Source organism: Aulostomus chinensis, chromosome 1 (genome assembly GCF_037954235.1).
Source record: "Aulostomus chinensis isolate RoL2024-O1b breed Wild chromosome 1, RoL_Achi_v1.0, whole genome shotgun sequence".
Lineage (NCBI taxonomy): Eukaryota > Metazoa > Chordata > Actinopteri > Syngnathiformes > Aulostomidae > Aulostomus > Aulostomus chinensis.
Window position 1 is genome coordinate 11676853 of NC_141320.1, and position 72089 is coordinate 11748941.

At 40.7% G+C, this 72089-nt stretch overlaps 1 long non-coding RNA gene and 3 other non-coding genes across 4 annotated transcripts; 1 reads left to right on the plus strand and 3 right to left on the minus strand.

Annotated features, from left to right (window-relative positions):
• The first annotated feature begins 16606 nt into the window (after nt 1-16606).
• On the plus strand, nt 16607-16679 carry trnar-acg (transfer RNA arginine (anticodon ACG)). The gene has a single exon. It is a non-coding gene; the product is annotated as a tRNA-Arg (tRNA).
• A 1531-nt stretch (nt 16680-18210) lies between these two features.
• trnal-uaa (transfer RNA leucine (anticodon UAA)) lies at nt 18211-18292 on the minus strand. Its single transcript has one exon. It is a non-coding gene; the product is annotated as a tRNA-Leu (tRNA).
• Nucleotides 18293-20314: 2022 nt separating this feature from the next.
• trnal-cag (transfer RNA leucine (anticodon CAG)) lies at nt 20315-20397 on the minus strand. The gene has a single exon. It is a non-coding gene; the product is annotated as a tRNA-Leu (tRNA).
• Nucleotides 20398-39418: 19021 nt separating this feature from the next.
• On the minus strand, nt 39419-42374 carry LOC147270363 (uncharacterized). Its single transcript, XR_015115686.1, has 3 exons — nt 42177-42374; nt 40398-40441; nt 39419-39502 (listed from the first exon to the last, which is right to left on the minus strand). It is a non-coding gene; the product is annotated as an uncharacterized LOC147270363 (long non-coding RNA).
• Nucleotides 42375-72089: the final 29715 nt, after the last annotated feature.

Consider the following 72089-nt stretch of genomic DNA (forward strand, 5'->3'; position numbering starts at 1 on the left):
AGCCAGAAAAAACACAGAATTTACCCAGACTCTGATTTGAACTAGCAAGAGACTCAAGCTGGTCATGAAGTATGATTGGCTGCCTCTTCGTGATGTCATTCACACACACCTGTATAATCAGGATGTGAGCTGAGGGGTGGAGATCGATGAGTCCTGGAGACGGTTCAATAATGTCCACAACTTTGGCACCAGGAAGACAGCAGGTGATGGCACCTGGGAGTTCAACAGACCTGATGATTGAACCACCAATGACAAGGATTTCAGCCTCCATTGTAAACAGAGAGTTTAGATGAGAGAGAACCTGCTGTCAGCCTCACCAGTCAGGGCAGTGGCAGAGGCAGCAGAGTTGAATGAAGCAGGACCACCTGGCAGGTCTCAGCTGGAGGTGATGACATCACTGGCCTCAGTCCTCACCAGTGCTCTGCCTAGCAACAAGGACGATGGAGAGAAACCAGTAGAAGCACTCTGAGAGTTGGAGACAGCAGGAGAGAGACCACGACAGAGTCACCCATGGGAAACTGTTGGATCCACTCAGGACCGGCTGGACAGACACAGATCAAAGACAGAATTGATGATGATGTCATCACGAGGCTTTGATAGTGTCTTTATATGTACCTAGAATTCTGTCTTTGATGTCAGGAGGACATGAAAGAAACCCAATTGAGGAAAGTAGAGGAGAACATTCAGCTTCATTAGAAACACTTGAACTGTTGAACAGTAGAATTTGTTAGAAACAGTTTACAACACTGAGTGACAGGATTGAAGAGGGAAGAGTTTTCTACTTTAAATTTAATTCTAACTTTAAACTGGAGATGAACATTTTTAGTAGTTCATATTCTAACATACAGAGGAAGTCATGACATTCCCTTTTTTAAAAAAGAAAAACATGTGAAGCTCCTCCCCCCAGCTCCAGATGGACAGACAGACATGAGAGTGGCCAGGAAGCAAAGAAGTGTTGTGCTCCTCTCCAGTGCTCTGGTGTTGTTGTGTTCTTCTCAGCTCCATCATGTAGACCTGCTGGCACTGGGCGCTGGTGGAAGTTTGCAGCTCTCACTGGAAAGTCCTGAGGCTCCTCCCACTCTGAAGCAGGCAGTTGCTCCCAGCCAGCCCACACTTTCACTCTCTGGTGTAGGAGTGAAGAACAAAATCAGAATCAAGAACCATCACTCTTTCATTGGGGCTCCTTTCTCCTTGTTCTGATACAGAAATTCAACAGCTTCTATCATTGATTTGACAGGAAATGTTGATGACACACTGGGATTTTTGTTCTCCTGCTGTCACTGTCAAGTGCAGCTTAACATGAGAGGTAGCAGGATCATTCATGTGTTCATGTTTCCAGCAGACAAGGAGGAAACCTGGGAGGACTTCAGTGACTTTGATCAGTGGTTCTCACTTCAGGTGTGAAAGCTTCTGTTCATGAAGTTTGAACTGAGCCAGGAGTTGAATCTAGAATCTTCTGACCCAAAGTCAGACGTGTTGTCCATTGCGCCACCAGCCCTACAGAGGGGAGGGGCTTCTACAAAAAGAGTCAACATTTGTATGAAAGAAAATTTCAACGCTATGGTGGCATTTTCTGTTTTTGTGCTGTCTGCTTTTCTAAATATCAGGTTTAGATCAATAAATGAACACTGGGACACCAAAAGAGAACACAGTAATTAATAAAAGATGATCAACTGTTTTTTAATAAACATTTATTATTTAACATGAAACGACTGACTTTTTTAAAGAAGAAAAAAAGAAAGAGAACCTGCATCATCACAGCCATGAAGACCTCAACATGGTTGAAGAGAAAGTCTTGTGGTGGATTCTTGTGTTTTGCAGCATCCTTGATGAGTCTGCATAGAAACATTGGTGTTGTGGACCAACATCCACCAGGAGTGGAGCTCAACCAAGAAGAGCAAGAGGAGAATGTTTGTGGAGGAGCTGGGAAGTTCCCTGGTCAAGCCACACACTGAGGGAAGGGAACGGACGCCCTGAGACCCAGACGCTGCAGCCTTGCTCAGACACCTGCAGAGCTCAGCAGCACTCCATCCATGCCATCAGCAACACAGAGAGCATCCACACCAGCGTCCTCTTCAGCAGCCCTGCCTCAACACCAACCAGAACAGCCACAGCCACAACCCCCTCAGGACCTGGTTCAAGACAAAAGAGGGTCAGGACTGCCCAAGCAGTCAGGACAGCAGGACGGACGGATGGTGCTTCAACTGCAGGGAACATCTCTGGAAAGAACACACAGAAGTGTCACACATGCATCTGAACACACACACACACACACACACACACACACACACACACACACACGCATACACATGCATGTTCTTACACACAGAGACTTTTCCTCTGTTTTTGTTTTTTACTGGTTTTGAACCAGTAACTGGTTTCTGTTGGTTTGATTTGCTTGACTGGTTGTTGTTTGTTGACCTTCCAAATCCATATTTTGGGTTCTGGCTTGTTCTGCTTTTCATTTTGTGTTTGTATCAAAGTTCTGTTGCTGAAAAAGAGACTTTTTCTCTTTTTCTTGAAGTAAATATATGAGGGTCTAAACTGACCCATAACACCATGGATGTTCCAATAGTTAATGATATTAAAATGAAAACTAAATCAAACCAGTCCATGTCAGAGATGTGTTCTAACACCCTCAGTAACGGTCAGCAAACACAACAACCTTTGGTTTATTTCTAGGATTTTCTTGAGGTTCATTTTACCATTTTTTTAACTGAAATCGAGGGTTTAGTGACTAAAAAAAGGTCCAGAGGCCCACAACTAAATATTCAAGCCAATATTTCCATGGATAAGGAAGCCTAGCAAGGAAACAAGAGATGGAAACAACTTGGAGGATAGAAAATTGTTTTAGTTTATTTGACAGCTGATTGAAGACGTGGGTCAAAACTGACCGTTACCATAGAGATGGGAACAGAAAGCTGACACAAGAGGAAGGTTCCAGCTCTGAAAAAGGAGTTTGATCAAAATCTTGAACTGCCAGTAGAAATATCCTTTTGTATGTTGACCTTTGTTGACAGAAGTCACTTTAGCTTGGCAGTGAAAAGAATGGCTGCTAGCTTGACAAAGAACTGCACAAACCAGGTTCAAGCTGGACTTTGGACCCTGGTATCTGCAACGACTCCATCAACTCCTGATCTAGCAGCTCTGCTGGGTCCAACTATTTTACAGAACATTTGACAGACCTGTGGAGCAGTGAGGACACACAAGAGTTGATCACATGATCCACTGAAGCGCCATTTTACCTGCCACTGAGGTCACCAACATGAGCTGGAGTTGGGACTCTTGAACCGAACCCGGTATCACAGCGACACCTACTGCTGCAAAATGGAACAGCAACATTGAACCAAGTACAGGATTGGAGGGAGACTGATGGTCGCTGTTTGGGTTTTTGAAGAACAAAGAGGGCGTGGGTTCAAGCTGGATTCTCAGAGACGATTTCCCCAACCTCTACATTGGTATCTACACTGTCATCCTGTCATGTGACTGAAGTCATCCAGTCACGTGACTGAAGTCATCCAGTCATGTGACTGAAGTCATCAGTCATGTGACTGAAGTCATCCATTCATGTCAGTGATGTCACTCAGCAGGACTGTCATTGCCGTCTCCTTCTAGAAAAGAATCCAGACTCCACATTTCCTCTTATCTATTATTGTGTTCCTCCCTCCTGGTCTTTCCTCTGAATTCTCAGAGTTTCTATCCAGTTCAGTTCTGACAGATTCAGTCATGAGTGTCAATAAATTTCCTTTTCTACACTGATTATATGTCAAGGTTTGTGTGTGTGTGTGTGTGTGGGGGGGGGGGCTGGAGCCTATCCCAGCATCAACGTGCGAGAGGTGGGGTTCAGCCTGGACAGGTCACCAGTCCATCACAGGACCAACATATAGAGACAGACAACCATTCACACTCACAGTCACACCTACAGTCAATTTAGAGTATCAATCAGCCTCGTCCCCTCTTGATGTCTTTGGACTGTGGAGGAAGCTGGAGTACCAGAGAGAACCCACACAGGAACAGGGAGAACATGGAGACTCACACAGCTGGGGCTCCAATCTGGAACCTTCCTGCTGGGAGGCAGCAGTGCTCACCACTGCACCATTGTGTCCCCTGAAAATGCCACCAGATCGTTTGGATTCTCTGTAAAATGAAGTACACATGAACATGAAGAGGTTTTCACAGGGCTGGTGGTGCAATGGATGGCATGACCATGGGCGCTGCTGGGGGGGGGGGGGGTACATGGGAACGGTTCTCAGGGCCCGAGCACTGACAGGGGCCCTCAGTGGGGCTGTAAAGTAAAAAAAAAAAAGATCATTTAAAATGAGCTAATTAAACATGGTTGTCGATTTCCATTACTTTTTTCTTTGAGTTCTTCATCACATTGCCATTTAACCCCCCCCCCTTGCACAATGGTGCAGTCCAATTCAAACCCGCGAATGCCGCTCTGAGCTCCGTCACTCTGCCGCTGCTGCAGGTGTGCGCTCACTGCCGCTGAGTCGCTGATGGACGGTGTGAGAAACGAGCGGTAATAATGAAGTCTGGTTGGCTCAAACGAAGAGGAAGACGGGAGAAAGAAGAGAGGAAGAAAAGAGGCAGACAACTGGTTCCTCAGTTCTTCTCCAAGAAGGTAGGCTCACTGGCCTTGAGAGTTCTAAACGCTCGTGAATGAGAACAGGGTTCTGGTGAACGCGGCCCGATGAGCCAACCAGGAGAACAAGTTTACAGCGAGCGGTGCAGTGCCAGTTCTCATTTAAAAACGCTGCCTTTGTCGTCACGGTGAACAAACAGCTGAAGTGGGTGAACTTGCGAGATAAACTGGACTCAGTACAAGATAAAATACTACGTTCTGCTGGTGCTGAGCTCATGACTAATGGGTGCCCTAAATATGCACAGATTCAGCTTCAGGAGGACACGCCCACCCAAACTACTGGAACCAGGTTTGGAGAAGGAGCTAAGCAGTACATAAAGGCTGTAGGATTCTAGTTTTTAAGGCCCCGGTCCATCAGTGCTCTGCCACAAACCCAACTTGTGGGTTGGGGGCGTGTGGGTATCCCTATGTGGGTCTAATCTGTCACACATTCTTTATAGTTGATTTCTTTATTGTGTTACTTCCAGCCTTTATCACAGTTCAGTTAAATTATTGACTGTTAGGGGAACACATGGAAGGCTGAGTGTGAGTTCACTACAATGCATCTCACTGGCCTGCATCCCTGAAACAGTGCAGTCCATTCTGCCACTCTCCCTTCTGACTGCACTCGTCCTGATCTGCTCTATGCAGTCTATCAAATGCAACTCCAGAGAATTTTGGGAGAGGTTTGTGTGCACTTAGGATTTTTTTGCCCTCTGCCCGTTACGGTTGCTGGTGGAGGAAGGGCATTCAGTGAACTCAGACTGATCCTGAGTCACCTCAGGTCGACCATGGGGCAAGAGAGCCTGAAGGGTCCTGCAACACTTTCAGCTGAAAGGGAATTGGCTCACTCACTGGACTTCAAATATTGAATTTGTGACTTTGCTACAAAGAAGACTCGGCGCCTCGACTTGGGCATTGAAGTCTTTACTGTGTGAGCAGTGTAAGTGAAGATGTCTTCATGTTGTTTGTATGTAGTGGAAATATTTTGGTGATGAACTTGAAGTACAAAAAGGCAGCAAAAGGCAGGGAAAAGACAAAAAAGGATTGGAATTGCTTTTATCTCTGCACAGACTGGGACAGAAAAAAAGGCAGCCACTCAGTGAAAGCTGGAACCCCATTGAGACGCATTATTTTGAAACGTGGTGAAACCTCAACGAGCTGGTGGGAGAGGTGGGGTGGTGCTGGGGGCTTGTCTCACATGTTTTTGGTCAGATTCTTAGTTTAAATCAACACAACATTCAGCACTTCAGAAAGATTTCCACGTTTGTAATTAAGTAACTTGTAATAAGTTTATACGTTTATTTAAAGTCACACAAACTCATGGTCCATGAACAGGCAATGAAAAGTCTGACAAAAAATGCAGTTATGATGATGGGGGGGGGGGTAATTTGGGGGGCAAAATTTGAATCTTTCAAGGGGCCCAAAATTTCTGGTGGCGCCCCCGGTCCGGTGGATGAATGCTGCTGCATTTTTCAAATTTATTTCTGTGCAGAAATAAATTACACCACCTGTTTGGGCGAATACCAAACACTGAGTCTCCTTCTCCCACTCAACACTCAACACAATGCAGAGCAGTAGCAAGGGTCTGCTGAGATGTAGGCCCAGACCGGCTCCATGTACACGAGGTGGTAAAAAGACTAACGCCGTGCAAGTGAAAAAAGCGTGATGCAACAAACAAAAACAAATGCATCATCACATTTTGCGCCGCAAACAGAGAAACGATGCATAGCACAACAGGAAGCGAACCAAGAAAGCGGCTCCAAAATGAAAACGCTGCAAAACCAGTCGCCCCCAACGCAAGTGCACCGAACCTGCAGGGGGCGCTCTCAGCCCAACAGCTCAATGCAGAGACGCGTAGGAGAGGAGACGAGACGGCTGACAGACGTTTGGTTTCCAAGAAGAGCGGGAAGAAAATCAAGTTACGGCATTGCGTGGTAATGTGACTTTATTTGACTGTTTACATAAAATTAACTTAAAATGCTAATTCAAAGATATCACGGTACAACGCCTCACATTACGGGATGTTCATGTTATTAACATGTTCACGCTGCCCCTTTGCTTGTCTGTTGTGAGCCTGCTTGCTGGTAGCGATGAGATAAACTGAGATTAGAGACTGATTATCGTTCAAATACTACATTCAACCCTCTATCCCAGGCGTCCAAGCCTGTCCTCTTCTTTCTAATTTCAGATGTGCTGTCCATTCTGTGGCGCCGCAGGTAGTGACCACATTAATCAGAGCCAGGAGGAGTCCTGACGCCAGTTTGACACCAGAATAATCGGTCATCACGTCGGCCAACTCTTTCCGCCCTGCTGGGAGTCTGAACCCTGACGTCTTCAGGAGTGGAGCACATGCAAATCAGAGAGATATCCTTTGACTGTTGGTAGATGAGCTGCTATCTGCTGCTGCTGCTGCTGCTGCTGCTGCTGCTGCTGCTGCTGCCTCACGCTGTGGGGGCGGTGCTATGCTGAATCTCCATTCTTCTGTCAGGGTTTATTGGAGCCATAAGAGCACCTCAGTTTGTAGGAGCACCCTAAAATGCACATTTCTTCTACTGGTCTTAGCACACAGCTGTTTTGTGCTGATGTGAGGAATGTTTGTTGTTATTGTTTAGAGAACAAGTCTTCATGCAAAGTGGTGTATTTTATGCAAAGAGAGAAAAATGGTGATTTATTCGCATATTTATTTTATTCTGAGTTAAAACACTAACAATGTTGATTTCACCAAAAACTGGTGAGGTTATTGATTTAAAGCATGTTAAACATGTGAAATAGTTGATATTTTTATTGACACGTTGGTTAAACAGGAGCAGTTTCATATTTAATGGTATTCTTATTGTGTCAAAATATGCTGAGCGTATTTTTTTTTTGTGTGAGAGTAAAATAATTTTACTGTGAATTCATTCAAGAATTGAATTCAAGAAATTGAACCACTAGAGAGAATCTTCATACAAGTACTTGCATTCAGCAGGACTGAGTGCTTTGCTAATCAGGTCTAAAGTTGTTCAACAACAGAGAAACAGTAGAGAGATCAGTCCTGAATGAATCACAACAGAGACTGGAAGCCTGTGTCTTTAGATCAGTGGGGACGGTCCACAAGATTCCAGTAGATTCCAGAGATGGTGAGCCACCCAGCTTGATTCCAGACACCAGTGTCTACATGCTCTGGAATAGCAGGTGAACCATCTGCTCTGTGGTAGGATCACGCCAGGCATCTGGATTAGCACCAGCTCCAGTTTACGGTAGAAAGAATGCACTCATAGCTACTTTAAATCTCAGGGATTATTAGCTTTGGAACTCACAGATCAAACCCCACTTGATCTGAAGGAACTCTGACTTGGAGCCCACGAACTTTAAAGGTTAACAAAAGTGAGAAAACTCACATGAGGACACTTTATTTTCTTAAAGGGCCCTGTTCATTATTGTTCAAATGAATGTATTTTTGTGTTTTATGTGGTACAATCTTAGAATTACAAACCAAAACTAAAGTTGCAATCAACTGTAACATCTGGTGTTAAGGTGGAGATGGCACTCGAACCCCTGCTCCACATGAACCTAGAGAGACATGGATATTCCAGGATTGGGTTACAAAAGCAAACAGAAACCTGCATCAGGAGGGTTTATCAGGGTCTGGGGTCAGCAGGAATAAAAACATGAGAGAATCAGGAACAACCTTCATCAGGAGGGTTACCAGGGTCAGGGGTCAGCAGGAATACAAACAAGAGACAATCAGGAACAACCTTCATCAGGAGGGTTACCAGGGTCAGGGGTCAGCAGGAATACAAACAAGAGACAATCAGGAACAACCTTCATCAGGAGGGTTACCAGGGTCAGGGGTCAGCAGGAATACAAACAAGAGACAATCAGGAACAACCTTCATCAGGAGGGTTACCAGGGTCAGGGGTCAGCAGGAATAAAAACATGAGAGAATCAGGAACAACCTTCATCTGGAGGGTTACCAGGGTCAGGGGTCAGCAGGAATACAAACAAGAGACAATCAGGAACAACCTTCATCAGGAGGGTTACCAGGGTCAGAGGTCAGCAGGAATACAAACAAGAGACAATCAGGAACAACCTTCATCAGGAGGGTTACCAGGGTCAGGGGTCAGCAGGAATACAAACAAGAGACAATCAGGAACAACCTTCATCAGGAGGGTTACCAGGGTCAGGGGTCAGCAGGAATACAAACATGGAACAATCAGGAACAACCTTCATCTGGAGGGTTACCAGGGTCAGGGGTCAGCAGGAATACAAACATGAGAGAATCAGGAACAACCTTCATCAGGAGGGTTACCAGGGTCAGGGGTCAGCAGGAATACAAACAAGAGACAATCAGGAACAACCTTCATCAGGAGGGTTACCAGGGTCTGGGGTCAACAGGAATACAAACATGAGACAATCAGGAACAACCTTCATCTGGAGGGTTACCAGGGTCAGGGGTCAGCAGGAATACAAACATGAGAGAATCAGGAACAACCTTCATCAGGAGGGTTACCAGGGTCAGGGGTCAGCAGGAATACAAACAAGAGACAATCAGGAACAACCCTCATCTGGAGGGTTTATCAGGGTCTGAGCGCTGAATCATGGCTTAAGAATCAAAGTGGCCTCTTATTTAGGGACTTGATGTCATCAGTTTGTTCTCTAGCAGTTGTGTTGACTTTTATCCAGGAGATCATTTTTGCTCCTCTAGTTCTTTCTTACTTTCTGGGACTTTGTGTTCAATATCACATCTGAGGGGGAACTTCTTACCTTATGGTTCTTTTAAGTTGGTCTTTAATTGTTCTCAGTGGTTCTGGAGTTCCTGCTTGAGTCTCATGCCTTCACCAATGCTAGCAAGCTCTGCTCTCAGGGGTTCTGCCTGATCTCTTTTCTGCGCTGCGTCAGCCTCAGGTTGTCTTTCCCCGTGGTCATTGGCCTCTTCAACTGCTATCCCAGCGTCTACGGGCGAGAGGCGGGGTGCATTTTGTTTTCAGAATCTTCGCTCAGTTCTTGAGTATAATCTTTGGTTTGTTTGTTTGTTTGGTTTGTCTTCTGTGAGAAAATCCGGTAGTTGTCGCTCACTTCGAGGAAAAAAAACAAATATTTTTAATACTTCATCTTTTGATTAATAAGACAATCTACAAATTCATTTAATTTCTGGATGTTTATTCTACCTACGAAGTCCATTTGTCACCATTATAGATCGACCAATCAGCATTAAGAATATAAACAATGACTCAAACTCATGGCGGTCTGCTGACGTCACATCCGTCACAGAGGCTCACTCCTGCACTCAGAGGTGGCCTTTTAGTTCCATCACTTCACGCTGTATTTACAGATTTATGATTGAGGGGAACAAACCACTCTGATGTCTGGGTTCATCAAGGATATCATTAAAGAAATCCTAACTATCTGGCCAGTTAAATTGATCCTAACTGTTCTTCAGATGTTGTGCTGGTAATGTCATGTAGTTTCTTTTCCAATGTAACTTTGTCGTTCTGATGTGTGTATTTTTACTGCTCCAACAAAGCTGTTCCTCTTCTGGGTAAATCAATCATTCAGGCAATCAATAACTGAGTGTCTCTGATGCTGTACTGTAGTATTGCAGTACAACAACACTCTGATCCTTCCTTTTCAAATGTTTTTATTGTGTTTCTCTCATCAGGTGTTCACAATGATGACAATAAAAATCAATAATTGATATTCAGCTTTGTTTCAACAATAATAACTGATCAGAAATGAGGCCTGAAGGCTGCAATAGCAGCTTTGTGCTGTTCAGTGACTCCTGCTGTAAAAAGGAGTCAAGGCCATCTTAAAGATGTGAAAATGTTCCAAAGATCCTTCTTCATGTTGGTCCTGAACAAGATTGGTGACAGGCCTTTTTTCAAAGGAGCTCCAAAAGGCTCACTTAACCCTTTGAGGGCTGGCTGAGACACGAGGCCTGTTGACCTTTGACCCTGTTGCTCTTTTGCTCTCATTGGCCTCTCCAGTGGATACAGACCTGAAACTTTATGAAATCCTAATCTGGTGGAATAATTCTAGAACCCCCTCCCAAACAGGAAGTAGCTTCAGGAAGGAGGTGGGGCTTCAAAGTTTTAAATATTGGTTTCTGGCAGAGGTGTGAACTCCTCCCAGAAATCTCATCTCATTTGGAGCAACTTTGACCAGTTATGATGCTTCATTTAAAGACTTTACTGGACTTTGCCACGCCCTTTACGGACAGCAGAAAGGACTTCGGGGGGTCAAACCAGCACAGATGCGATCCTTCGAGAACAGAACAACACACTAAAATTTCAACTTCCTAGGTTCAAAGAGAAAAAACTATCCCTTTGTGAAACTGGGCAAAATCAGGGTCTGGGACTGCTGCACTCCGAGAGCCTTTTGGAGCAGAATTGAGGATCAAATCTGGGTTCTGGTGTTTCTACTTGGGCTACATCCACCAAACTTTACACACATAGTGTGATGCCCCAGAGTAGCATGTGCTGGGAATTTCAGCCATCTAGGTGCTAAGGGGCCCAAGCACGGTCCCGGGGCATCCACTAACCCTAAGGGGCTCCTCAAAGTCTGGCCCCTCTTCCCTGGTTTCATTTGAGCTGAAGCCACCAAAAGTCACACCAATGGTTGATGTCAGTGAGAGGACTGATTCTGACATTTTCAGCCATCCAGAAGTTACAGAGCTGAAACACAAGACCCCAAAGCCCCTTCCATGTTTGTTGCCAGAGATATCGTAGTCATGACAGTGCACCTCCTTTATGAAGAAAAACAAAACAACTACTGCTTTGGGGCTTGTGTTCAGGGTTATTATATTATTATATTATATTATGTGTGTAAAGTTTGGTGGATGTAGCCGGATGGGCCGGTGTGAGCAGGCATTTCAAAATATATATTTCTGGTAAAAACGCAGAAACAGCGGTTAGTTTGTTTTTGTGTTAAAATGAGAAACAGACCCATCCAGTTGTAGTGCCACCACTCAGCGGCCGCCTTGCAGTCAGAAGCCATGAAGAATGTTGCCCAGTAAGAGGAAGGAGAAAGGAGGAGCCGAAAAAGAGACACTCCCGAGAAGAAAAGCAGCCGAATTTCCAAAACTCGACGCGTTCTTCCAGGGCTGGACTGGGAAGAAGAGACGTCAGGTGTTGGAACGTGTAGTGGAAGAAGAAGGTCTCTGTGAGTAGTGAAAGAGTATCACTCTTTTAACATGGTTACTGTCTTCCATGTAGAATACTGCACTTTATTTTAATTTTTGAAACTTCAAAATGTGCGCATACATCCTCTGGTATGTGCTTACACATATCGTGTAAATAACCATGGAGGGCTGCCAGGGATGAAAAATGCCAGGGCCATTTTTTGGTCCCAGTCCAGCCCTGCTTCTTAACCTGCTCACGGTGTCCTGTCAGCTGTCTTCCCTGAAGGAGGTGGCCAATCTTGCTCTGGAGCAGTTTCAAAAATAGGCCTCAGCACACTGCCTCTGTGCCATGCCTCTCTCATGCTCCTCTACTCTTTGGTGCACATGCCTCCAGTCTGTCAGGCCTCTAATGAAGACACTTGGATCACTGGGCTTGCTAAAAGCAGGGCAAACAAAACAAAACAAAGCATGACGTTGACCACAATAAGTCAGCCATTTCCACGTCGTGCCGTCCGTTCTAACGAAGAGCCTCTGGACGACAGGGTTTATGGAATCTTGTTGAGGATGAAACTTTAAAAAATCAGTCCTCTGTGTGGAAGAAGGGCGACTAAAATAGTCTCCAACTGTCTGATCTGACTCCTCCACTTCCATTGCAACAGCATGGCTTGACTAAGAGAAAGAGAGAGAGCTGAGAGATTTCATTGGACGAGCCCAATGTCCTTCAAGAAAATCAACCAATGGGCCGCGTTTCGCGTCTCCGATACCGTTACGGTCGATTAAAAACTATACACTTTTGAAAAAAAAATTATGACAGTTATGGGCCGGCCCAAAGATGTGCATCGGCCAGATGGCCAGTCCAGCCCTGGGTTCACCCTTGATGGGTCACCAGTCCATCCCAGGACCAACACACACAGACAGACAACCATTCACACTCACAGTCATTTAGAGTGTCCAGGTAACCACTACCCTCTTGATGTCTTTGGACTTTGGGAGGAAGCTGGAGTACCAGAGAGCACCCACACAGAGACAGGGAGAACCTGCAGGAGGGGTGGAGGTCGATGAGTCCTGGAGACGTTCAATAATGTCCACAACTTTGGCACCAGGAAGACAGCAGGTGATGGCACCTGGGAGTTCAACAGATCTGATGATTGAACCACCAATCACAAGGATTTCAGCCTCCATTGTAAACAGAGAGTTTAGATGAGAGAGAACCTGCTGTCAGCCTCACCAGTCAGGGCAGTGGCAGAGGCAGCAGAGTTGAATGAAGCAGGATCACCTGGCAGGTCTCAGCTGGAGGTGATGACATCACTGGCCTCAGTCCTCACCAGTGCTCTGCCTAGCAACAGGGACGATGGAGAGAAACCAGTAGAAGCGCTCTGAGAGTTGGAGACAGCAGGAGAGAGACCACGACAGAGTCACCCATGGGAAACTGTTGGATCCACTCAGGACAGGCTGGACAGACACAGATCAAAGACAGAATTGATGATGATGTCATCAGGAGGCTTTGGTAGTGTTTTTATTTGTACCTAGAATTCTGTCTTTGATCTCAGGAGGACATGAAAGAAACCCAATTGAGGAAAGTAGAGGAGAACATTCAGCTTCATTAGAAACACTTGAACTGTTGAACAGTAGAATTTGTTTGAAACAGTTTACAACACTGAGTGACAGGATTGAAGAGGGGAGATTTTTGGATTTTCAGTTTAATTCTAACTTAAAACTGGGCATGAACATTTTTAGTAGTTCATATTCTAACATACAGAGGAAGTCATGACATTCCCTTTTTTTTAACCTGTCCTGTTCAGGAAATGGAAATGGAAATTTAGCTGCTATGTTGAATCAGAAAAACCTTTTGAAGTCTACTTTTGCTTCAGTCAGAAAGTGGACTGTTGTTAACTCTCACAATGGTTGGTGATTGTGGAGGAAGACAAAATCCTCACTAACCTCTTTTTAACAGACACACATTTCTAAAGATGCAGGTTCATTTTATTTTTCTTCTTTTAGCAGAGGATGGTTTTGATCCATCGACCTCTGGGTTCTGGGCCCAGCACGCTTCCTCTGCACCACTCTGCTCTACCACTGATGGTGCCAGGAGGCCTAAAAACACAAAACACCAATTCAATCCAGGACCTTGGAGCCTGAACTGAAACTCCATCACCCGGTGGCTCTGCTGGGGCTCCCACAGGTGAGTGAGGCTGAGCTCCAGTCTGCTCTGAGGAGGCAGCAGACATCTGCACCACTCAGAGGTTTGGTTGGTGGCTTTGACAAAATCCCTACAAACTAAAATCCTGTTGAATCAGGAAGTTCTAGTTGAACTCTCATCCACGTCACATGACCAAGAAAACCTCCTCTTTCATTCAGACCAGAACAGACAAACATAGAAACATTGTTTCAGCTTCTGATCAAACAATAACAAGTTCTTGATTGTTTGTCATGTTCTATTAATCAGACTGATGTTCTCTGGATGTTCTAGGAGGGGGGTCTGTTTCTGATGAAGCCTGTTTGGTCTGGGGGGGTTAAGATGATGGGGCTGTTTCAGTTCTAGTGCTGAAGGCTTTCACCATGACAGTCAGACTCTCCTCTGTCCTTCATGGTCCCTCAAATGTGCAGTGTGGACCTCACACACTGAATTTAGCCTGAAAACTCTTCATGAAAAGTAGGTGACTCAGAGTCTCTGTGGCGCAATCGGTCAGCGCGCTCGGCTGTTAACCGAGAGGCTGGTGGTTCGAGCCCCCCAGGGACGATGAACAGGCTCTGCTGGTGCTTAGGAGTCACTGTGTTAATGATCTGAATGTGGACAGACAGATTGACCCTCCACATTACACACCTGTGACAGATCTCTGGATGAGAAGTGTTAAATTTAGTCGTCGTGTGTCATGCAGTGTTGAGGAGGCCTGCTGGCTGTGGGTAAAGTGGGGGCTCAGAGTTTGTGGAGTCGGCTCTGGAGTGAAGGGGGTCACTGTTTGGTTCTCAGATGCTCCAGCTCAGGTTAGCGAGGTGGTGGAAAAACCAGTGAGAGCTCTGCCAGCTGGAGCCTCTTGGGTCCTGGGAGGCTTCACTCCTGGAGGTGGAAATGATGAGGAGTTTTAAAATCTGCTCCTCTTTCATGCTGACTTGTTTTCTTGGGTTCCCTCTTTTATTCTCCTGGAGATCAAGAGGATCCTGCCATGTTTGTCCAGGAGACCCACAGCACAACAGTCAGTGAATGGGGATGCAGGCAGGCAGGCTTTTAATGGGGGTCATTTGAAGTCCCAAGTCCAGTTGGAGCAGAGGGTGGAGTTTGATTCTCCAGGAGTTTTTGTTGTTGTTTTTTTCACCAGTTTCTTTTGGTTTGGAGGAAATCATTCCAGGTGTTTGAAAGAAGGTGAGAGCAACTTTGGAAAATGTTCAACTGGTGTTTTTAAATGTCTTTGCACCAACAAATGGTGGACAGGACAGCTTTTGAGACATTTTAATGCCACTGTTCAACAGTGAATCTGCTGGTTTCCTGTTTTTAGGAGCTGATGGGAGCTGCACAGAGAAGCTCTTTGAGACAGGAACCATTCAGAGCTCCACCCTGCTTCTTCCAGCAGGATCCACTGATCCACCAACACACCAGCTGTTTGATGTGTGGAGGCTTTTGACCAGGATTCCTAGACAGCACAGCTGGACTCACTCAACAGCTAACTTGTTAGCACCGACTAGACAGGAGCGCTTCTATGGTTTTACTCAGTGGTTCAATGTTTTTAAGAGATGTCCCATTCAGCCTGTGGGTTTGAGTGATCACTCTTCAGTCTCCTGTTCTGTTTTATTAAAATTTTCATTTAAAAGCTCCTGAGAGAGAGAGAGGGGGGGGGAGACAGAGAGAGAGAGGGAGAGGGGGGGTAGACAGAGAGAGGGGGGAGACAGAGGGAGAGAGAGGGGGAGAGAGGGGGGAGACAGAGAGAGAGAGAGGGAGAGGGGGGTAGACGGAGAGAGGGGGGAGACAGAGAGAGGGGGAGAGAGGGGGGAGACAGGGAGAGAGGGCGGGAGGGAGGGAGAGAGAGGGGGGAGGGAGAGAGAGGATCAAACTGATCTCAAACTTGACTTCAAAATTCTCAGATTATAATCATTTTTACTCCTTGATAGATTCATCACTACAGTGTCATAGAGGGTCCATTACTATTGCAGTATATTAAAGAATATAAGAACGAGGTTACCATTCATGTAAATATAATATTTCATGTATTGCAGTATATTTTCAAAGATATGACACTTTAATTTTTTTAATAAGAGAGACTTTAATGTGAGACTTTAATGTCTGTCTTTGATCTCTAAACTCTGACTCTGATATCATTGGTGGTGACTGAACTCTACCCCCTGACAGACTGAAGGCTCCTATTGGTGATGTCATCATAAATACATGAAGGTCTTTTTTCAATGGTATAACATTAAAGCTCATCTTAGTAAAACAATCAAGTTACCTGAACTAAATTCTTGAAAAAATGACTGTCACTGACTTAAATGAATCAAATCTACTTCAAAGTTCCTTCTGTTGTCATAAGTCGGCCATTTTAAGTGTACTTGTAGTTCCAGAACATTCCAAGTGGAGATGATATGAATCATTTTGTTAGATGAACTCAGTTCCTCTGCTTTGATGTTGGTGGACCGAGGGGAGTTTGCCTGAACCTGCTTGGACCTGCTGGCTCCTGCTCAGTCCCTCACTCAGCCTCACTCAGCCTCAGCAGCACCACTCCACTGAGGCCTGATTCAGGTTCCTAGCAACCAAATAGGAGGAGAGCTGAACCTTCTTGCTGTGAGGCCACAGTGCTGACCACTGCACCATTGTGTCCCCTGAAAATGCCACCATGTTGTTGGGGTCTTCTGTCACAGCAAGCACACATGAACATAGCAGCTTCTTCACAGGGCTGGTGGCGCAATGGATAACGCGTCTGACTACGGATCAGAAGATTCTAGGTTCAACTCCTGGCCAGCTCGCTTTGAACTTTATACTGAGAAGATGAAGTGAGAACCAGTGATCAAAGTCACTGAAGTCCTCCCAGGTTTCCTCCTTGTCTGCTGGAAACATGAACACATGAATGATCCTGCTACCTCTCATGTTCAGCTGCACTTGACAGTGACAGCAGGAGAACAAAAATCCCAGTGTGTCATCAACATTTCCTGTCAATCAATGATAGCAGCTGTTGAATTTCAAAATGAGAAAAAATGAACACCAGAGCACTGGAGAGGAGCACAACACTTCTTTGCTTCCTGGCCACTCTCATGTCTGTCTGTCCATCTGGAGCTGGGGGGAGGAGCTTCACATGTTTTTTCTTTTTTTAAAAAGGGAATGTCATGACTTCCTCTGTATGTTAGAATATGAACGACTAAAAATGTTCATCCACAGTTTAAAGTTAGAATTCAATTTAAAGTAAGAAAAATCTTCCCTCTTCAATCCTGTCCCTCAGTGTTGTAAACTGTTTCAAACAAATTCTACTGTTCAACAGTTCAAGTGTTTCTAATGAAGCTGAATGTTCTCCTCTACTTTCCTCAATTGTGTTTCTTTAATGTCCTCCTGAGATCAAAGACAGAATTCTAGCTACTGTCAAAGCCCTGATGACATCATCAGGAATTCTGACCTGTCCAGGGTGAACCCTGCCTCTTGAACAATGTCACCTGGGATCGCCCCCCCCCCCCCCCAATGACCCTTAAAGGACAACAACAGAAAGTGGATGGAGGGATGGACTCAACACTGAAATCAGCTGATCTGATCCACATTCTAATGTTTCCTGTCCCTCTTTAGGAGTCAGTGAGAATAGTAGTGTATATAATAATGTATATCCAACCTTGTAGTATCTTTCCAAAGCTTTTAGTATTTCTTCTTGTTTCTACTTGTAGTTTTAGTGTCTGGATCTTTTCTTTTGATGTCCTGCTGTCTGCTCTTTGCTTTTGGAGCTTCCTTCAACAACTACCAGGCCTCCTGGGTACTGTAGGAAACATGGTCAAGTTCTTCTGACTTCTCCAGGAACGTCCTGCTCACATTGGTCTGTCTTCATTTTGACTCCTCCCACTGCCACAATGACCAGCCTTTATACTCTTGGTGACTGGGGCCCTGGTTGCTGCAGGCCTCAACACCAGCCTGTGGTTGTGAGCAGGGCAGAACAGAACTGACAGTATCTCCCATGCAGGACCTGGGTCAGCACCTGGTGCCAGCTGGGGCACCGCTTGAACCTGGACCCCTGGAAGATCTTCTCCAGGAACTCGCCTTTTTCAATCGAAACAGCGTGAAACTTCAAGTAAAGAATTAAAATTATTTAATTCACAATGAAGCCTCTGTCAAAAAACAAAGGAACAACTGACTACCTCACCATGATCACCAGGAGGTAACCTGGTAGTCAGAGCAGCAATGCTCAGGTCTGTGGACTCAGAGGAGGGTTCTTCTTTTGGTCACAGGGTTGAAGATCTGAGTGGAAGAGAGAGGAGAGGCTGTGAGAGACCTGCCACACCTCTCCAGTGACCTGGGACATTATGGCAGTGGTGGGATTTGAACCCACGCCTCCTCAGAGACTGGAGCTTAAATCCAGCGCCTTAGACCGCTCGGCCACACTACCTCACTGAGCTGTTCTCTAAGTTGGTCTGCTAAAGGCATGTTGAAGAGGAAGTAACAATGATATCAAACTGATTCTGAAGGGGGACTCCTTCCCTCCACGGTCACAGGAAGTGACGACAGCGCCGCTAGAAGCAGGAAAGAAATGGTAAAAGGACTCAGTTTGTACAGAGCCTTTCTACCTCAGCAGCACTCAAGGAGCTGAACAATGTCCTCTCATTCACACACACTCACACACTGATGCTGAAGGCTGCCATGCAAGGAGCCAACCTACTCATCAGAAGTATTTAGGGGTTCAGTCTCTTACTCAAGGATACTTTGACATGGTCACTGGAGAAAGTGAGGATCAAACCAGCCACCCTTTGGTTGCCAGACGGCCACGCTACTCCTGAGTCATGTGACCTGGATAAGATGGTGAACTACAGCTGATTGCCATGCTAGCAAACCCCCTTTTGTTTGGTTTGGTAGTTGTTTAGTGACTGTGGATGAATACACAGGAGAAGTTGCGCATAAATTTGTGTTCCCTGTTCACTTGAATATATGCAGGAGTGTGAGGTGGAAATAATACTTGGAGGAGAATGAGAGTTCAGTCTCAGCGAATTGACCTGTGCTGACACTAAAACATGTCAGCCACAGAACAAAGATGGCAGTCCTCTGGGAAAGCAGGTACACCACACATACATGAAGAAACCCTACAGGAAACAAATATGTTGCCAGAGACTTTTACTCTGTTTTTGTTGTTTACCAAAGTACAGGATTGGAGGGAGACTGATGGTCGCTGTTTGGGTTTTTGGAAAACAAGGAGGCTGTGGGTTCAAGCTGGATTCTCAGAGACGATTTCCCCAACCTCTACATTGGCATCTACACTGTCATCCAGTCACGTGACTGAAGTCATCCAGTCACGTGACTGAAGTCATCCAGTCATGTCAGTGATGTCACTTGGCAGGACTCTCATTGCCGTCTCATTCCAGAAAAGAATCCAGACTCCACCTGTGGCTCCATGATAACTGAGGGACCTCTGGTTGGAGGCTGGACGATGATGTTTGGACTGGAAGGAAAACTCCTTGTCCAAATTCCATTGTGTTCAAGTTTAAAGTCCCACAATCAGAAGTAGCTGAATCTGACAGGTGGAGGTTTGGAACTACAAGATGGTGATGTTTTCTTGACTTGATGCTCTGACTGTCAGGGTGGATGACAGCTTCTTCTGCTGCTGCATCTGAGTGGCTAGGATTGGAGGTTTTACCCTCCAAGGTTGTTTGGTTCCAGGGGACATTTTAAAATTCCAGTCCCCAACCTGGGCTGTTCTGAAACTCTTCTCCTGAATCACTCCTGAGCTGCAGCAAGAACAAATACCAGTGCCAACCAGATCAACTTCATGGCTGCTAACAGCCTCAGACACTTGATTTCCATCAATCTGGAGCCAAGAAGGCCCTCACCTGTGGTTCTCCTCCAGGAGGGTCCAGGTTCTGCCATTGGGGCTCCTGGTGCCACTGCCAGAGAGCCTCAGCTGCACACTGCAACATTTCAAAAGGAGATTGACATTCCTTCAAATGTCCTGACATCTGATTCCAATGGTTTTGTTCCACATTTATATTTTAAAATCAATCACACAATGAAAGCTGCCTCAGCTGGTTTAAGAGAGAGAACAAGCTAAGAGATCTGAAACCAGTAAAATATGCTTTTCTGTGTGCAAACTAGTGAGGGGCATGGAAGGATATTTTACCACCAATACAGAACCCAGGCTTTAGTCATGTGATGAGATGGCGACTCTGATTATGAAGTTAATGGACAAAATGTGAATTGAAAGAAAACACATTCCTTCAGCAGACTTTGATCCAACATTGAAGTTAGATTTTGGTGGCTGCTCCATGTTGGAGGAAACCAGGCGATGTTGGGACATCACAGGGAAGCTCCTTTGCCTCCTCTGCTGCCAGTTCAACCACTCACTCCCATCAGTGGAGAGCAGCTTCAACTGGGTTTGGAATGTACCACTGTGGATGCATAGGAATGTGGAGAAAATGTCCTTTGTCAGAAGTGGGATTCGAACCCACGCCTCCAGGAGAGACTGCGACCTGAACGCAGCACCTTAGACCGCTCGGCCATCCTGACAGACACTGAAAGTTGCAGACTTCAATATCAAATGAATTCATTCACTGACAAAGTAGAATTTTTTCCACAGGAGCTACTGGCTCCTTAGTTGTTACATTTATTGTTAACATTAAACACACAGTCTGAGTTCATGGCAGTAAGAAATGAACCAGAACATTTGAACCACGTAACATCTCTTGATCAGTTTGTTACATGGGACACATTCCAGACAGGAAGGTCCTTCTGAGACTTGAACTCTGATCACTGGATCCAGAGTCCAGAGTTCTCACCCTTCCACCATAGAACCAAACACAAGGAGGACGTTCCTCTAAATACCACTTGACATCACCTGCAATCAACCTGTTGATATTTGGAGGTTCATCTTGCTCTTGTTCCAGACTACATTGGCAAAAGGAACAAGAACCACAAGGAAATCATGGAACTCCAGATTTATTCAGGACTTTCTAACTCCATCGTATGACCTGGGAGCAAAGACTGGCCAGGCCTTCCTTAATTTATCAGTTAATTACTGCTTCAACAAACATGCCACTTAATTAAGTTACCAGAATTTCTCTCATTGAAAAACCCACCAGCCTGATTTCTTGACATGACATGAAAAATTCTCCAAGAACCCACAGTTGGGTGGAAAGATACCAGGTTAACCAGGAGGAGTCCTGCTCCTGAACCATGGATGGAACAAAGTCCACTGGAAAACTCAGCAGTTCCTGAGTGCCAGATCCATCCAGGAACTTGGGTCTCCCCTTGACTGTGGTGATCCATGAGATCAAGGAGGACAGAGGAAAGAAGGATCCTGTTGGAGATCTCCTCCCTTCTTCCTCCACTTCACTACTACTTGGATGTCAGGAAAATGAGGTACTTTACTCAAATGAGGTATTAGGAGTTTCCTGTTTGACAAGAAGGAAGTCAGAGGTTCATCCCTCACTTGTTGGTGGTGCCCTCAACCTGCTGAGAGCATCACTTAGTTCTCTACAGAGAAACATGGCAGCTCTGCTGAAGGCTGCAGGAAACCTGCTGGAACTGAGACTTGGACTCAGGTCACTGGATTCAAAGTCCAGGGTGCCAACAGGTCCACCAGGGCATCTGTGCTTTACTTACCGTGTAAAAAGGACCACAGTGGTCGTCTGGTTTTAATTTAACAAACAAATACGGTTGAAAACTTTGAGACAGAGACACAGGGCTCTTATTTGAAGGGCCATGGGATGGGAAATATCCCAGACCTCTGAGATCAGAGCGCTCACTTTGATCTCAGGGTCCTGACTTTGGGGGTTCTTCCTTTGGTCTTCAAATACTTGTGGTTTTTATTGGCAGAACTTTCAACTTGCATGCAAAAAGAGAATCACAGTCGATGGAAACCCAGCAGACAGTGTTTATTTCTAATAAATCAGACAATCGCACAAATGAGAATGAAAGGAAAAAACAATAAAATGTTTTAAAAACCTTCTCCACTCTAAAGCTTTTTAAAGTTCATTTGAAGGTTCAAAGGTGGAGGTGAGGAGGTCACCCTGATCCTCCCTGTTGTCACTGCCAGGATTCTTTCTTCTGGTGCTGTGGTTCTTCTGATGAAGGGGGCGGGATGTTTGCTGTCTCAGGCTCCACCAAATGTCCTCTTTAGGACGCCACAATGTGGCCTCTTCAGTGCTCCATCTTCCCTGCATCGGAGACACCAGGGTTCCTCCTGGTGCCGACCCCATCGTCCTTCTACCCAATGGTGCGGCCATGGATCCTCAGAGGAGGCTGGGATCCTTCTTCTCATCAGAGCCACAGTTTTTCCTGTAGGGAACAACAGGAGCTTTGTTGTAATGTTTTGCTCTGTGTTTCCTGTTCAGAGCGTCAGGATCTGTGACGCCATCTTGTGGTAGGGGGTCATCATCTTGTTGTGTGGTAGTGGATTCATTGATCTGCTGTTTCAACACATTCAAGTTCATTATCCTACAAGTCAAAGTACATTTGGTGTGGAGTTTTAGTTTCTGGCCTCAATCATAACGTGTGCCTTTCTTCTTCATGAACATTTCTCAGCTTTGTAAGTTTATTCTAGTTTTTCTTCCTCACTTTTCTATTCCATTGTTGTTGAAGATTCGACTGCAGGTTGGAGTTCCCTGTTGACTGAAGCAGAAACAGGAACAACAAGCTGGAGGCTGTCAGAGCTCCAAGTTGGGCCGCTGATATTAAAGTAGGAGATAAACACATCCAGGTTAGCATCCCTCTCAGAAGCTGCTACTTTAGCTCTTCAGAATACAGCAGCCTAGCATAGCTTCATCTGGCCAGTTAGTGGCCCACTTTGATGTCTGGGATATCAGGTTCAAGGTTCTTCACAGCTCTGAATGAAGGCTTTCTAAAGTGTTAACCAGTACTCCAGTTGTAAAAAACAATCAGGGGGGATGGTAGATTTTGATGTTTAGGAACAGATCATTTGTGCTGATGACAGCGCATCAGGTGAGAGACCAACAGTGTACCCTTACTCCTCTAAAACAACATGCATGCTATGGATATTACCTGTCTGCTACTCCTGTCATTGATCTTGACCAAGCCCCCAGGCTGACACTGCTACCACTGCTCCTACATAGTTAAGAGTCAAATGCAGAGGACATTTTCCCACCGGGTGCAAGTGCAACTTCATACTCATGCTACCTATAAATCTGGGAATTCATCTATATTTTGAAACAAAACGTTCTCAAGTCAAGTCCATTTTAATTAAAGTGCAAGAGCAAAAGAATGAAACAAATGTACTGTGGCAGGATAGCGCTACACTCCCCACCATGAGGGGCAGTGTGGCAGACGATAGTGAGTGGTCACCTAGAAAGAGACCAGGTCCGACCCTTCTCCATCCTTTCCGCTTCCTATCCCTCCTTTACGGAGCCGACAGCCGTGCGTGGTGGCGTCTCGCTGGTCAGCAGATCGGTTAAAAACAAAGGTACCTCAAAACCTCAAAATAATGCTACAGTGATGTCGGAAGAATTGCTAATGAACTCAAAATGATGCTAACAGTAATGTAGTGATAGTTGCTAATAAACTCAGTGAGGCTTACAGTAATGTAGTAAGTGTTTCAAACAATTTCAAATGATGCTGAAAGTCATGTAGTAAGAGTTGCTACTACCCTCAAAATAATGCTACAGTGATGTCGTAGGAATTGCTAATGAACGCAAAATAATGCAAAAGTAATGTCGGAAGAATTGCTAATGATCTCAAAATGATGCTACAGTGATGTCATAAGAATTGCTAATGAACTCAAAATGATGCTAACAGTAATGTAGTGATAGTTGCTAATAAACTCAGTGATGCTTACAGTAATGTAGTAAGTGTTTCGAACAACCTCAAAGTAATGCTGACAGTAGTGTAGTAAGAGTTGCTACGAACCTCAAAATATTGCGACAGTGATGTCGGAAGAATTGCTAATGAACTCAAGATGATGCAAACAGTAATGTAGTGATAGTTGCTAAGAAACTCAGTGATGCTTAGAGTAATGTAGTAAGAGTTGCTACGAACCTTAAAATAATGCAACAGTGATGTTGGAAGCATTGCTAATGATCTCAAAATGATGCGACAGTGATGTCGGAAGAATTGCTAATGAACTCAAAATGATGCAAACAGTAATGTAGTGAAAGTTTCGAATAACCTCAAAGTGATGCTGACAGTCATGTAGTAAGTGTTGCTACTAACCTCAAAATATTGCTACAGTGATGTTGGAAGCATTGCTAATGATCTCAAAATGATGCGACAGTGATGGAGTAAGAATTGCTAATGAACTCAAAATGAGGCTAACAGTGATGTACTTAAAGTTGCTAATGAACTCGGTGATGCTTACAGTAATGCAGTACGTGGTTCGAACAACCTCAAAGTGATGCTGACAGTCATGTAGTAAGAGTTGCTACGAACCTCAATTTAATGCTACAGTGATGTCGTAAGAATTGCTAATAAACTCAAAATGATGTTCACATTAATGTAGTGATAGTTGCTAATAAACTCAAAGTGATGCTGACAGTAATGTAGTAAGAGTTGCTACGAACCTTTAAATAATGCAACAGTCATGTAGTAAGAGTTGCTAATGAACTCAAAATGATGCTAACAGTAATGTAGTGATAGTTGCTATAAACTCAGTGATGTTTACAGTAATGTAGTAAGAGTTTCGAACAACCTCAAGGTGATGCTGACAGTCGTGTAGTAAGAGTTGCTACTTACGACAAAATAATACTACAGTGATGTCGGAAGAATTGCTAATGAACTCAAAATGATGCTAACATTAATGTAGTGAAAGTTTCGAATAACCTCAAAGTGATGCTGACAGTCATGTAGTAAGAGTTGCTACTAACCTCAAAATAATGAGACAGTGATGTTGGAAGCATTGCTAATGATCTCAAAATGATGCAACAGTGATGGAGTAAGAATTGCTAATGAACTCAAAATGATGCTAAGAGTAATGTAGTGATAGTTGCTAATGATCTCAAAATGATGCTGACAGTAATGCAGTGAAAGTTTCGAATAACCTCAAAGTGATGCTGACAGTCATGTAGTGATAGTTGCTAATGACCTCAAAGTGATGCCGACAGTCATGTAGTAAGAGTTGCTTCGAACCTCAAAATAATGCGACAGTGATTTCAGAAGAATTGCTAATGATCTCAAACGGATGCGACAGTGATGGAGTAAGAATTGCTAATGAACTCAAAATGATGCTAACAGTAATGTAGTGATAGTTGCTAATAAACTCAGTGATGCTTACAGTAATGTAGTAAGTGTTTCGAACAACCTCAAAGTGATGCTGACAGTCATGTAGTAAGAGTTGCTACGAACCTTAAAAAATGCAACAGTAATGTAGTAAGAGTTGCTACGAACCTCAAAATAATGCGACAGTGACGTCGGAAGAATTGCTAATGAACTCAAAATGATGCTAACAGTAATGGAGTGAAAGTTTCGAATAACCTCAAAGTGATGCTGACAGTCATGAAGTAAGAGTTTCGAACAATCTCATCCACCCCCGGGGCTCTGCCACCGCGGAGTTGTTTAACTGCCTTGGCGACTTCTGCCCCGGAGATTGGACGACCCCCCCCCAAGCACTCCCCAGACTCTGTCTCCTCCACGGAGTACGTGCTGGTTCCTCAAAGTATTCCTTCCACCGCCCAATTATCTCCCCAGTTGACGTTCAGCAGCCTCCCACCCCCACTGTAAACAGTGTGGGCAAGTTGCCGCCTTCCCCCCCTGAGGCGACGGACGGTTTGCCAGACCCTTTTTGGAGCCGACCGATAGTCGTTCTCCATGGCCTCACCGAACTCTTCCCACGCCCGCGTTTTTTCTTTGGCGACCGCCACAGCTGCACACATTTTGGCCTGCCGGTAGCGGTCAGCTGCCTCTGGAGACCCACAGGCCAGCCATGCCCTGTAAGCCTCCTTCTTCAGCCTGACGGCTCCCCTCACCTCTGGTGTCCACCAGCGTGTTCGAGGATTACCCCCGCGGCCAGCCCCAGCAGCCTTGCGGCCACAGCTCACAGCAGCCACCTCGACAATGGCAGAGCGGAACATGGCCCATTCGGACTCAATGTCCCCCACTACCCCCATGATGTGATCAAAGCTCTGCCGGAGGTGGGAGTTAAAGATCGTTCTGACTGGTTCTTCTGCCAGGCGTTCCCAACAAACCCTCACTACTCGTTTGGGCCTGCCAGGTCTGCGCGGCATCTTCCCCTGCCATCTGATCCAACTCACCACCAGGTGGTGATCAGTTGACAGCTCAGCTCCTCTCTTCACCCGAGTGTCCAGAACATGCGGTCGCAGGTCAAATGATACGACTATAAAATCGATCATAGACCTGCGACCTAGGGTGTCCTGGTGCCATGTGCAATGTGGGCATCCTTATGCTCGAACATGGTGTTCGTTATGGCCAAACTGCGACTTGCACAGAAGTTCAATAACTGAACACCACTCGGGTTCAGGTCGAGCCTACCGTTCCTCCCAATCACACCTCTCCAGGTCATGCTGTCGTTGCCCACGTGAGCATTGAAGTCTCCCAGTAGGACAATGGAGTCCCCAGCCGGGGCACCATCCAGTACGCTTCCCAAGGACTCCAAAAAGGGTGGGTACTCTGAACTAGTGTTCGGCGCATATGCGCAGACCACAGTCATGACCCGTTCCCCGACCCGAAGTCGCAGGGAAGCAACCCTTTCGTCCACGGGGGTAAACCCCAACGTACAGGCAGAGAGTCGAGGGGCAACCAAAAAGCCCACCCCGCCCTCTGCCTCTCACCCGGAGCAACTCCAGCAAAAGAGAAAGTCCAACCCCTCTCAAGGACTCGGGTTCCGGACCCAGAGCTATGTGTCGAGGTGAGGCCGACTATATCTAGCCGGTAACACTCAACCTCTTCCACCAGCTCCAGCTCCTTCCCCACCAGAGAGGTAACGTTCCATGTCCCAAAAGCCAGCTTCCATGTCTGTGGTTCAGACAGCCGAGGCACCCGCCTGAAACTGCCACCCAAACCACATTGCACCTGACCCCTCCGGTTCCCCCGATGAGTGGTGAGTCCAAGGGAGGACGTGCCTGTGTCTCCTCTTCGGGCTGGGCCTGGCCGGGCCCCACGGACCAAGGCCCGGACACCAGGTGCTCGCCTTCGAGCCGCCACCCTGGACCTGGCTCCAGGGCGGGGCCCCAGTGCCCCTCCGGGCAGGGTACATGTAGCACTTGCTGGATTTTCCATGAAGGGTCTGTTGAACCGTTCTTTGTCTGGCCCTTCGCCTAGGACCAGTCTGCCTTGGGTGACCCTACCAGGGGAAAAATGCCCCCGACAGCATTGCTCCTAGGGTCACTAGGGCACTCAAACTCCTCCACCACGGTAAGGTGACGGTTCCAGGAGGAGTAAGGGTTGCTACTAAACTCAATTTAATGCTACAGTGATGTCGTAAGACTTGCTAATAAACTCAAAATGATGCTAACAGTAATGTAGTGACAGTTTCTAATAAACTCAAAGTGATGCTGACAGTAATGTAGTAAGAGTTGCAACGAACCTTTAAATAATGCAACAGTAATGTAGTAAGAGTTGCTACGAACCTCAAAATATTGCGAAAGTGATGTGGGAAGAATTGCTAATGATCTCAAAATGATGCTAACAGTAATGGAGAGAAAGTTTCGAATAACCTCAAAGTGATGCTGACAGTCATGTATTAAGTGTTGCTACGAACCTCAAAATAATGCGACAGTAATGTAGTAAAAGTTGCTACGAAACTCAAAATATTGCGACAGTGATGTCGGAAGAATTGCTAATGAACTCAAGATGATGCTAAAAGTAATGTAGTGATAGTTGCTAAGAAACTCAGTGATGCTTACAGTAATGTAGTAAGAGTTTCGAACAACCTCAAAGTGATGCTGACAGTCATTTAGTAAGAGTTGCTAATGAACTCAATTTAATGCTGCAGTGATGTCGTGAGAATTGCTCAACAACTCAAAATGATGCTAACAGTAATGTAGTGATAGTTGCTACGAACATCAAAATAATGCGACAGTGTTGTTGGAAGAATTGCTAATGATCTCAAAATGATGCGACAGTGATTTAGTAAGAATTACTAATGAACTCAAAATGATGCTAACAGCAATGGAGTGAAAGTTGCTAATAAACTCACAGTGATGCTGACAGTAATTTAGTAAGAGTTGCTACGAACCTTTAAATAATGCAACAGTAATGTAGTAATAATTGCTACGAAACCTCAAAATAATGCGACAGTGATGTCGAAGAATTGCTAATGATCTCAAAATGATGCGACAGTGATGTAGAAAGAATTGCTAATGAACTCAAAATGATGCTAACAGTAATGGAGCTAAAGTTTCGAATAACCTCAAAGTGATGCTGACAGTCATGTAGTAAGAGTTGCTACGAACCTTAAAATAATGTGACAGTAATGTCGTAAAAGTTGCTACGAACCTCAAAATATTGCGACAGTGATGTCAGAAGAATTGCTAATGATCTCAAAATGATGCGACAGTGATGGAGCTAAAGTTTCGAATAACCTCAAAGTGATGCTGACAATCATGTAGTAAGAGTTGCTACGAACCTCAAAATATTGCGACAGTGATGTCAGAAGAATTGCTAATGAACTCAAAATGATGCTAACAGTAATGAAGTGATAATTTTTAATCAACTCAGTGATGCTTACAGGAATGTAGTAAGTGTTTCGAACAACCTCAAAGTGAATCTTACAGTCATGTAGTAAGAGTTGCTACGAACCTCAAAATAATGCGACAGTGATGTCAGAAGAATTGCTAATGATCTCAAAATGATGCTAACAGTAATGTAGTGATAGTTGCTAATCAACTCAGTGATGCTTACAGTAATGTAGTAAGTGTTTCGAACAACCTCAAAGTGAATCTTACAGTCATGTAGTAAGAGTTGCTACGAACCTCAAAATAATGCGACAGTGATGTCAGAAGAATTGCTAATGATCTCAAAATGATGCTAACAGTAATGTAGTGATAGTTGCTAATCAACTCAGTGATGCTTACAGTAATGTAGTAAGTGTTTCGAACAACCTCAAAGTGATGCTGACAGTCATGTAGTAAGAGTTGCTACGAACCTCAAAATAAATCGACAGTGATGTAGTGATAGTTGCTAATGAACTCAAAATGATGCTAAAAGTAATGTAGTGATAGGTGTTAATCAACTCAGTGATGCTTACAGTAATGTAGTAAGTGTTTCGAACAACCTCAAAGTGATTCTGACAGTCATGTAGTGAGAGTTGCTACGAACCTTAAAATAATGCAAAAGTAAAAAAGTGAGAGTTGCTTCGAACCTCAAAATAATGCGACAGTGATGTCAGAAGAATTGGTAATGATCTCAAACTGATGGGACAGTGATGTCGTAAGAATTGCTAATGAACTCAAAATGATGCTAACAGTAATGTAGTGAAAGTTGCTAATAAATTCAGTGATGCTTTCAGTCATGTAGTAAGAGTTTCGAACAACCTCAAAGTGATGCTGACAGTCAGGTAGTAAGAGTTGCTATGAACCTCAAAATATTGCGACAGTGATGTCGGAAGAATTGCTAATGAACTCAAAATGATGCTACCAGTAATGTAGTGATAGTTGCTAATAAACTCAGTGATGCTTACAGTAATGTAGTAAGTGTTTCAAACAACCTCAAAGTGATGCTGACAGTCATGTAGTAATGGTTGCTACCAACCTTAAAAAATGCAACAATAATGTAGTAAGAGTTGCGACGAACCTCAAAATAATGCGACAGTGATGTCAGAAGAATTGCTAATGATCTCAAAATGATGCGACAGTGATGTAGTAAGAGTTGCTATGAACCTCAAAATATTGCGACAGTGATGTCGGAAGAATTGCTAATGAACTCAAAAGGATGCTAACAGTAATGTAGTAAGTGTTTCGAACAACCTCAAAGTGATGCCGACAGTCATGTAGTAACAGTTGCTTCTAACCTCAAAATGATGCTAACAGTAATGTAGTGATAGTTGCTGATAAACTCAGTGATGCTTACAGTAATGTAGTAAGAGTTTCGAACAACCTCAAAGTGATGCTGACAGTCATGCAGTAAGAGTTGCTTCGAACCTCAAAATAATGCGACAGTAATGTCGTAAAAGTTGCTACGAACCGCAAAATATTGCGACACTGATGTCGGAAGAATTGCGAATGAACTCAAAATGATGCTAACAATAATGTAGTGATAGTTGCTAATTAACTCAGTGATGCTTACATTAATGTAGTAAGTGTTTCGAACAACCTCAAAGTGATGCTGACAGTCATGTAGTAAGAGTTGCTATTGAACTCAAAACGATGAGAAAAGTAACGTAGTGATAGTTGCTAATGAACTCAAAGTGATGCTCACAGTAATGGAGTGAAAGTTTGGAACAACCTCAAAGTGATGCTGACAGTCATGTAGTAAGAGTTGCTACGAACCTGAAAATAATGCAACAATAAAGTAGTAAGAGTTGCTTCGAACCTCAAAATAATGCGACAGTGATGTCAGAAGAATTGGTAATGATCTAAAACTGATGCGGCAGTGATGTCATAAGAATTGCTAATGAACTCAAAATGATGCTAACAGTAATGTAGTAAGTGTTTTGAACAACTTCAAAGTGATCCTGACAGTCATGTAGTAAGAGTTGCTTCTAACCTCAATTTAATGCTACAGTAATGTCTTAAGAATTGCTAATTAACTCAAAATGATGCTAACAGTAATGTAGTAAGAGTTGCTACGAACTTTTAAATAATGCACTGGTAATGTAGTAAGAATTGCAACGAACCTCAAACTAATGCGACAGTGATGTCGGAAGAATTGCTAATGAACTCAAAATGATGCTAACAGAAATGGAGTGATAATTGCTAATAAACTCAGTGATGATTACAGTTATGTAGTCAGTGTTTCGAACAACCTCAAAGTGATGCTGACAGTCATGTAGTCAGAGTTGCTACGAACCTCAAAATAATGCGACAGTGATGTCGGAAGTATTGCTAATGATCTCAAAATGATGCGACAGTGATGTCGTAAGAATTGCTAATGAACTCAAAATGATGCTAACAGTAATGGAGTGAAAGTTTCGAATAACCTCAAAGTGATGCTGACAGATATGTGGTTTGAGTTGTGAGTAAATTAAAAATTATGCTGACAGTGATGTCGTAAGAATTGTTATTGAACTCAAAACGATGCTAACAGTAACGTAGTGATAGTTGCTAATCAACTCAGTGATGCTTACAGTAATGTAGTAAGTGTTTCGAACTACCTCAAAGTGATGCTGACAGTCATGAAGTAAGAGTTGCTACTAACCTCAAAATGATGCTAACAGTAATGTAATGATAGTTGCTAATAAACTCAAAGTGATGCTGACATTGATGTAGTAAGAGTTTCGAACAACCTCAAAGTGATTATGACAGTCATGTAGTAAGGGTTGCTACCAACCTTAAAATAATGCAACAGTAAAGTAGTAAGAGTTGCTTCGAACCTCAAAGTAATGCGACACTGATGTCAAAAGAATTGTTCATGATCTCAAACTGATGGGACAGTGAGTGTCGTAAGAATTGCTAATGAAATCAAAATGATGCTAACAGTAATGTAGTGATAGTTGCTTATAAACTCAAAGTGATGCTGAGAGTAATGTAGTAAGTGTTTCGAACAACCTCAAAGTGATGCTGACAGTCATGTAGTAAGAGTTGCTACTAACCTCAATTTAATGCTACAGTGATGTCTATGAATTGCTAATAAACTCAAAATGATGCAAACAGTAATGTAGTGATAGTTGCTTATAAACTAAAAGTGATGCTGAGAGTAAGGTAGTAAGAGTTGCTACGAACCTCAAAATAATGCGAACAGTAATGTAGTGGTAGTTGCTAATTAACTCAGTGATGCTTACATTAATGTAGTAAGTGTTTCGAACAACCTCAAAGTGATGCTGACAGTCATGTAGTAAGAGTTGCTATTGAACTCAAAACGATGAGAAAAGTAACGTAGTGATAGTTGCTAATGAACTCAAAGTGATGCTCACAGTAATGGAGTGAAAGTTTGGAACAACCTCAAAGTGATGCTGACAGTCATGTAGTAAGAGTTGCTACGAACCTGAAAATAATGCAACAATAAAGTAGTAAGAGTTGCTTCGAACCTCAAAATAATGCGACAGTGATGTCGGAAGAATTGCTAATGAACTCAAAATGATGCTAACAATAATGTAGTGATAGTTGCTAATCAACTCAGTGATGCTTACATTAATGTAGTAAGTGTTTCGAACAACCTCAAAGTGATGCTGACAGTCATGTAGTAAGAGTTGCTATTGAACTCAAAACGATGAGAAAAGTAACGTAGTGATAGTTGCTAATGAACTCAAAGTGATGCTCACAGTAATGGAGTGAAAGTTTGGAACAACCTCAAAGTGATGCTGACAGTCATGTAGTAAGAGTTGCTACGAACCTGAAAATAATGCAACAATAAAGTAGTAAGAGTTGCTTCGAACCTCAAAATAATGCGACAGTGATGTCAGAAGAATTGGTAATGATCTAAAACTGATGCGGCAGTGATGTCATAAGAATTGCTAATGAACTCAAAATGATGCTAACAGTAATGTAGTAAGTGTTTTGAACAACTTCAAAGTGATCCTGACAGTCATGTAGTAAGAGTTGCTTCTAACCTCAATTTAATGCTACAGTAATGTCTTAAGAATTGCTAATTAACTCAAAATGATGCTAACAGTAATGTAGTAAGAGTTGCTACGAACTTTTAAATAATGCACTGGTAATGTAGTAAGAATTGCAACGAACCTCAAACTAATGCGACAGTGATGTCGGAAGAATTGCTAATGAACTCAAAATGATGCTAACAGAAATGGAGTGATAATTGCTAATAAACTCAGTGATGATTACAGTTATGTAGTCAGTGTTTCGAACAACCTCAAAGTGATGCTGACAGTCATGTAGTCAGAGTTGCTACGAACCTCAAAATAATGCGACAGTGATGTCGGAAGTATTGCTAATGATCTCAAAATGATGCGACAGTGATGTCGTAAGAATTGCTAATGAACTCAAAATGATGCTAACAGTAATGGAGTGAAAGTTTCGAATAACCTCAAAGTGATGCTGACAGATATGTGGTTTGAGTTGTGAGTAAATTAAAAATTATGCTGACAGTGATGTCGTAAGAATTGTTATTGAACTCAAAACGATGCTAACAGTAACGTAGTGATAGTTGCTAATCAACTCAGTGATGCTTACAGTAATGTAGTAAGTGTTTCGAACTACCTCAAAGTGATGCTGACAGTCATGAAGTAAGAGTTGCTACTAACCTCAAAATGATGCTAACAGTAATGTAATGATAGTTGCTAATAAACTCAAAGTGATGCTGACATTGATGTAGTAAGAGTTTCGAACAACCTCAAAGTGATTATGACAGTCATGTAGTAAGGGTTGCTACCAACCTTAAAATAATGCAACAGTAAAGTAGTAAGAGTTGCTTCGAACCTCAAAGTAATGCGACACTGATGTCAAAAGAATTGTTCATGATCTCAAACTGATGGGACAGTGAGTGTCGTAAGAATTGCTAATGAAATCAAAATGATGCTAACAGTAATGTAGTGATAGTTGCTTATAAACTCAAAGTGATGCTGAGAGTAATGTAGTAAGTGTTTCGAACAACCTCAAAGTGATGCTGACAGTCATGTAGTAAGAGTTGCTACTAACCTCAATTTAATGCTACAGTGATGTCTATGAATTGCTAATAAACTCAAAATGATGCAAACAGTAATGTAGTGATAGTTGCTTATAAACTAAAAGTGATGCTGAGAGTAAGGTAGTAAGAGTTGCTACGAACCTCAAAATAATGCGAACAGTAATGTAGTGGTAGTTGCTAATTAACTCAAAGTGATGCAGACAGTAATGTAGTAAGAGTTGCTACGAACCTTTAAATAATACAAAAATGTAGTAAGAGTTGCTACGAACCTCAAAATAATGCGACAGTGATGTCAGAAGAATTGCTAAAGATCTCAAAATGATGCTGACAGTGATGTCGTAAGAATTGCTAATGAACTCAACACGATGCTAACAGTAATGTAGTGATAGTTGCTAATCAACTCAGTGATGCTTACAGTAATGTAGTTAGTGTTTCGAACAACCTCAAAGTGATGCTGACAGTCATGTAGTAAGAGTTGCTACGAACCTCAAAATAATGCAACAGTGATGTCAGAAGAACTGCTAATGATCTCAAAATGATGCAAAAGTGATGTAGGAAGAATTGCTAATGAACTCAAAATGATGCTAACAGTAATGGAGTGAAAGTTTCGAATAACCTCAAAATGATGCTGACAGTCATGTGGTTTGATTTGCGAGTAAATTCAAAATGATGCTGACAGTTATGTCCTAAGAATTGCTATTGAACTCAAAACGATGCAAACAGTAACGTAATGATAGTTGCTAATAAACTCAGTGATGCTTACAGTAATGTAGTCAGAGTTTGGAACAACCTCAAAGGGATGCTGACAGTCATGTAGTAAGAGTTGCTACTAACCTCAAAATGATGCTAACCGTAATGTAGTGATAGTTGCTAATGAACTCAAAGTGATGCTGACAGTCATGAAGTAAGAGTTGCTACGAACCTCAAAATAATGCGACAGTGATGTCAGAAGAATTGCTAAAGATCTCAAAATGATGCGACAGTGATTTAGTAAGAATTGCAAATGAACTCAAAATGATGCTAACAGTAATGGAGTGAAAGTTGCTAATAAATTCAAAGTGATGCTCACAGTAATGTACTAAGAGTTGTTACGAACCTCAAAATAATGCGACAGTCATGTCGGAAAAATTGCTATTGAAATCAAAACGATGCTAACAGTCATGTAGTGATAGTTGCTAAAAAAGTCAAAATGATGCTGAAAGTAATGTAGTAAGTGTTTCGAACAACCTCAAAGTGATTATGACAGTCATGTAGTAAGGGTTGCTACGAACCTTAAAATAATGCAACAGTAAAGTAGTAAGAGTTGCTTCGAACCTCAAAATAATGCGACAGTGATGTCAAAAGAATTGTTAATGATCTCAAACTGATGGGAAAGTGATGTCGTAAGAATTGCTAATGAACTCAGAATGATGCAAAGAGGAATGTAGTGATATTTGCCATAAACACAGTGATGCTAACAGTAATGTAGTAAGAGTTGCTCCGAACCTTTAAATAATGCAACAGTAATGTAGTAAGAGTTGCTACGAACATCAAAATAATGCGACAGTGATGTCAGAAGAATTGCTAATGATCTCAAAATGATGCGACAGTGATGTAGTAAGAATTGCTAATGAACTCAAAATGGTGCTAACAGTAATGGAGTGAAAGTTTCGAATAAACTCAAAGTGATGCTGACGGTCATGGAGTAAGAGTTGCTACGAACCTCAAAATAATGCTACAGTGATGTCAGAAGAATTGCTAAAGATGTCAAAATGATGCGACTGTGATTTAGTAAGAATTGCTAATGAACTCAAAATGATGCTAACAGTAATGGAGTGAACGTTTCGAATAACCTCAAACTGATGCTGACAGTTATGTAGTAAGAGTTGCTACGAACCTCAAAATAATGCGACATTGATGTCGGAAGAATTGCAAATGATCTCAAAATGATGTGACAGTGATGTAGCAAGAATTGCTAATGATCCCAAAATGATGCTAACAGTAATGGAGTGAAAGTTTCGAAAAACCTCAAAGTGATGCTGACAGTCATGTGGTTTGAGTTGCGAGTAAATTAAAAATGATGCTGACAGTGATGTCGGAAGAATTGCTATTGACCTCAAAACGATGCTTACAGTAACGTAGTGATAGTTACTAATAAACTCAGTGATGCTTACAGTAATGTAGTAAGTGTTTCGAACAACCTCAAATTGATGCTGACAGTCATGTAGTAATGGTTGCTACGAACCTCAAAATAATGCGACAGTGATGTCAGAAGAACTGCTAATGATCTCAAAATGATGCGACAGTGATGTCGTAAGAATTGCTAATGAACTCAAAATGATGCTAAAAGTAATGGAGTGAAAGTTTCGAACAACCTCAAAGTGATGCTGACAGTTATGTGGTTTGAGTTGTGAGTAAATTAAAAATTATGCTGACAGTGATGTCGTAAGAATTGTTATTGAACTCAAAACGATGCTAACAGTAACGTAGTGATAGTTGCTAATCAACTCAGTGATGCTTACAGTAATGTAGTAAGTGTTTCGAATAACCTCAAAGTGATGCTAACAGTAATGTAGTGATATTTGCTATAAACTCAGTGATGCTAACAGTAATGTAGTAAGTGTTTCGAACAACCTCAAAGTGATTATGACAGTCATGTAGTAAGGGTTGCTACGAACCTTAAAATAATGCTAACAGTAATGTAGTGATAGTTGCTAATAAACTCAAAGTGATGCAGACAGTAATGTAGTAAGAGTTGCTACGAACCTTTAAATAATGATACAAAAATGTAGTAAGAGTTGCTACGAACCTAAAAATAATGCGACAGTGATGTCAGAAGAATTGCTAAAGATCTCAAAATGATGCTGACAGTGATGTCGTAAGAATTGGTATTGAACTCAACACGATGCTAACAGTAATGTAGTGATAGTTGCTAATCAACTCAGTGATGCTTACAGTAATGTAGTTAGTGTTTCGAACAACCTCAAAGTGATGCTGACAGTCATGTAGTAAGAGTTGCTACGAACCTCAAAATAATGCAACAGTGATGTCAGAAGAACTTCTTATGATCTCAAAATGATGCAAAAGTGATGTAGGAAGAATTGCTAATGAACTCAAAATGATGCTAACAGTAATGGAGTGAAAGTTGCTAATAAATTCAAAGTGATGCTCACAGTAATGTACTAAGAGTTGCTACGAACCTCAAAATAATGCGACAGTAATGTAGTAAAAGTTCCTACGAACCTCAAAATAATGCGACAGTCGTGTCGGAAAAATTGCTATTGAACTCAAAACGATGCTAACAGTCATGTAGTGATAGTTGCTAATAAAGTCAAAATGATCCTGACAGTAATGTAGTAAGTGTTTCGAACAACCTCAAAGTGATTATGACAGTCATGTAGTAAGGGTTGCTACGAACCTCAAAATAATGCTACAGTGATGTCAGAAGAATTGCTAAAGATGTCAAAATGATGCGACAGTGATTTAGTAAGAATTGCTAATGAACTCAAAATGATGCTAACAGTAATGGAGTGAACGTTTCGAATAACCTCAAAGTGATGCTGACAGTTATGTAGTAAGAGTTGCTACGAACCTCAAAATAATGCGACATTGATGTCGGAAGAATTGCTAATGAACTCAAAATGATGCTAGCAGTAATGTAGTGATAGTTGCTAAGAAACTCAGTGATGCTTACAGTAATGTAGTAAGTGTTTCGAACAACCTCAAATTGATGCTGACAGTCATGTAGTAATGGTTGCTACGAACCTTAAAATAATGCAACAGTAATGTAGTAAGAGTTGCTACGAACCTCAAAATAATGCGACAGTGATGTCAGAAGAACTGCTAATGATCTCAAAATAATGCGACAGTGATGTCGTAAGAATTGCTAATGAACTCAAAATGATGCTAAAATTAATGGAGTGAACGTTTCGAATAACATTAAAAGTGATGCTGACAGTCATGTACTCAGAGTTGTTTCGAACCTCAAAATAATGCGACAGTGATGTCGTAAGAATTGCTATTGAACTCAAAACGATGCTTACAGTAACGTAGTGATAGTTGCTAAAAAACTCAGTGATGCTTACAGTAATGTAGTAAGTGTTTCGAACAACCTCAAAGTGATGCTGACAGTCATGTAGTAAGAGTTTCTATTAACCTCAAAATGATGCTAACAGTAATGTAGTGATAGTTGCTAATAAAGTCAAAATAATGCTGACAGTAATGTAGTAAGTGTTTCGAACAACCTCAAAGTGATTATGACAGTCATGTAGTAAGGGTTGCTACGAACCTTAAAATAATGCAACAGTAAAGTAGTAAGAGTTGCTTTGAACCTCAAAATAATGCGACAGTGATGTCAAAAGAATTGTTAATGATCTCAAACTGATGGGACAGTGATGTCATAAGAATTGCTAATGAACTCAAAATGATGCTAACAGTAATGTAGTGATATTTGCTATAAACTCAGTGATGCTAACAGTAATGTAGTAAGAGTTTCGAACAACCTCAAAGTGATTATGACAGTCATGTAGTAAGGGTTACTACGAACCTTAAAATAATGCAACAGTAAAGTAGAAAGAGTTGCTTCTAACCTCAAAGTAATGCGACACTGATGTCAAAAGAATTGTTCATGATCTCAAACTGATGGGACAGTGAGTGTCGTAAGAATTGCTAATGAACTCAAAATGATGCTAACAGTAATGTAGTGATAATTGCTTATAAACTCAAAGTGATGCTGAGAGTAATGTAGTAAGAGTTGCTACGAACCTCAATTTAATGCTACAGTGATGTCTATGAATTGCTAATAAACTCAAAATGATGCTAACAGTAATGTAGTGATAGTTGCTAATGAACTCAAAGTGATGCTGACAGTAATGTAGTAAGAGTTGCTACGAACCTCAATTTAATGCTACAGTGATGTCTATGAATTGCTAATAAACTCAAAATGATGCTAACAGTAATGTAGTGATAGTTGCTAATGAACTCAAAGTGATGCTGACAGTAATGTAGTAAGAGTTTCTACGAACCTCAATTTAATGCTACAGTGATGTCTATGAATTGCTAATAAACTCAAAATGATGCTAACAGTGATGTAGTGATAGTTGCTAATGAACTCAAAGTGATGCTGACAGTAATGTAGTAAGAGTTGCTACGAATCTTAAAATAATGCAAAAGTAATGTAGTAAGAGTTGCTACGAACATCAAAATAATGCGACAGTGATGTCAGAAGAATTGCTAATGATCTCAAAATGATGCGACAGTTATGTAGTAAGAATTGCTAATGAACTCAAAATGATGCTAACAGTAATGTACTGATAGTTGCTGTTCAACTCAGTGATGCTAACAGTAATGGAGTGAACGTTTCGAATAACCTCAAAGTGATGCTGAAAGTCATGTAGTAAGAGTTGCTACGAACCTCAAAATAATGCGACAGTGATGTCGGAAGAATTGCTAATGATCTCAAAATGATGTGACAGTGATGTAGTAAGAATTGCTAATGAACTCAAAATGATGCCAACAGTAATGTAGTGAGAGTTGCTACGAACCTTTAAATAATGCAAAAATAATGTAGTAAGAGTTGCTACGAACATCAAAATAATGCGAAAGTGATGTCGGAAGAATTGCTAATGATCTCAAAATGATGCGACACTGATGAAGTAAGAATTGCTAATGAACTCAAAATGATGCTAACAACAAAGGAGTGAAAGTTTCGAATAACCTCAAAGTGATGCTGACAGTCATGTAGTAAGAGTTGCTACTAACCTCAATTTAATGCTACAGTGATGTGGTGAGAGTTGACAGTAATTTCAAAATCACGCTAAAGTGATGTAATGAGAGTTGCTACATACCTAAGAAATGATGCTACAGTGATGTAGTGAGAGTTGCTACGTACCTAATAAATGATGCTACAGTGATGTGGTGAGAGTTGCTACGAACCTCAAAATGATGCTTCAGTAATGTTGTGAGAGTTGCTACGATCCTCAAAATGATGCTAAAGTGATGTAATGAGAGTTGCGACAAACCTAAGAAGTGATGCTACAGTGATGTCGTGAGAGTTGCTACTTACCTAAGAAATGATGCTACAGTGATGTGGTGAGAGTTGCTACGAACCTAAAAATGATGCTACAGTGATGTAATGAGAGTTGTAAGGAATCTCAAAATGATGCTCCAGTCATGTCGTGAGAGTTGCGACTATCCTCAAAATTATGCTACAGTGATGTAATGAGAGTTGCTACAAATGTCCAAATGATGCTAGAGTGATGTAATGAGAGTTGCTACAAACCTAAGAAATGATGCTACAGTGATGTGGTGAGAGTTGATAGTAATTTCAAAATCACGCTGAAGTGATGTCATGAGAGTTGCTACTAACCTAAGAAATGATGCTACAGTTATATAATGAGAGTTGCTACAAATGTCAAAATGATGCAACAGTGATGTAGTGAGAGTTGATAGTAATTTCAAAATCACGCTAAAGTGATGTCGAGAGAGTTGCTACGATCCTCAAAATGATGCTCCAGCGATGTGGTGAGAGTTGATAGTAATTTCAAAATCACGCTAAAGTGATGCCTTGAGAGTTGCTACGATCCTCAAAATGATGCTAAAGTGATGTAATGAAAGTTGCCACGAATCTTAAAATGATGCTACAGTAATGTCGTGAGAGTTGCGACTATCCTCAAAATGATGCGACAGTGATGTAGTGAGAGTTGCTACGATCCTCAAAATGATGTTAAGTGATGTAATGAGAGTTGCGACAAACCTAAGAAGTGATGCTACAGTGATGTGGTGAGAGTTGATACTAATTTCAAAATAATGCTAAAGTGGTGTAGTGAGAGTTGCTATGAACCGCAAAATGATGCTACAGTGATGTAATGAGAGTTGCTACTTACCTAAGAAATGATGCTACAGTGATGTGGTGAGAGTTGCGACGAACCTAAAAATGATGGTACAGTGATGTAATGACAGTTGCTAGGAATCTCAAAATGATGCTCCAGTAATGTCGTGAGAGTTGCGACTATCCTCAAAATGATGCGACAGTGATGTAATGAGAGTTGCTACACATGTCCAAATGATGCTTAAGTGATGTAATGAGAGTGGCTACAAACCGAACAAATGATGCTACAGTGATGTAGTGAGAGTTGCTACGATCCTCAAAATGATGCGACAGTGATGTTATGACAGTTGCTACTAACCTAAGAAATTATACTGACAGTGTTGTGGTGAGAGTTGATAGTAATTTCAAAATAAAGCGAAAGTGGTGTAATGACAGTTGATACTTCCCTAAGAAATGATGCTACAATGATGTAGTGAGGTTTGCTACGAACCGCAAAATGATGCTACAGTGATGTAATGAGAGTTGCTACTAATCTCAAAATGATGCTAGAGTGATGTAATGAGATTTGCTACAAACCTAAGAAATGATGCTACAGTGATGTCGTGAGAGTTGCGACTATCCTCAAAATGATGCGACAATGATGTGGTGAGAGTTGCGACGAACCTCAAAATGATGGTACAGTGATGTAATGACAGTTGCTAGGAATCTCAAAATGATGCTCCAGCAATGTCGTGAGAGTTGCGACTATCCTCAAAATGATGCGACAATGATGTATTGAGAGTTGCTACGATCCTCAAAATGATGCTACAGTGATGTAGTGAGGTTTGCTACGAATCTCAAAATGATGCTAGAGTGATGTAACGAGATTTGCTACAAACCTAAGAAATGATGTTACAGTGATGTGGTGAGAGTTGCTACGAACCTCAAAATGATGCTAAAGTGATGTAATGAAAGTTGCTACGATCCTCAAAATGATGCTACAGTGATGTGGTGAGAGTTGCTACGATCCTCAAAATGATGCTACAGTGATGTTATGACAGTTGCCACTAACCTAAGAAATTATACTGACAGTGTTGTGGTGAGAGTTGATCGTAATTTCAAAATCATGCTAAAGTGATGTCATGAGAGTTGCTTCTAACCGAAGAAATGATAATACAGTGATGTAGGCAGAGTTGGTACGATGCTCAAACTGATGCTTCCAGTAATGTAGTGAGAGTTGCTACAAACCTCAAAATGATGCTACAGTGATGTCATGGGAGATGCTACTAACCTAAGAAATGATGCTACAGTGATGTAGTGAGAGTTGCTACGAACCGCAAAATGATGCTACAGTGATGTAATGAGGGTTGCTATGTACCTAAGAAATGATGCTACAGTGATGTGGTGAGAGTTGCTACTAACCTAAGAAATGATGCGACAGTGATGTAGTGAGAGTTGCTATTAACCTAAGAAATGATGCGAAAGTGATGTAGTGAGAGTTGTGACTAATCTAAAAATGATGGTAGTGATGTAGTGAGAGTTGCTACGATGCTCAAAATGATGCTTACAGTAATGTTGTGAGAGTTGCTTAAAACCTCAAAATAATGCTACAGTGATGTAGTGAGAGTTGCGACTATCCTCAAAATGATGCGACAGTGATGTAGTGAGAGTTGCTACAAATGTCCAAATGATGCTTAAGTGATGTAATGAGAGTGGCTACAAACCTAAGAAATGATGCTACAGTGATGTAATGAGAGTTGCTACAAACCTAAGAAGTGATGCTACAGTGATGTGGTGAGAGTTGATAGTAATTTCAAAATCATGCTAAAGTGATGTAATGAGAGTTGCTACTTACCTGAGAAATGATGCGACAGTGATGTGGTGAGAGTTGCTACGAACCTCAAAATGATGCTACAGTGATGTAATGAGAGTTCCTACGAATCTCAAAATAATGCTGCAGTAATGTCGCGAGAGTTGCGACTATCCTCAAAATGATGCGACAGTGATGTAGTGAGAGTTGCTACGATCCTCAAAATGATGCGACAGTGATGTGGTGAGAGTTGCTACGATCCTCAAAATGAGGTGGCAATGATGTAGTGAGAGTTGATACAAATCTCAAAATGATGCTGACAGTGATGTGGTGAGAGTTGCTACGATCCTCAAAATGAGGTGGCAATGATGTAGTGAGAGTTGATACAAATCTCAAAATGATGCTAAAGTGATGTAATGAGAGTTGCTAATTACCTAAGAAATGGTGCTACAGTGATGTGGTGAGAGTTGATAGTAATTTCAAAATAATGCTAAAGCGGTGTAATGAGAGTTGCTACTTCCCTAAGAAATGATGCTACAGTGATGTAATGAGAGTTGCTACTAATCTCAAAATGATGCTAGAGTGATGTAATCAGATTTGCTACAAACCTAAGAAATGATGCAACAGTGATGTGGTGAGAGTTGCTATGAACCTCAAAATGATTCAACAGTGATGTAATGAGAGTTGCTACTAACCAAAGAAATGATGCTACAGTGATGTAGTGAGAGTTGCTACGAATCTCAAAATGATGCTACAGTAATGACGTGAGAGTTGCTACTATCCTAAAAATGATGTTGAAAGTGATGTAGTGAGAGTGGCTAAAAACCTCAAAAACGATGCTATAGTGATGTCTTAAGAATTGCTACTACCAAAGAAATGATGCTGGCAGTGTTGTGGTGAGAGTTGATAGTAATTTCAAAATCATGCCAAAGTGATGTCATGGGAGTTGCTACTAACCTAAGAAATGATGCTACAGTGATGTAGTGAGAGTTGCAAGGAACCTCAAAACGATGCAGGGTGACTTTGTGGAAAGTCTTGCACTCCCAACACATTCATTCTCACGAATGCAGTGACAGGTCAGAGCCAAGGGAGCCTCCATGTCCACAGATGTCCACATGGCAGCTGGACTTCCTTTTTCACTCCTTCCCGTTCCTCCTGGTACTTTTTGGCCACCGTTTGTTTGATGGTCTGAAAATGACACCCAGAGTAAATCAATACATTGAAATTAGAGATGAAATAAACTGGAGATATCAACTACTGCTTTAGATCATTTCCACACAAACCTTTCTGGTTGGCAAACATATGAGGCTCAAGGACCTGAACCAGTTCCCTGAACCCTTCCCTCTCAACAGTGCTGAGGGGCTGGCAGTCCTTCAGGATGAAATTCAGCAGAGCCTCATCCAGCATCTGCTTCCTGGAAGCTGGATGGTTAAAGATGAAGGAGAGAAGAAATGAATAGGAATTAATGATCAATGAAGCAACTGTGAGTCAGTTGGAGAGTGGCTGTATACCTGAGTTCATCCTGGTGGATCTGGGACTTCATTCTCATGCCTGGCCCCATCATGCCTCAGCACTGAAGAGGTGCTTTTGTTGAGATGAGACGCTTCTGTCCAACAAATGCCACATTCAACCTGCAGAAAAGAACATGAGTACTCAGCTAAAAGTTCCTTTCTTCATGGTGACTGGTGTTTCTTAGTCTTAGACCACCAGGTTTCCAATGAGGTGTATCGGATACGTTGTTGTGTGCCGCTGAAATCCGTCCAATTCCGGCGTTGTTTCCTCATGAAATGTGTTTGCCTTAAAGCTCATTAAAGTGTTGAACCACAATATCGTTCACCATAACTGAGTCAACTTCAAGATAACCTACTTCTACATTCCAGTCCCGGCTGCTCCTGTTCTGCTGCAGTCCAGAAAACAACAACCCGATACAATTGGCGCTCCTTCCCACAGCTCCGGCCCGGATCCGCATGGTTCCGCTGACTGACTGTGAGACGCGCTCCCTCCAGAGTGGCACAGCCCGATGGGGGTCCTTATCTGGCACGGGGGCGTAAAACAGGTGCGACTGGAAAGCCTGGTTTATTCTGCGTCGAGGGAACGCGTTGCTCTGCAATACACCGCCAAGCCGCTAGGGGGTGTGGCTTTGTCTTTGTATTGTTTACGGGGCTCTTGTCGGATTCCTTGGTTTTCTTCCGGTCACAGACAACAATTGTTGGCCATTTGTCAGTCTTTGTAGTGCCGCGAAGAGGCGTTGTGGAGGTGGTCGTACTTGAGCACCTCCTCGATAATCCTTTCTTCAGCTTGGTCCATTTTTTCTTGGAGCTTTCACCACAGAAACTTTGAAAATGGTGGTGTTGCTGTGTCGCGACTGAACCGGAAATAACGTTCTGAGCGGGACCAATCACAGTCCTCGACGTTGACGTCACCACGCGTCTACGCGATGCGTAAACAGGATTTTTTGGAGGCGCGTTTCAGGCTACGGCGTACGGTCTGCGACGACGGCGGAGGTACGAATACTACGCAACACAGAAGCATAAATCAGGCTTAAATCAGGCTTTATAGTCCAACAGGAAGTTAGCATGTCAGGGATGAGACACGCTTATCGTCCAACAGGAAGTTAGCATGTCAGGGATGAGACACGCTTATCGTCCAACAGGAAGTTAGCATGTCAGGGATGAGACACGCTTATCGTCCAACAGGAAGTTAGCATGTCGGGGATGAGACACGCTTATCGTCCAACAGGAAGTTAGCATGTCAGGGATGAGACACGCTTATCGTCCAACAGGAAGTTAGCATGTCGGGGATGAGATACGCTTATCGTCCAACAGGAAGTTAGCATGTCGGGAATGAGACACGCTTATCGACCAACAGGAAGTTAGCATGTCAGGGATGAGACACGCTTATCGTCCAACAGGAAGTTAGCATGTCGGGGATGAGACACGCTTATCGTCCAACAGGAAGTTAGCATGTCGGGGATGAGACACGCTTATCGTCCAACAGGAAGTTAGCATGTCGGGGATGAGACACGCTTATCGTCCAACAGGAAGTTAGCATGTCGGGGATGAGACACGCTTATCGTCCAACAGGAAGTTAGCATGTCGGGGATGAGACACGCTTATCGTCCAACAGGAAGTTAGCATGTCGGGGATGAGACACGCTTATCGTCCAACAGGAAGTTAGCATGTCAGGGATGAGACACGCTTATCGTCCAACAGGAACTTAGCATGTCAGGGATGAGACACGCTTATCGTCCAACAGGAAATTAGCATGTCAGCGATGAGACACGCTTATCGTCCAACAGGAAGTTAACATGTCAGAGATGAGACACGCTTATCGTCCAACAGGAAGTTAGCATGTCAGGGATGAGACACGCTTATCGTCCAACAGGAAGTTAGCATGTCAGGGATGAGACACGCTTATCGTCCAACAGGAAGTTAGCATGTCAGGGATGAGACACCCTGATAGTCCAACAGGAAGTTAGCATGTCAGGGATGAGACACCCTGATAGTCCAACAGGAAGTTAGCATGTCAGGGATGAGACACCCTGATAGTCCAACAGGAAGTTAGCATCTCCATGGTTCCCTTGACCAGAAGCCAGGGGGATCGTTCCATTCTGACATCTTGATTGACATTTGTCCTTCTCTTAGCTAAATAGTTGGCAATCATTTGAAAAAAACCTTGATTTACTTTTTGTATTTTGATCTTCAGCTCATTTGCATACTTTTGTTAAAATTCTCCCCTTTTTGTCTTTTTTTTCTGCTGTTTTTAGCACAAAGTCCACCTGGTGCCTAAAGACCAGTTCAGCATGGACTACATTGAACCTTCAGTCCGCTGCATCAGCACCCATGGACGGTTCCCCCCTGACAGGAGGATTCTGGTGAGGAATATTAGTGGGACAGCGCTCTTGTTAGAAGGGTTCTGATCCACCTTCCCTCCCCCTGTAGCTCCTCCTGTGTCCCCTCAGCGCTCTTGTTAGAACGGTTCTGATCCACCTTCCCTCCCCCTGTAGCTCCTCCTGTGTCCCCTCAGCGCTCTTGTTAGAACAGCTCTGATCCACCTTCCCTCCCCCTGTAGCTCCTCCTGTGTCCCCTCAGCGCTCTTGTTAGAACGGTTCTGATCCACCTTCCCTCCCCCTGTAGCTCCTCCTGTGTCCCCTCAGCGCTCTTGTTAGAACGGTTCTGATCCACCTCCCCCCCCCGTAGCTCCTCCTGTGTCCCCTCATGTTTCCAAACTCCCTCCCACTGGCTGGTGCTGAAGGAGGGCCAGAGCTCCTCCTACAGGAGCCCATCCTGGCCTCCCCCGCTGCAGCTCCTCCACTGACCTCCCACCAGAGAGATGAGCCCCCTGGTTCAGAGGTGACAGACCACCTCTGGGAGCAGACAACAGAGACCACATCAGGCTGGACTCCGTGCAGGTACGGAGGCTGACGGCTGCTGAGTGAGTGAGTTTACGACGCTCCCACCACTGCTGCTGGATTGATTTAACACATCTGGAATATTTAGATTTATTCTGGGTCAACATCTGCATCTGTTGAAGTCCTCAGTCTCCATGCAGGTGGTGTTGTTCCAGATAAAAGGTCTCAATAACAGCATCACTCCAGGTGAAACCATTCCAAAGAAGGCTCAGTGAAGCTGGCATATCAGCCCCCAATGGAAGCCTGCTGCTGCTGCCAAGCTCTCCATGTCATCATGGAAAAGTTGATTGTTCAACTCAATGTTTTTCCCATTGGGAGGAGATTTGTTGTTCCACCATGAAGTCTTTTCTGGTGATGAGTTTGTGTGTTGTAGTAGCATGAAGATATCTTGTTATCATGATCAACTCATCTGGCCTGGTGGAAGAACGCTGCTGTGTTTGGATTCAGACGAGTCAAATCTGAACCAGGGACTTGTAGTTTTATCCTCTGTCTCCGGACTCATAAAATGGAGACCGGCCCAGTTTGACACTTTTGAACTCCTCCATGATGTTCAAATCTCATGACTGAGATTCGTGATTGGAAACATCGGCGGTTCAGGAAAGAAAACATGTACCATTGAACATCGCTCTCATCCTTCTACTCAGAACGCTGCGGTGGACTCCACCGTGTCCAGGCTTTGGGCAGATACGTCTTCATCCTCCACCACCACCAGCCGCTCCACCCCACCCACCCTGTGCAGGTCTACATTACCAGGGTCGGATCTGGCAGGGTGGAGGATCTTTGATTCATCTTAGCTTTCCTGCTCCGGCTGTTTGAGAAACATTCAAATGGAGATGGTTGTTTGTGTCTTTCAGGCCACGCCAACGCCTCCTTCTGTCCCCACGCTTACGGCTGCTGAAACGTGGCGGTGTCTGAAAACCAGATCATTCTGGATGTGCCGGACCACCAGGTCCTCCTCACCTGCAGGTTCCTGCAGGCAGAGCCCTGTGGTGGTAGGTTTCCTGCTCCTCTGCTGGACTGATACCCTCTCCCTTTCCCCACACGTATCTGCTGTTTCTACTCTGTGCCTCCTTCTCCTCTGTCAGGCCTGGACTTCTTCCTTCTGTCTCTCCAGGATTACGTCCTGGTGGTGCCTGAGAGCAGCTCCAGCTCCAGCTCCCTGAACCAAGAACCACTGGAGAAATCTGACCACTTCATCAGCAACTGTGGCCTCAACAGCTTTCATGTCAAGTCGGTGTCTCTCAGCCTGAGTTGGTCCCTGTTCTGTATCCCTGAATGTTCTAGAGGAACTAAACTGGGCCTGACTGGGACGCTTCTGTCTGCTCAGATTTGGGTTGTGAATGCATTCAGATGTCATTTACAAGCATTGGAACTAAAGACCTGAGCCTCAAGAATATTTAGTTCTTGATTTACTTTCTCGTGCAGGGTTTCATTTTGTGCTAATTTTCTTTTGAAGATCTTTGTTTTTTTGTTGTCCTTCCATTTAGCAAGTTTGGCTAAGAAACTTTTCCCCACAAAACTAATTTTCCTAAAATGTCTCGCTAACGTTTCCTTTTTCTCTGTCGTCCCTCCTGTCCTTCGTCTCCATTCTGTCTCAGCTCAGCTGTGTCTCTTGGGCTCTCTTCACCAACAGCACCCTGCCTTGTGCCTGCCATGAGGTTGGAGCTGAGAGTGACACCTGCGAGCCATTTGGTGGTCGGTGCCGCTGCAGGCCCCACGTGATTGGCCGAGACTGCTCCATGTGTGCCGCGGGCTGCTGGGGATTCCCCACTGCAGACGTGAGTGTCAGATTGGATGAATGATGAGGAATAAGGGCTTTTAATGATGAGTGAGAGGACGGACCAAACCAACCTGTCCAACCATCAGAGGACAGTTTGTTGTTCTAGTTTCAACTCTTACTACATCACTGTAAGCATCATTTCGAGGTTATTAGCAACTCTTACTACATGACTCTCAGCATCATTTTTAGGTTACTCGCAACTTTCACTACATTACTGTGAGCATCATTTTGAGTTCATTAGCAATTCTTCCGACATCACTGTAGCATTATTTTGAGGTTATTAGCAATTATTACAACATCACTGTCGCATCATTTTAGATCATTACCAATTCTTCTGACATCACTGTAGCATCATTTTGAGGTTCGTAGCAGCTCTTACTACATTACTGTTGCATTATTTAGAGGTTAGTAGCAACTCTTACTACATGACTGTCAGCATCACTTTGAGGTCATTTGAAACTTTCACTCCATTACTGTAAGCATCATTTTGAGTTCATTAGCAATTCTTATTACATCACTGTCGCATCATTTTGAGATCATCAGCAATTCTTACGACATCACTGTCACATTTTTTTGGGATCATTAGCAATTCTTCTGACATCACTGTTGCATTATTTTGAGGTTCGTAGCAACTCTTACTACATGACTGTCAGCATCACTTTGAGGTCATTCGAAACTTTCACCACCATACTGTCAGCATCATTTTGAGTTCATAAGCAATTCTTACTACATCAGTGTCGCATTGTTTTGAGATCATTATCGATTCTTCCAAAAATCACTGTCGCATTATTTTGAGGTTCGTAGCAACTCTTACTACATTACTGTTGCATTATTTTGAGTTCATTAGCAATTATTACAACATCACTGTCGCATCATTTTAGATCATTACCAATTCTTCTGACATCACTGTAGCATCATTTTGAGGTTCGTAGCAACTCTTGCTACATTACTGTTGCATTATTTAGAGGTTAGTAGCAACTCTTACTACATGACTGTAAGCATCACTTTGAGGTCATTTGAAACTTTCACTACATTACTGTTAGCATCATCTTGAGTTCATTAGCAATTCTTCTGACATCACTGTTGCATTATTTTGAGGTTCGTAGCAACTCTTATTACATGACTGTCAGCATCACTTTGAGTTCATAAGCAATTCTTACTACATCACTTTCGCATCATTTTGAGATCATTAGCAATTCTTCCAAAAATCACTGTCGCATTATTTTGAGGTTCGTAGCAACTCTTACTACATTACTGTTGCATTATTTTAAGGTTCGTAGCAACTCTTACTACATTACTGTCAGCATCACTTTGAGGTTGTTCGAAACACTTACTACATTACTGTAAGCATCACTTTGAGTTCATTGGCAACTTTCACTACATTACTGTTAGCATCATTTTGAGTTCATTAGCAATTCTTACGACATCACTGTAGCATTATTTTGAGGTTCGTAGCAACTCTTACTACATTACTGTCAGCATCATTTTTAGGTTACTCGCAACTCTGACCACATGACTGTCAGCATCACTTTGAGGTTGTTCAAAACACTTACTACATTACTGTAAGCATCACTGAGTTTATTAGGAACTATCTCTACATTACTGTTAGCATCATTTTGAGGTTAGTTTCAACTCTTCCTCCATTACCGTCAGCATCATTTAGAGTTTATTAGCAATTCTTACGAAATAACTGTCGCATTATTTTGAGGTTCGTAGCAAGTCTTCCTACATGACTGTCAGCATCACTCTGAGGTTATTCGAAACTTTCACTCCATTACTGTTAGCATCATTTTGAGTTCATTAGCAATTCTTACTACATCACTGTCACATCATTTTGGGATCATTAGCAATTCTTCCGACATCACTGTCGCATTACTCGGAGGTTCGTAGCAACTCTTACTACATGACTGTCAGCATCACTTTGAGTTTATTGGCAACTTTCACTACATTACTGTTACTATCATTTTGAGTTCATGAGCAATTCTTACTACATCACTGTCGCATCATTTTGATATCATTATCAAGTCTTTGGACATCACTGTAGCATTCTTTTGAGTTCATTAGCAAATCTTACTACATTACGTTTGCATTATTTTGAGGTTAGTAGCAAGTCTGACTACATGACTGTCAGCATCACTTTGAGGTTATTCGAAACTCTTACTACATTACTGTAAGCATCACTGAGTTTATTAGGAACTATCACTACATTACTTTTAGCATCATTTTGAGTTCATTAGCAATTCTTACTAAATCACTGTAGCATCATTTTGAGATCATTAGCAATTCTTCTGACATCACTGTTGCATTATTTTGAGGTTCGTAGCAACTCTTACTACATGACTTTTGTATTTTTTTAAGGTTCGTAGCAACTCTTACTACATGACTGTCAGCATCACTTTTAGGTTGTTCAAAACACTTGCCACATATCTGTCAGCATCACTTTGAGGTCGTTCGAAACACTTACTACATTACTGTAAGCATCACTGAGTTTATTAGCAACTATCACTACGTTACTGTTGTCATCATTTTGAGTTCAATAGCAATTCTTACGACATCAATGTCGCATCATTTTGAGAATATTTGCAATTCTTCCTACATCACTGTATCATTATTTTGAGGTTATTAGCAACTCTTACTACATTACAATCATCATCATTTTTAGGTTATTCGCAACTCTAACCACATGACTGTCAGCATTACTTTGAGGTTGTTCAAAACTCTTACTACATTACTGTAAGCATCACTGAGTTGATTAACAACTATCACTACGTTACTGTTAGCATCATTTTGAGTTCAATAGCAATTCTTCCAACATCACTGTCGCATCATTTTTTAGCAACTCTTACTACATTAATTAGCAACTCATTTGCTAATTGCTAATTACTTTTAGCATCATTTTGAGTTCATTAGCAATTCTTACTAAATCACTGTAGCATCATTTTGAGATCATTAGCAATTCTTCTGACATCACTGTCGCATTATTTTGAGGTTCGTAGCAACTCTTACTACATTACTGTTGCATTATTTAAAGGTTCGTAGCAACTCTTACTACATTACTGTCAGCATCACTTTGAGTTTATTAGCAACTATCACTACATTACTGTTAGCATCATTTTGAGTTTATTAGCAATTCATAGACATCACTGTAGCATTAAATTGAGGTTAGTAGCAACTCTTACTACATGACTGTCAGCATCACTTTGACGTTGTTCGAAACTCTTACTACATTACTGAAAGCATCACTGAGTTCATTAGCAACTATCACTACATTACTTTTAGCATCATCTTGAGTTCATTAGCAATTCTTACGACATCACTGTCGCAATATTTTGAGGTTCGTAGCAACTTTTATTACATTACTGTCGCATTATTTTGAGGTTTGTAGCAACTCTTAGTACATGACTGTCAGCATCACTTTGAGGTTATTCGAAACGTTCACTCCATTACTGTGAGCATCATTTTGAGTCCATTAGCAATTCTTCTGACATCACTGTCGCATCATTTTGAGATCTTTAGCAATTCTTCCGACATCACTGTCGCAATATTTTGAGGTTCGTAGCAACTGTTACTACATTACTGTCGCATTATTTTGAGGTTCGTAGCAACTCTTCGTACCTGACTGTCAGCATCACTTTGAGGTTATTCGAAACACTTACTACATTACTGTAAGCATCACTGAGTTGATTAGCAACTATCACTACATTACTGTTTGCATCATTTTGAGTTCATTAGCAAGTCTTACTACATCACTGTCGCATCAGTTTGAGATCATTAACAATATTTTTGACATCACTGTCGCATTACTTTGAGGTTCGAAGCAACTCTTACTACATTACTGTCAGCATCACTTTGAGTTCATTAGCAACTATCACTACATTACTGTTAGCATCATTTTGAGTTCATTAGCAATTCTTCCGACATCACTGTCGCAATATTTTGAGGTTCGTAGCAACACTTACTACATGACTGACAGCATCACTTTGAGGTGATTCGAAACTTTCACTCGATTACTGTTAGAATCATTTTGAGTTCATTAGCAATTCTTAATACATCACTGTCACATTATTTTGAGGTTCGTAGCCACTCTTACTACATTATTGTTGCATTATTTTAAGGTTCGTAGCAACTCTTACTACATGACTTTCAGCATCACTTTGAGTTTATTAGCAACTATCACTACATTACTGTTAGCATCATTTTGAGTTTATTAGAAATGCTTCCGACATCACTGTCGCAATATTTTGATGTTCGTAGCAACACTTACTACATGACTGTCAGCATCACTTTGAGGTTATTCGAAACTTTCACTCCATTACTGTTAGCATCATTTTGAGTTCATTAGCAATTCTTACTATATCACTGTCGCATCAGTTTGAGATCATTAACAATTCTTCCGACATAACTGTCGCAATATTTTGAGGTTCGAGGCAACTCTTACTACATGACTGTCAGCGTCACTTTGAGGTTGTTCGAAACACTTACTACATTACTGTAAGCATCACTGAGTTGATTAGCAACTTTCACTACATTACTTTTAGCATCATCTTGGGTTTATTAGCAACTATCACTACATTACTGTAAGCATCACTGAGTTGATGAGCAACTATCACTACATTACTGTTAGCATCATTTTAAGTTCATTAGCAATTCTTCCGACATCACTGTCGCAAAATTTTGAGGTTCGTAGCAACTTTTACTACATTACTGTCACATTATTTTAAGGTTCGTAGCAACTCTTACTACATTACTGTCAGCTTCACTTGGAGTTTATTAGCAACTATCACTACATTACTGTTAGCATCATCTTGAGTTCATTAGCGATTCTTCCGACATCACTGTCGCAATATTTTGAGGTTCGTAGCAACTTTTACTACATTACTGTCGCATTTTTTTGAGGTTATTTGAAACGTTAACTCCATTACTGTCAGCATCACTTTGAGGTTATTCGAAACTTTCACTCCATTACTGTTAGCATCATTTTGAGTTCATTAGCAATTCTTACTATATCACTGTCGCATCAGTTTGAGATCATTAACAATTCTTCCGACATAACTGTCGCAATATTTTGAGGTTCGAAGCAACTCTTACTACATGACTGTCAGCATCACTGAGTTGATTAGCAACTTTCACTACATTACTTTTATCATCATCTTGGGTTTATTAGCAACTATCACTACATTGCTGTTAGCATCATTTTGAGGTTAGAAGCAACTGTTACGACATGACTGTCAGCATCACTTTGAGGTTGTTCGAAACACTTACTACATTACTGTAAGCATCACTGAGTTGATGAGCAACTATCACTACATTACTGTTAGCATCATTTTAAGTTCATTAGCAATTCTTCCGACATCACTGTCGCAATATTTTGAGGTTCGTAGCAACTTTTACTACATTACTGTCACATTATTTTAAGGTTCGTAGCAACTCTTACTACATTACTGTCAGCTTCACTTGGAGTTTATTAGCAACTATCACTACATTACTGTTAGCATCATCTTGAGTTCATTAGCGATTCTTCCGACATCACTGTCGCAATATTTTGAGGTTCGTAGCAACTTTTACTACATTACTGTCGCATTTTTTTGAGGTTATTCGAAACGTTAACTCCATTACTTTGAGCATCATTTTGAGGTTGTTCAAAACACTTACTACATTACTGTCAGCATCACTTTGAGTTCATTAGCAACTATCACTACATTACTTTTAGCATCATTTTGAGTTTATTAGCAACTATCACTATATTACTGTCGGCGTCATTTTGAGTTTATTAGCAATTCATAGACATCACTGTCGCATTAAATTGAGGTTAGTAGCAATTCTTACTACATGACTGTCAGCATCACTTTGAGGTTGTTTGAAACACTTACTACATTACTGTAAGCATCACTGAGTTTATTAGCAACTATCACTACATTACAGTTCGCATAATTTTGAGTTCATTAGCAATTCTTCCGACATCACTGTCGCAATATTTTGAGGTTCGTAGCAACTTTTACTACATGACTGTCAGCATCACTTTGAGGTTATTCGAAACTTTCACTCCATTACTGTTAGCATCATTTTGAGTTCATTAGCAATTCTTACTACATCACTGTCGCATCATTTTGAGATCATTTGCAATTCTTCTGACATCTCTGTCACATTATTTTGAGGTTCATAGCAACTCTTACTACATTATTGTTGCATTATTTTAAGGTTCGTAGCAACTCTTACGACATAGCATCACTTTGAGTTTATTAGCAACTATCACTACATTACTGTTAGCATCATTTTGAGTTTATTATAAATGCTTTCGACATCACTGTCGCAATATTTTGAGGTTCGTAGCAACACTTACTACATGACTGTCAGCATCACTTTGAGGTTATTCGAAAGTTTCACTCCATTACTTTTCGCATCATTTTGAGATCATTACCAATTCTTCTGACATCACAGTCGCATCATTTTGAGTTCATTAGCAATTCTTCCGACATCACTGTCGCATTATTTTGAGGTTCTTAACAACTTTTACTACATTACTGTCGCATTATTTTGAGGTTCGTAGCAACTGTTACTACATGACTGTCAGCATCTCTTTGAGGTTATTCGAAACTTTCAGTCCATTACTGTTAGCATCATTTTGAGTTCACTAGCAATTCTTACTACATCACTGTCGCATCATTTTGAGATCATTAGCAATTCTTCTGACATCACTGTCACATTATTTTGAGGTTCGTATTAACTTTTACTACATGACTGTCGCTTCATTTTGAGGTTCGTAGCAACTCTTAGTACATGACTGTCACCATCACTTTGAGGTTGTTCGAAACACTTACTACATTACTGTAAGCATCACTGACTTGATTAGCAACTATCACTACATTACTGTTAGCATCATTTTGAGTTCATCAGCAATTCTTCTGACATCACTGTCGCAATATTTTGAGGTTCGTAGCAACTCTTACTACATTATTGTCAGCTTCACTTTGAGTTTATTAGCAACTATCACTACATTACTGTTAGCATCATTTTGAGTTAATGAGCAATTCTCACAACATCACTGTAGCACTGAATTGAGTTCATTAGCAACTCTTACTAAATGACTGTCAGCATCACTTTGAGGTTGTTCGAAACTCTTACTACATTACTGTAAGCATCACTGAGTTTCTTAGCGATTCTTCCGACATCACTGTCGCAATATTTTGAGGTTCGTAGCAACTTTTACTACATTACTGTCCCATTTTTTTGAGGTTCGTAGCAACACTTACTACATGTCTGTCAGCATCACTCTGAGGTTATTCGAAACTTTCACTCCATTACTTTTAGCATCATTTTGAGATCATTACCAATTCTTCTGACTTTACTGTCGCATCATTTTGAGATCTTTAGCAATTCTTCTGACATCACTGTCGCATTATTTTGAGGTTCGTAGCAACTCTTACGACATGACTGTCAGCATCACTTTGAGGTTATTCGAAACACTTACTCCATTACTGTAAGCATCACTGAGTTGATTAGCAACTATCACTACATTACTGTTAGCATCATTTTGAGTTCATTAGCAATTCTTCCGACATCACTGTCGCAATATTTTGAGGTTCGTAGCAACTTTTACTACATTATTGTTGCATTATTTTGAGGTTCGTAGCAACTTTTACTGCATTATTGTCAGCATCACTTTGAGTTTTTTAGCAACTATCACTACATTACTGTTAGCATCATTTTGAGTTTTTGAGCAATTCTCACGACATCACTGTAGCATTAAATTGAGTTCATTAGCAACTCTTACTAAATGACTGTCAGCATCACTTTGAGGTTGTTAGAAACTCTTTCTACATTACTTTAAGCATCACTGAGTTTCTTAGCAACTATCACTACATTACTGTTAGCATCATTTTCAGTTCATTAGCAATTCTTCCGACATCACCGTCGCAATATTTTGAGGTTCGTAGCAACTTTTACTACATTACTGTCGCATTATTTTGAGGTTCGTAGCAACACTTACTACATGACTGTCAGCATCACTTTGAGGTTATTCGAAAGTTTCACTCCATTACTGTTAGCATCATCTTGAGTTCATTTGCAATTCTTCCGACATCACTGTCGCAATATTTTGAGGTACGTTGCAACTTTTACTACATTACTGTCGCATTATTTTGAGGTTCGTAGCAACTCTTAGTACATGACTGTCAGCATCACTTTGAGGTTATTCGAAAGTTTCACTCCATTACTGTTAGCATCATCTTGAGTTCATTTGCAATTCTTCTGACATCACTGTCGCAATATTTTGAGGTTCGTTGCAACTTTTACTACATTACTGTCGCATTATTTTGAGGTTCGTAGCAACTGTTAGGACATGACTGTCAGCATCACTTTGAGGTTATTGGAAAAGTTCACTCATTTACTGTTAGCATCATTTTGATTTCATTAGCAATTCTTACTAAATCACTGTCGCATCATTTTGAGATCATTAGCAATTCTTCTGACATCACCGTCACATTATTTTGAGGTTCGTAGCAACTCTTACTACATGACTGTCAGCATCACTTTGAGTTTATTAGCAACTATCACTACATTGCTGTTCGCATCTTTTTGAGTTTATGAGCAATTCTCACGACATCACTGTAGCATTGAATTGAGTTCAATAGCAACTCTTACTACATTATTGTTGCATTATTTTAAGGTTCGTAGCAACTCTTACTACATTACTGTCAATATCACTTTGAGTTTATTAGCAACTATCACTACATTACTGTTCGCATCATTTTGAGTTGTTGAGCAATTCTTACGACATCACTGTTGCATTGAATTGAGTTCATTAGCAACTCTTACTAAATGACGGTCAGCATCACTTTGAGGTTGTTCGAAACTCTTACTACATTACTGTAAGCATCACTGAGTTTCTTAGCAACTTTCACTACATTACTGTTAGCATCATCTTGAGTTCATTAGAGATTCTTCCGACATCACTGTCGCAATATTTTGAGGTTCGTAGCAACTTTTACTACATTACTTTCGCATTTTTTTTAGGTTTGTAGCAACACTTATTACATGACTGTCAGCATCACTTTGAGGTTATTCGAAAGTTTCACTCCATTACTGTTAGCATCATTTTGAGTTCATGAGCAATTCTTACTAAATCACTGTCGCATCATTTTGAGATCATTAGCAATTCTTACGACATCATTGTCCCATCAGTTTGAGATCATTACCAATTCTTCTGACATCACTGTCGCATTATTTTGAGGTTCGAAGCAACTCTTACTGCTTTACTTTTGCATTTTTTAAGGTTCGTAGCAACCATTACTACATGACTGTCATCATCACTTTGAGGTTTTTCGAAACTATCACTACATTACTGTTAGCATTATTTTCAGTTCATTAGCAATTCTTCCGACATCACTGTCGCAATATTTTGAGGTTCGTAGCAACTTTTACTACATTACTGTCGCATTATATTGAGGTTCGTAGCAACTCTTACTACATGACTGTCAGCATCACTTTGAGGTTATTCGAAACACTTACTACAATACTGTCAGCATCACTGACTTGATTAGCAACTATCACTACATTACTTTTAGCATCATTTTGAGTTCATTAGCAATTCTTCCGACATCACTGTCGCAATATTTTGAGGTTCGTAGCAACTTTTACTACATTACTGTCGCATTATTTTGAGGTTCGTAGCAACACTTACTACATGACTGTCATCATCACTTTGAGGTTGTTTGAAACTATCACTACATTACTGTTAGCATCATTTTGAGATCATTAGCAGTTCTTCCGACATCACTGTCGAAATATTTTGAGGTTCGTAGCAACTCTTACTACATTATTGTTGCATTATTTTAAGGTTCGTAGCAACTCTTACTACATTACTGTCAGCATCACTTTGAGTTTATTAGCAACTATCACTACATTACTGTTAGCATCATTTTGAGTTCATGAGCAATTCTCACGACATCACTGTAGCATTAAATTGAGTTCATTAGCAACTCTTACTAAATGACTGTCAGCATCACTTTGAGGTTTTTCGAAACTCTTACTACATTACAGTAAGCATCACTTTGTTTCTTAGCAACTATCACTACATTACTGTTTGCATCATTTTGAGATCATTAGCAATTCTTCCGACATCACTGTCGCAATATTTTGAGGTTCGTTGCAACTCTTACTACATTACTGTCAGCATCACTTTGAGTTTATTAGCAACTATCACTACATTACTGTTAGCATCATTTTGAGTTTTTGAGCAATTCTTACTTAATCACTGTCGCATCTTTTTGAGATCTTTAGCAATTCTACTGACATCACTGTCGCATTATTTTGAGGTTCGTAGCAACTCTTAATATATGACTATCAGCATCACTTTGAGGTTGTTCGAAACACTTGCTACATGACTGTAAGCATCACTGAGTTGATGAGCAACTATCACTACATTACTGTTAGCATCATTTTGAGTTCATTAGCAATTCTTCCGAAATCACTGTCGCAATATTTTGAGGTTTGTAGCAACTCTTACTACATGACTGTCAGCATCACTTTGAGGTTATTCGATACTTTCACTCCTTTAATGTGAGCATCATTTTGAGTCTATTTGCAATTCTTACTACATCACTTCACTGTCGCATCATTTTGAGATCATTTGCAATTCTTCTGACATCACTTTCACATTATTTTGAGGTTCGTAGCAACTCTTACTACATGACTGTCAGCATCACTTTGAGGTTGTTCGAAACACTTACTACATTACTGTAAGCATCACTGAGTTGATTAGCAACTATCACTACATTACTTTTAGCATCATTTTGAGTATATTAGCAACTATCACTACATTACTGTTAGCGTCATTTTTAGTTTATTAGCAATTCATAGACATCACTGTAGCATTAAATTTAGGTTAGTAGCTACTCTTACTACATGACTGTCAGCATCACTTTGAGGTTATTCTAAACTTTCACTCCATTACTGTTAGCATCATTTTGAGTTCATTAGCAATTCTTACTACATCAATGTCGCATCAGTTTGAGATCACTTACAATTCTTTTGACCTCACTTTCGCATTACTTTGAGGATCGAAGCAACTCTTACTACATTACTGTCAGCATCACTTTGAGTTTATTAGCAACTATCACTACATTACTGTTGGCATCATTTTGAGTTTTTGAGCAATTCTCACGAAATCACTGTAGCATTAAATTGAGTTCATTAGCAACTCTTACTAAATGACTGTCAGCATCACTTTGAGGTTGTTCGAAACTCTTACTACATTACTGTAAGCATCACTGAGTTTCTTAGCAACTATCACTACATTACTGTTAGCATCATCTTGAGTTCGTTAACAATTCTTCCGACATCACTGTCGCAATATTTTGAGGTTCGTAGCAACTTTTACTACATTACGTTCGCATTATTTTGAGGTTTGTAGCAACACTTACTACATGACTGTAAGCATCACTTTGAGGTTATTCGAAAGTTTCACTCCATTACTTTTAGCATCATTTTGAGTTCATTAGCAATTCTTACTACATCACTGTCGCATCATTTTGAGATCATTAGCAATTCTTCCGACATCACTGTCGCATTATTTTGAGGTTCGTAGCAACTCTTAGTACAAGACTGTCAGCATCACTTTGAGGTTGTTTGAAACTATCACTACATTACTGTTAGCATCATTTTGAGATCATTAGCAGTTCTTCCGACATCACTGTCGAAATATTTTGACGTTCGTAGCAACTCTTACTACATTATTGTTGCATTATTTTAAGGTTCGTAGCAACTCTTACTACATTACTGTCAGCATCACTTTGAGTTTATTAGCAACTATCACTACATTACTGTTAGCATCATTTTGAGTTCATGAGCAATTCTCACGACATCACTGTAGCATTAAATTGAGTTCATTAGCAACTCTTACTAAATGACTGTCAGCATCACTTTGAGGTTTTTCGAAACTCTTACTACATTACAGTAAGCATCACTTTGTTTCTTAGCAACTATCACTACATTACTGTTTGCATCATTTTGAGATCATTAGCAATTCTTCCGACATCACTGTCGCAATATTTTGAGGTTCGTTGCAACTCTTACTACATTACTGTCAGCATCACTTTGAGTTTATTAGCAACTATCACTACATTACTGTTAGCATCATTTTGAGTTTTTGAGCAATTCTTACTTAATCACTGTCGCATCTTTTTGAGATCTTTAGCAATTCTACTGACATCACTGTCGCATTATTTTGAGGTTCGTAGCAACTCTTAATATATGACTATCAGCATCACTTTGAGGTTGTTCGAAACACTTGCTACATGACTGTAAGCATCACTGAGTTGATGAGCAACTATCACTACATTACTGTTAGCATCATTTTGAGTTCATTAGCAATTCTTCCGAAATCACTGTCGCAATATTTTGAGGTTTGTAGCAACTCTTACTACATGACTGTCAGCATCACTTTGAGGTTATTCGATACTTTCACTCCTTTAATGTGAGCATCATTTTGAGTCTATTTGCAATTCTTACTACATCACTTCACTGTCGCATCATTTTGAGATCATTTGCAATTCTTCTGACATCACTTTCACATTATTTTGAGGTTCGTAGCAACTCTTACTACATGACTGTCAGCATCACTTTGAGGTTGTTCGAAACACTTACTACATTACTGTAAGCATCACTGAGTTGATTAGCAACTATCACTACATTACTTTTAGCATCATTTTGAGTATATTAGCAACTATCACTACATTACTGTTAGCGTCATTTTTAGTTTATTAGCAATTCATAGACATCACTGTAGCATTAAATTTAGGTTAGTAGCTACTCTTACTACATGACTGTCAGCATCACTTTGAGGTTATTCTAAACTTTCACTCCATTACTGTTAGCATCATTTTGAGTTCATTAGCAATTCTTACTACATCAATGTCGCATCAGTTTGAGATCACTTACAATTCTTTTGACCTCACTTTCGCATTACTTTGAGGATCGAAGCAACTCTTACTACATTACTGTCAGCATCACTTTGAGTTTATTAGCAACTATCACTACATTACTGTTGGCATCATTTTGAGTTTTTGAGCAATTCTCACGAAATCACTGTAGCATTAAATTGAGTTCATTAGCAACTCTTACTAAATGACTGTCAGCATCACTTTGAGGTTGTTCGAAACTCTTACTACATTACTGTAAGCATCACTGAGTTTCTTAGCAACTATCACTACATTACTGTTAGCATCATCTTGAGTTCGTTAACAATTCTTCCGACATCACTGTCGCAATATTTTGAGGTTCGTAGCAACTTTTACTACATTACGTTCGCATTATTTTGAGGTTTGTAGCAACACTTACTACATGACTGTAAGCATCACTTTGAGGTTATTCGAAAGTTTCACTCCATTACTTTTAGCATCATTTTGAGTTCATTAGCAATTCTTACTACATCACTGTCGCATCATTTTGAGATCATTAGCAATTCTTCCGACATCACTGTCGCATTATTTTGAGGTTCGTAGCAACTCTTAGTACAAGACTGTCAGCATCACTTTGAGGTTATTCGAAACGTTCACTCCATTACTTTTAGCATCATTTTGAGTTTTTGAGCAATTGTTTCTAAATCACTGTCGCATCATTTTGAGATCTTTAGCAATTCTTCTGACATCCCTGTCGCATTATTTTGAGGTTCGTAACAACTTTTACGACATTACTGTCGCATTATTTTGAGTTTCGTAGTAACTCTTACTACATGACTGTCAGCATCACTTTGAGGTTATTCAAAACTTTCACTCCATTACTGCTAGCATCATTTTGAGTTCATTAGCAATTCTTACTACATCACTTTCGCATCATTTTGAGATCATTAGCAATTCTTTCTAAATCACTGTCGCATCATTTTGAGATCTTTAGCAATTCCTCTGACATCACTGTCGCATTATTTTGAGGTTCGTAGCAACTCTTACTACATTATTGTTGCATTATTTTAAGGTTCGTAGCAACTCTTATTACATTACTGTCAGCATCACTTTGAGTTTATTAGCAGCTATCACTCCATTACTGTTAGCATCATTTTGAGTTGTGTAGCAATTCTCACGACATCACTGTAGCATTAAATTGAGTTCATGAGCAACTCTTACTAAATGACTGTCAGCATCAGTTTGAGGTTTTTCGAAACTCTTACTACATTACTGTAAGCATCACTGAGTTTCTTAGCAACTATCACTACATTACTGTTAGCATCATCTTGAGTTCATTAGCAATTCTTCCGACATCACTGTCGCAGTATTTTGAGGTTCGTAGCAACTTTTACTACATCACTGTCGCATCATTTTGACATCATTAGCAATTCTTCCGACATCACTGTCACATTATTTTGAGGTTCGTAGCAACTCTTACTACATTATTGTTGCATTATTTTAAGGTTCCTAGCAACTCTTACTACATTACTGTCAGCATCACTTTGAGTTTATTAGCAACTATCGCTACATTACTGTTAGCATCATTTTGAGTTGTTGAGCAATTCTCACGAAATCACTGTCGCATTAAATTGAGTTCATGAGCAACTCTTACTAAATGACTGTCAGCATCACTTTGAGGTTGTTCGAAACTCTTCCTACATTACTGTAAGCATCACTGAGTTTCTTAGCAACTATCACTACATTACTGTTAGCATCATCTTGAGTTCATTAGCAATTCTTCCGACATCACTGTCGCAATATTTTGAGGTTCGTAGCAACACTTACTACATTACTGATAGCATCACTTTGAGGTTATTCGAAAGTTTCACTCCATTACTGTTATCATCATTTTGAGTTCATTAGCAATTCTTACAACATCACTGTCGCATCATTTTGACATCATTAGCAATTGTTCCGACATCACTGTCACATTATTTTGAGGTTCGTAGCAACTCTTACTACATTATTGTTGCATTATTTTAAGGTTCCTAGCAACTCTTACTACATTACTGTCAGCATCACTTTGAGTTTATTAGCAACTATCACTACATTACTGTTAGCATCATTTTGAGTTCATTAGCAATTCTTCCGACATCACTGTCGCAATATTTTGAGGTTCGTAGCAACTTTTACTACATTACTTTCGCATTTTTTTGAGGTTTGTAGCAACACTTATTACATGACTGTCAGGATCACTTTGAGGTTATTCGAAAGTTTCACTCCATTACTGTTAGCATCATTTTGAGTTCATGAGCAATTCTTTCTAAATCACTGTCGCATCATTTTGAGATCTTTTGCAATTCTTCCGACATCACTGTCGCATTATTTTGAGGTTCGTAGCAACTGTTACTACATGACTGTCACCATCACTTTGAGGTTCTTCGAAACGTTCACTCCATTACTGTTAGCATCATTTTGAATTCATTAGCAATTCTTACGACATCATTGTCCCATCAGTTTGAGATCATTACCAATTCTTCTGACATCACTGTCGCATTATTTTGAGCTTCGAAGCAACTCTTACTACTTTACTTTTGCATTTTTTAAGGTTCGTAGCAACCATTACTACATGACTGTCATCATCACTTTGAGGTTGTTCGAAACTATCACTACATTACTGTTAGCATTATTTTCAGTTCATTAGCAATTCTTCCGACATCACTGTCGCAATATTTTGAGGTTCGTAGCAACTTTTACTACATTACTGTCGCATTATATTGAGGTTCGTAGCAACTCTTACTACATGACTGTCAGCATCACTTTGAGGTTATTCGAAACACTTACTACAATACTGTCAGCATCACTGACTTGATTAGCAACTATCACTACATTACTTTTAGCATCATTTTGAGTTCATTAGCAATTCTTCCGACATCACTGTCGCAATATTTTGAGGTTCGTAGCAACTTTTACTACATTACTGTCGCATTATTTTGAGGTTCGTAGCAACACTTACTACATGACTGTCATCATCACTTTGAGGTTGTTTGAAACTATCACTACATTACTGTTAGCATCATTTTGAGATCATTAGCAGTTCTTCCGACATCACTGTCGAAATATTTTGAGGTTCGTAGCAACTCTTACTACATTATTGTTGCATTATTTTAAGGTTCGTAGCAACTCTTACTACATTACTGTCAGCATCACTTTGAGTTTATTAGCAACTATCACTACATTACTGTTAGCATCATTTTGAGTTCATGAGCAATTCTCACGACATCACTGTAGCATTAAATTGAGTTCATTAGCAACTCTTACTAAATGACTGTCAGCATCACTTTGAGGTTTTTCGAAACTCTTACTACATTACAGTAAGCATCACTTTGTTTCTTAGCAACTATCACTGCATTACTGTTTGCATCATTTTGAGATCATTAGCAATTCTTCCGACATCACTGTCGCAATATTTTGAGGTTCGTTGCAACTCTTACTACATTATTGTTGCATTATTTTAAGGTTCGTAGCAACTCTTACTACATTACTGTCAGCATCACTTTGAGTTTATTAGCAACTATCACTACATTACTGTTAGCATCATTTTGAGTTTTTGAGCAATTCTTACTAAATCACTGTCGCATCATTTTGAGATCTTTAGCAATTCTACTGACATCACTGTCGCATTATTTTGAGGTTCGTAGCAACTCTTAATATATGACTATCAGCATCACTTTGAGGTTGTTCGAAACACTTGCTACATGACTGTAAGCATCACTGAGTTGATGAGCAACTATCACTACATTACTGTTAGCATCATTTTGAGTTCATTAGCAATTCTTCCGAAATCACTGTCGCAATATTTTGAGGTTTGTAGCAACTCTTACTACATGACTGTCAGCATCACTTTGAGGTTATTCGATACTTTCACTCCTTTACTGTGAGCATCATTTTGAGTCTATTTGCAATTCTTACTACATCACTTCACTGTCGCATCATTTTGAGATCATTTGCAATTCTTCTGACATCACTTTCACATTATTTTGAGGTTCGTAGCAACTCTTACTACATGACTGTCAGCATCACTTTGAGGTTGTTCGAAACACTTACTACATTACTGTAAGCATCACTGAGTTGATTAGCAACTATCACTACATTACTTTTAGCATCATTTTGAGTATATTAGCAACTATCACTACATTACTGTTAGCGTCATTTTTAGTTTATTAGCAATTCATAGACATCACTGTAGCATTAAATTTAGGTTAGTAGCTACTCTTACTACATGACTGTCAGCATCACTTTGAGGTTATTCTAAACTTTCACTCCATTACTGTTAGCATCATTTTGAGTTCATTAGCAATTCTTACTACATCAATGTCGCATCAGTTTGAGATCACTTACAATTCTTTTGACCTCACTTTCGCATTACTTTGAGGATCGAAGCAACTCTTACTACATTACTGTCAGCATCACTTTGAGTTTATTAGCAACTATCACTACATTACTGTTGGCATCATTTTGAGTTTTTGAGCAATTCTCACGAAATCACTGTAGCATTAAATTGAGTTCATTAGCAACTCTTACTAAATGACTGTCAGCATCACTTTGAGGTTGTTCGAAACTCTTACTACATTACTGTAAGCATCACTGAGTTTCTTAGCAACTATCACTACATTACTGTTAGCATCATCTTGAGTTCGTTAACAATTCTTCCGACATCACTGTCGCATTATTTTGAGGTTTGTAGCAACACTTACTACATGACTGTAAGCATCACTTTGAGGTTATTCGAAAGTTTCACTCCATTACTTTTAGCATCATTTTGAGTTCATTAGCAATTCTTACTACATCACTGTCGCATCATTTTGAGATCATTAGCAATTCTTCCGACATCACTGTCGCATTATTTTGAGGTTCGTAGCAACTCTTAGTACAAGACTGTCAGCATCACTTTGAGGTTATTCGAAACGTTCACTCCATTACTTTTAGCATCATTTTGAGTTTTTGAGCAATTGTTTCTAAATCACTGTCGCATCATTTTGAGATCTTTAGCAATTCTTCTGACATCCCTGTCGCATTATTTTGAGGTTCGTAACAACTTTTACGACATTACTGTCGCATTATTTTGAGTTTCGTAGTAACTCTTACTACATGACTGTCAGCATCACTTTGAGGTTATTCAAAACTTTCACTCCATTACTGCTAGCATCATTTTGAGTTCATTAGCAATTCTTACTACATCACTTTCGCATCATTTTGAGATCATTAGCAATTCTTTCTAAATCACTGTCGCATCATTTTGAGATCTTTAGCAATTCCTCTGACATCACTGTCGCATTATTTTGAGGTTCGTAGCAACTCTTACTACATTATTGTTGCATTATTTTAAGGTTCGTAGCAACTCTTATTACATTACTGTCAGCATCACTTTGAGTTTATTAGCAGCTATCACTCCATTACTGTTAGCATCATTTTGAGTTGTGTAGCAATTCTCACGACATCACTGTAGCATTAAATTGAGTTCATGAGCAACTCTTACTAAATGACTGTCAGCATCAGTTTGAGGTTGTTCGAAACTCTTACTACATTACTGTAAGCATCACTGAGTTTCTTAGCAACTATCACTACATTACTGTTAGCATCATCTTGAGTTCATGAGCAATTCTCACGACATCACTGTAGCATTAAATTGAGTTCATTAGCAACTCTTACTAAATGACTGTCAGCATCACTTTGAGGTTTTTCGAAACTCTTACTACATTACAGTAAGCATCACTTTGTTTCTTAGCAACTATCACTACATTACTGTTTGCATCATTTTGAGATCATTAGCAATTCTTCCGACATCACTGTCGCAATATTTTGAGGTTCGTTGCAACTCTTACTACATTATTGTTGCATTATTTTAAGGTTCGTAGCAACTCTTACTACATTACTGTCAGCATCACTTTGAGTTTATTAGCAACTATCACTACATTACTGTTAGCATCATTTTGAGTTTTTGAGCAATTCTTACTAAATCACTGTCGCATCATTTTGAGATCTTTAGCAATTCTACTGACATCACTGTCGCATTATTTTGAGGTTCGTAGCAACTCTTAATATATGACTATCAGCATCACTTTGAGGTTGTTCGAAACACTTGCTACATGACTGTAAGCATCACTGAGTTGATGAGCAACTATCACTACATTACTGTTAGCATCATTTTGAGTTCATTAGCAATTCTTCCGAAATCACTGTCGCAATATTTTGAGGTTTGTAGCAACTCTTACTACATGACTGTCAGCATCACTTTGAGGTTATTCGATACTTTCACTCCTTTACTGTGAGCATCATTTTGAGTCTATTTGCAATTCTTACTACATCACTTCACTGTCGCATCATTTTGAGATCATTTGCAATTCTTCTGACATCACTTTCACATTATTTTGAGGTTCGTAGCAACTCTTACTACATGACTGTCAGCATCACTTTGAGGTTGTTCGAAACACTTACTACATTACTGTAAGCATCACTGAGTTGATTAGCAACTATCACTACATTACTTTTAGCATCATTTTGAGTATATTAGCAACTATCACTACATTACTGTTAGCGTCATTTTTAGTTTATTAGCAATTCATAGACATCACTGTAGCATTAAATTTAGGTTAGTAGCTACTCTTACTACATGACTGTCAGCATCACTTTGAGGTTATTCTAAACTTTCACTCCATTACTGTTAGCATCATTTTGAGTTCATTAGCAATTCTTACTACATCAATGTCGCATCAGTTTGAGATCACTTACAATTCTTTTGACCTCACTTTCGCATTACTTTGAGGATCGAAGCAACTCTTACTACATTACTGTCAGCATCACTTTGAGTTTATTAGCAACTATCACTACATTACTGTTGGCATCATTTTGAGTTTTTGAGCAATTCTCACGAAATCACTGTAGCATTAAATTGAGTTCATTAGCAACTCTTACTAAATGACTGTCAGCATCACTTTGAGGTTGTTCGAAACTCTTACTACATTACTGTAAGCATCACTGAGTTTCTTAGCAACTATCACTACATTACTGTTAGCATCATCTTGAGTTCGTTAACAATTCTTCCGACATCACTGTCGCATTATTTTGAGGTTTGTAGCAACACTTACTACATGACTGTAAGCATCACTTTGAGGTTATTCGAAAGTTTCACTCCATTACTTTTAGCATCATTTTGAGTTCATTAGCAATTCTTACTACATCACTGTCGCATCATTTTGAGATCATTAGCAATTCTTCCGACATCACTGTCGCATTATTTTGAGGTTCGTAGCAACTCTTAGTACAAGACTGTCAGCATCACTTTGAGGTTATTCGAAACGTTCACTCCATTACTTTTAGCATCATTTTGAGTTTTTGAGCAATTGTTTCTAAATCACTGTCGCATCATTTTGAGATCTTTAGCAATTCTTCTGACATCCCTGTCGCATTATTTTGAGGTTCGTAACAACTTTTACGACATTACTGTCGCATTATTTTGAGTTTCGTAGTAACTCTTACTACATGACTGTCAGCATCACTTTGAGGTTATTCAAAACTTTCACTCCATTACTGCTAGGATCATTTTGAGTTCATTAGCAATTCTTACTACATCACTTTCGCATCATTTTGAGATCATTAGCAATTCTTTCTAAATCACTGTCGCATCATTTTGAGATCTTTAGCAATTCCTCTGACATCACTGTCGCATTATTTTGAGGTTCGTAGCAACTCTTACTACATTATTGTTGCATTATTTTAAGGTTCGTAGCAACTCTTATTACATTACTGTCAGCATCACTTTGAGTTTATTAGCAGCTATCACTCCATTACTGTTAGCATCATTTTGAGTTGTGTAGCAATTCTCACGACATCACTGTAGCATTAAATTGAGTTCATGAGCAACTCTTACTAAATGACTGTCAGCATCAGTTTGAGGTTGTTCGAAACTCTTACTACATTACTGTAAGCATCACTGAGTTTCTTAGCAACTATCACTACATTACTGTTAGCATCATCTTGAGTTCATTAGCAATTCTTCCGACATCACTGTCGCAGTATTTTGAGGTTCGTAGCAACTTTTACTACATCACTGTCGCATCATTTTGACATCATTAGCAATTCTTCCGACATCACTGTCACATTATTTTGAGGTTCGTAGCAACTCTTACTACATTATTGTTGCATTATTTTAAGGTTCCTAGCAACTCTTACTACATTACTGTCAGCATCACTTTGAGTTTATTAGCAACTATCGCTACATTACTGTTAGCATCATTTTGAGTTGTTGAGCAATTCTCACGAAATCACTGTCGCATTAAATTGAGTTCATAAGCAACTCTTACTAAATGACTGTCAGCATCACTTTGAGGTTGTTCGAAACTCTTCCTACATTACTGTAAGCATCACTGAGTTTCTTAGCAACTATCACTACATTACTGTTAGCATCATCTTGAGTTCATTAGCAATTCTTCCGACATCACTGTCGCAATATTTTGAGGTTCGTAGCAACACTTACTACATTACTGATAGCATCACTTTGAGATTATTCGAAAGTTTCACTCCATTACTGTTATCATCATTTTGAGTTCATTAGCAATTCTTACAACATCACTGTCGCATCATTAGCAATTGTTCCGACATCACTGTCACATTATTTTGAGGTTCGTAGCAACTCTTACTACATTATTGTTGCATTATTTTAAGGTTCCTAGCAACTCTTACTACATTACTGTCAGCATCACTTTGAGTTTATTAGCAACTATCACTACATTACTGTTAGCATCATTTTGAGTTTTTGAGCAATTCTCACGAAATCACTGTAGCACTGAACTGAGTTCATTAGCAACTCTTACTAAATGACTGTCAGCATCACTTTGAGGTTGTTCGAAACTCTTACTACATTACTGTAAGCATCGCTGAGTTTCTTCGCAACTATCACTACATTACTGTTAGCATCATCTTGAGTTTATTAGCAATTCTTCCGACATCACTGTCGGAATATTTTGAGGTTCGTAGCAACACTTACTACATGACTGTAAGCATCACTTTGAGGTTATTCGAAACACTTACTACATTGCTGTAAGCATCACTGAGTTGATTAGCAACTTTCACTACATTACTGTTAGCATCATTTTGAGTTCATTAGCATTTCTTCCGACATCACTGTCGCAATATTTTGAGGTTCGTCGCAACTTTTACTACATTTACTACATGACTGTCAGCATCACTTTGAGGTTATTCGAAAGTTTCACTCCATTACTGTTAGCATCATTTTGAGTTCATTAGCAATTCTTACTACATCACTGTCGCATCATTTTGAGTTTATGAGCAATTCTCACGACATCACTGTAGCATTGAATTTAGTTCATTAGCAACTCTTACTAAATGACTGTCAGCATCACTTTGAGGTTGTTCGAAACTCTTCCTACATTACTGTAAGCATCACTGAGTTGATTAGCAACAATCACTACATTACTGTTAGCATCATTTTGAGTTCATTAGCAATTCTTCCGACATCACTGTCGCAATATTTTGAGGTTCGTAGCAACTTTTCCTACATTACTGTCAGCATCACTTTGAGTTTATTTTCAACTATCACTACATTACTGTTAGCATCATTTTGAGTTCATTAGCAATTCTCACGACATCACTGTAGCATTAAATTGAGTTCATTAGCAACTCTTACTAAATGACTGTCAGCATCACTTTGAGGTTGTTCGAAACTCTTACTACATTACTGTAAGCATCACTGAGTTTCTTAGCAACTATCACTACATTACTGTTAGCATCATCTTGAGTTCATTAGCAATTCTTCCGACATCACTGTCGCATTATTTTGAGGTTCGTAGCAACTCTTAGTACAAGACTGTCAGCATCACTTTGAGGTTATTCGAAACGTTCACTCCATCACTGTCGCATCATTTTAAGATCTTTAGCAATTCTTCTGACATCACTGTCGCATTGTTTTGAGGTTCGTAGCAAGTCTTACTACATGACTGTCACCATCACTTTGAGGTTGTTCGAAACACTAACTACGTTACTGTAAGCATCACTGACTTGATTAGCAACTATCACTACATCACTGTTATCATCATTTTGACTTCATTAGCAATTCTTACTACAACCGCAATATTTTGAGGTTCGTAGCAACTTTTACTACATTACTATCGCATTATTTTGAGGTTCGTAGCAACTTTTACTACATTACTGTCGCATTATTTTGAGGTTCGTAGCAACTCTTACTACATTACTGTCGCATTATTTTGAGGTTCGTAGCAACTTTTACTACATTACTGTCGCATTATTTTGAGGTTCGTAGCAACTTTTACTACATGACTGTCGCATTATTTTGAGGTTCGTAGCAACTCTTACTACATGACTGTCAGCATCCCTTTGAGGTTATTCGAAAGTTTCACTCCATTACTGTTAGCATCATTTTGAGTTCATTAGCAATTCTTACTACATCACTGTCGCATCATTTTGAGATCATTAGCAATTGTTCCGACATCACTGTCACATTATTTTGAGGTTCGTAGCAACTCTTACTACATTATTGTTGCATTATTTTAAGGTTCCTAGCAACTCTTACTACATTACTGTCAGCATCACTTTGAGTTTATTAGCAACTATCACTACATTACTGTTAGCATCATTTTGAGTTTTTGAGCAATTCTCACGAAATCACTGTAGCACTGAACTGAGTTCATTAGCAACTCTTACTAAATGACTGTCAGCATCACTTTTAGGTTGTTCGAAACTCTTACTACATTACTGTAAGCATCGCTGAGTTCCTTCGCAACTATCACTACATTACTGTTAGCATCATCTTGAGTTTATTAGCAATTCTTCCAACATCACTGTCGGAATAT